At 38.0% G+C, this 69,620-nt stretch overlaps 1 protein-coding gene and 6 non-coding genes across 7 annotated transcripts; 6 read left to right on the top strand and 1 right to left on the bottom strand.

Annotated features, from left to right (window-relative positions):
- Positions 1–24,870: 24,870 nt before the first annotated feature.
- On the bottom strand, positions 24,871–25,481 carry LOC148570006 (uncharacterized). The gene is made up of 2 exons (XM_088506779.1): positions 25,279–25,481; positions 24,871–25,198 (listed from the first exon to the last, which is right to left on the bottom strand). Exons 1-2 carry the CDS (start codon positions 25,479–25,481, stop codon positions 24,871–24,873), a joined length of 531 nt encoding a protein of 176 aa, XP_088362905.1.
- Positions 25,482–51,007: 25,526 nt separating this feature from the next.
- On the top strand, positions 51,008–51,146 carry LOC148570005 (small nucleolar RNA snoR134). The gene has a single exon (XR_015908964.1). It is a non-coding gene; the product is annotated as a small nucleolar RNA snoR134 (small nucleolar RNA).
- A 251-nt stretch (positions 51,147–51,397) lies between these two features.
- On the top strand, positions 51,398–51,485 carry LOC148570004 (small nucleolar RNA U36a). The gene has a single exon (XR_015908978.1). It is a non-coding gene; the product is annotated as a small nucleolar RNA U36a (small nucleolar RNA).
- A 57-nt stretch (positions 51,486–51,542) lies between these two features.
- Positions 51,543–51,635, top strand: LOC148570003 (small nucleolar RNA Z223). Its single transcript, XR_015880450.1, has one exon. It is a non-coding gene; the product is annotated as a small nucleolar RNA Z223 (small nucleolar RNA).
- Positions 51,636–51,905: 270 nt separating this feature from the next.
- LOC148570002 (small nucleolar RNA Z278) lies at positions 51,906–52,020 on the top strand. Its single transcript, XR_015908946.1, has one exon. It is a non-coding gene; the product is annotated as a small nucleolar RNA Z278 (small nucleolar RNA).
- A 172-nt stretch (positions 52,021–52,192) lies between these two features.
- On the top strand, positions 52,193–52,301 carry LOC148570001 (small nucleolar RNA snoR97). Its single transcript, XR_015880371.1, has one exon. It is a non-coding gene; the product is annotated as a small nucleolar RNA snoR97 (small nucleolar RNA).
- A 570-nt stretch (positions 52,302–52,871) lies between these two features.
- On the top strand, positions 52,872–52,982 carry LOC148570000 (small nucleolar RNA snoR97). Its single transcript, XR_015880264.1, has one exon. It is a non-coding gene; the product is annotated as a small nucleolar RNA snoR97 (small nucleolar RNA).
- The last annotated feature ends 16,638 nt before the right edge of the window (positions 52,983–69,620 follow it).

The following is a 69,620-nucleotide window of genomic DNA, read 5'->3' as shown; positions in this document are numbered from 1 at the left end:
AACCGGATTGAGAACCAACCGGTGATTAGCCGTGCTGTGACAGAGCGCGTGAGCATAGTTTTCACTGGAAGGATGGAAGGTAGCCATTGACAACGGTGATCCACCAACACACAGCTTGCCATAGGAGGACATGCGTGCGTGAACAAGAAGACAGAGGAATGCAGAGATTCAGAAGACAAAGCATCTCCAAAACTCCAACATATTCTCCATTACTGCACAACAAGTAACCTTTAATCCATACTCTCTTGTTTAATTGCAATTCAACTGATAAACATAATTGACTTCCTGATTAAGATTTACAAGATAACCATAGATTGCTTCAAACCAACAATCTCCGTGGGATTCGACCCTTACTCACGTGAGGTATTACTTGGACGACCCAGTGCACTTGCTGGTCAGTGGTACGAGTTGTGAAAAGTGTGATTCACAATTTGTGCACCATCCTCCATTAGAAATTTGGAGGCACAGGTGGGTCAGCTGAGTAAGAAGATTACTGAAACTCCTCCTAGTACTCTCCCAAGCAATACAGAAGAAAATCCCAAGAGAGAGTGCAAGGCCATAACCATGATCAACATGGCCGAACCTGGAGAGAGTGAGGAGGACGTGAGTCCCAGTGAGAAAAGCCTCATGGGACGTCCTCTGGACAGAAAGGAGTTTCCCTTTGAGGAACCAAAGGAATCTGAGGCTCATACAAATACCATAGAGATTCCATTGAACCTCCTTCTACCATTCATGAGCTCCGATGAATATTCTTCCTCTGAAGAGAATGAAGACATCACTGAAGAGCAAGTTGATAACTATCTAGGAGCAATCATGAAGCTGAATGCCAAGTTATTTGGTAATGAGATTTGGGAGGATGAACCCTTCTTGTTCACCAATGAACTGAGTGCATTAATGAGGCAGACATTATGGTGCACGAATTTGTTACATGTTAATGTCAATATTACTATTTCTTACAAATTCGCACAACTAACCAGCAAGTGCACTGGGTCGTCCAAGTAATACCTTACGTGAGTAAGGGTCGAATCCCACAGAGATTGTTAGTTTGAAGCAATCTATGGTTATCTTGTAAATCTTAGTCAGGAAGTCAATTATATTTATCAGTTTGAATTTCTGAAAAACAAAAGAGCATGAATTAAATACTTGTAATGCAGTAATGGAGAATGTGTTGGAGTTTTGGAGATGCTTAGTCTTCTGAACCTCTGCTTTCCTCTGTCTTCTTGTTCATGCACGCACGTTCCTCCTATGGCAAGCTGTGTGTTGGTGGATCACCGTTGTCAATGGCTACCATCCGTCCTCTCAGTGAAAATGGTCCAGGTACGCTGTCACCGCACGGCTAATCATCTGTAGGTTCTCGATCATACCGGAATAGGATTTACTATCCTTTTGCGTCTGTCACTACACCCAGCACTCGCGAGTTTGAAGCTCGTCACAGTCATCCAATCACTGAATCCTACTCGGAATACCACAGACAAGGTTTAGACTTTTCGGATTCTCATGAATGCTGCCAATGGATTCTAGCTTATACCACGAAGAGTCTGATTAAGGAATCTTAGAGATACTCATTCAATCTAATATAGAACGGAGGTGGTTGTCAGGCACACGTTCATGGGTTAAGAATGGTGATGAGTGTCACGGATCATCACCTTCGTCATAATGAAGCGTGAATGAACATCTTAGATAGGAACAAACGTATTTGAATAGAAAACAGAAATACTTGCATTAATTCATCGAGACACAGCAGAGCTCCTCACCCGCAACAATGGAGTTTAGAGACTCATGCCATCAAAGAGTACAAAGTTCAAATCTAAAAATGTCATGAGGTGCGAAATAAACCTCTAAAAGTTGTTTAAATACTAAACTAGTAATCTAGGTTTACAGAAAATGAATAAACTATGATAGATGGTGCAGAAATTCACTTCTGAGGCCCACTTGGTGTGTGCTGGGGCTGAGACTTAAGCTTCTCACGTGCCTGAGCTGTTTCTGGAGTTAAACGCCAGGTTGTAACCTGTTTCTGGCGTTCAACTCCCATTTGTAACCTGTTTCTGGCGCTGAACGCCAGACTGCAACATGGAACTGGCGTTGAACGCCAGTTTACGTTGTCTATCCTTGAGCAAAGTATGGACTATTATATATTTCTAGAAAGCTCTGGATGTCTACTTTCCAACGCAATTAAGAGCGCGCGATTTGGAGTTTTGTAGCTCCAGAAAATACACTTTGAGTGCAGGGAGGTCAGAATTCAACAGCATCTACAGTCCTTTGTCAGCCTCTGAATCTGATTTTTGCTCAGGTCCCTCAATTTCAGCCAGAAAATACCTGAAATCACAGAAAAACACACAAACTCATAGTAAAGTCCAGAAATGTGATTTTTAATTAAAAACTAATAAAATTATAATAAAAACTAACTAAAACATACTAAAAACAATGCCAAAAAGCGTATAAATTATCCGCTCATCACAACACCAAACTTAAATTGTTGCTTGTCCCCAAGCAACTGAAAATCAAATAGGATAAAAAGAAAATAATATACTATAAATTCCAAACTATCAATGAAACTTAGCTCCAATCAGATGAGCGGGACTAGTAGCTTTTTGCCTCTTGAATAGTTTTGGCATCTCACTTTATCCATTGAAGTTCAGAATGATTGGCATCTATAGGAATTCAGAGTTCAGATAGTGTTATTGATTTTTCTAGTTTAGTATGTTGATTCTTGAACACAGCTACTTTATGAGTCTTGGCCGTGGCCCTAAGCACTTTGTTTTCCAGTATTACCACCGGATACATAAATGCCACAGACACATAACTGGGTGAACCTTTTCAGATTGTGACTCAGCTTTGCTAGAATCCCCAATTAGAGGTGTCCAGGGTTCTTAAGCACACTCTTCTTTTTGCTTTGGACCTCGACTTTAACCGCTCAGTCTCAATTTTTCATTTGACACCTTCACGCCACAAGCACATGGTTAGGGACAGCTTGGTTTAGCCGCTTAGGCCAGGATTTTATTCCTGTAGGCCCTCCTATCCACTGATGCTCAAAGCCTTGGATCCTTTTTATTACCCTTGCCTTTTGGTTTTAAGGGCTATTGGCTTTTTCTGCTTGCTTTTTCTTTTTCTTTCTCTCTTCTTTTTTTTTCGCATATTTTTTTTCTGCATACTTTTGTATTCACTGCTTTTTCTTGCTTCAAGAATCATTTTTATGATTTTTCATATCATCAAATAACATGTCTCCTTTTCATCATTCTTTCAAGAGCCAACATATTTAACATTCATAAACAACAAATTCAAAAGACATATGCACTATTCAAGCATTCATTCAGAAAACAAAAAGTATTGTCACCACATCAAAATAATTATACTAGTTTCAAGGATGAATTTGAAACCATGTACTTCTTGTTCTTTTGTAATTAAAATATTTTTCCTTTAAGAGAGGTGATGGATTCATAGGACATTCATAACTTTAAGGCATAGACACTTAAATACTAGTGATCATATAGTAAAGACACAAACATAATTAAACAAGAAGCATAGTAAACGAAAAACAGGAAAATAAGAACAAGGAGATTAAGGAATGGGTCCACCTTAGTGAGGGTGGCGTCTTCCTCTTCTTGAAGACCCAATGGTGCTCTTGAGCTCCTCTATGTCTCTTCCTTGCCTTTGTTGCTCTTTCCTCATAGCTCTTTGATCTGCAGTCAATTGCTCTACCACTGAATTATGGAAAAATAAAAGAATACTTTTACCACACCAAACTTAAAAGGTTTGCTCATCCTCGAGCAAAAGAAGAAAGAAGTGGAGAAGATGGAGGAGATGGAGGTGTGTGAATGGGTGGGTTTGGGGGGGAATGGTTTGAATTTGAATGGTGAGGTAGGTGGAGATCCTGTGGGGTCCACAGATCCTGTGGGGTCAAGGATGTATCATCCCTGCTCCTATTAGGCGTGTAAATGCCCCTGCAGTTGATAGAAAAATTGATTTGGAAAAGATAAGTATAATAGGAGAAGATGTGATTTAAAATTAAAAAGATATGAAAGATATTTAAAAAAAAAAAAGATAAATCTGAATTTTGAAAAAGATGATGTGAAGATTTGAAAAAGATATTGATGATTTGAAAAGATTTTTAAAAGGAAAAGAGATAGATTTATTTTGAATAGGATTTGAAAATAATTTGAAGAGGATTAAGAAAAAGGGTTTATAAATTAAGATACATTTGATATCTTTTGAAAAAGGATTTTAAAAATTAGGATTTGTAACATGTTTGTACAAGAAATCATGAATTGAAACATAAAAAATGGAAAAAATTTGAATTGGAAACGAAATTCCCTACTCCCCTCATTCCTGGCGTTAAACGCCCAACTGCTGCATGTTTTGGGCGTTTAACGCCCAGTTGCTGCTTGGTTTGGGCGTTTAACGCCCAGCTGTTGCTTCTAGCTGGCGTTAAACGCCAGAAACCCCTGGATGCTGTCAATCTGGCGTTAAACGCCCAGAAGCTGCTTCTTTCTGGTGTTTAACGCCGAGATGGCTATCATTACTGGCGTTAAACGCCCAGTTGTGCCTCTTACTGGCGTTTTCTTGCCAGTGAGCTCTTTTTTTCTATTTTGTGTGCTGAATCCTTCTGTAACCCTGTGAACCTCTGCAATTGACTCTCTACCTTATTAACAGTGAACTTTATATAAACAAATAAAATCAAGAATAGGGCAAAACAACAAAAAAAAGTTTTCCCAATGGCTGGGTTGCCTCCCAGCAAGCGCTTCTTTATTGTCTTTAGCTGGACCTTGCTGAGTTTTTTTTTAATCTAGCCTCAGCCTTGAGCACTCTTGCTCAACATTGCCTTCAAGATAGTGTTTGATTCTCTGTCCATTAACAATGAACTTTTTATCAGAATCAATGTCTTGAAGCTCCACATAACCATATGGTGATACACTTGTAATCACATATGGTCCCCTCCACCGGGATTTCAGTTTCCCAGGGAATAGCCTGAGCCTAGAGTTAAACAACAGAACCTTTTGTCCTGGTTCAAAAATTCTTGATGACAGCTTTCTGTCATGCCACCTTTTTTATTTCTCTTATAAAGCTTGGCATTTTCGAAAGCAGTGAGTCTAAATTCCTCTAGCTCATTTAGCTGGAGTAATCTTTTTTCTCTGGCTAATTTGGCATCAAAGTTCAGGAATCTGGTTGCCCAGTAGGCCTTATGTTCCAGTTCTACGGGCAGATGACAGGCCTTACCATACACAAGCTGGTATGGAGAGGTCCCTATAGGAGTCTTGAATGCTGTTCTGCAAGCCCACAGAGCATCATCCAAGCTTCTTGCCCAATCCTTTCTACGGGTATTTACAATCCATTCTAGGATTCTTTTTAGTTCTCTATTAGAGACTTCAGCTTGCCCATTTGTTTGTGGATGATATGGAGTTGCCACCTTGTGGCTAATTCCATACCGGACCATAGCAGAGTAAAGCTGTTTGTTGCAGAAGTGAGTGCCCCCATCACTGATTAGTACTCTAGGGACACCAAACCTGCTGAAGATATATTTCTGGAGGAACTTCAGCACTGTCTTAGTATCATTAGTGGGTGTGGCAATAGCCTCTACCCATTTTGATACATAATCGACTGCCACCAGAATATAAGTGTTTGAGTATGATGGTGGGAAAGGTCCCATGAAGTCAATTCCCCATACATCAAACAACTCAATCTCCAAGATCCCTTGTTGAGGCATGGCGTAACCATGAGGCAGATTACCAGCTCTTTGGCAGCTGTCACAGTTACGTACAAACTCTCGGGAATCTCTATAGGGTCGGCCAGTAGAATCCACATTGGAGGACCTTGGTGGCTGTTCGCTCACCTCCGAAATGGCCTCCATATTGTGATCCATGGCAATGCCATAAGATCTTCTGTGCTTCTTCTCTAGGCACACACCTACGGATTATTCCGTCTGCACATCTCTTAAAGAGATAGGGTTCATCCCACAAGTAGTACTTTGCATCAGTAATTAATTTTTTCTTTTGTTGCCTGCTGTACTCCTTAGGTATGAACCTTACAGCTTTATAGTTTGCAATGTCTGCAAACCATGGTATTTCCTGAATGGCGAATAAATGCTCATCCGGAAAGGTTCCAAAGATCTCAAAAGAGGGGGGAGACGCCCCTTCTATTGGCTCTATCTGGGACAGATGATCAGCCACTTGGTTCTCTGTCCCTTTTCTGTCTCTTATTTCTATATCAAACTCTTGCAGAAGCAACACCCATCTTATAAGCCTGGGTTTTGAATCCTGCTTTGTGAAGAGCAGCATGGTCAGTGTACACAATCACTTTTGATCCTACCAAGTATGATCTAAACTTGTCAATGGCATAAACCACTGCAAGTAATTCTTTTTCTGTGGTTGTGTAATTTTTCTGGGCATCATTTAAAACACGGCTAGCATAATAAATGACATGCAGAAGCTTGTCATGCCTCTGCCCCAGTACTGCACCAATGGCGTGGTCACTGGCATCACACATTAGTTCAAATGGTAATGTCCAGTCTGGTGCAGAAATAACTGGTGCTGTGACCAGCTTAGCTTTAAGAGTCTCAAATGCTTGCAGACACTCTGTGTCAAACACAAATGGCGTGTCAGTAGCTAGCAGATTGCTCAGGGGTTTTGCAATTTTTGAAAAATCCTTTATAAACCTCATGTAGAATCCGGCATGCCCCAGAAAGCTTCTGATTGCCTTAACATTAGCAGGTGGTGGTAGTTTTTCAATTACCTCCACTTTAGCTTGATCCACCTCTATTCCCTTGTTTGAAATTTTATGCCCAAGGACAATTCCTTCAGTTACCATAAAGTGACATTTTTCCCAGTTTAAAACTAGGTTGGTCTCTTGGCATCTTTTCAGAACAAGTGCTAAATGGTTAAGGCAGGAGCTGAATGAATCTCCAAATACTGAAAAGTCATCCATGAAGACTTCTAGAAATTTCTCTACCATATCAGAGAAGATAGAGAGCATGCACCTCTGAAAGGTTGCAGGTGCATTACACAGACCAAAGGGCATCCTCCTGTAAGCAAACACTCTAGAAGGACATGTGAATGCTGTTTTCTCTTGGTCCTGAGGATCTACTGCAATTTGGTTATAACCTGAATAGCCATCCAAAAAGCAGTAGTATTCATGACCTGCTAGTCTCTCTAGCATCTGGTCTATGAATGGTAAAGGAAAATGATCCTTCCTGGTGGCTGTATTGAGCCTTCTGTAGTCAATACACATACGCTACCCTGTAACTGTTCTTGTAGGAACCAGTTCATTCTTTTCATTATGAACCACTGTCATACCTCCCTTTTTGGGGACAACTTGAACAGGGCTCACCCAGGGGCTATCAGAAATAGGATAAATAATCCCAGCCTCTAGTAACTTGGTGACCTCTTTCTGCACCACTTCCTTCATGGCTGGATTTAGCCGCCTCTGCGGTTAAACCACTGGCTTAGCATCATCCTCCAATAGGATTTTGTGCATGCATCTAGCTAGGCTTATGCCCTTAAGGTCATTTATGGACCACCCAAGAGCTGTCTTGTGTGTCCTTAGCACTTGAATTAGTGCTTCCTCTTCTAGTAGATTTAAAGCAGAGCTTATGATCACTGGAAAAGTGTCACCTTCTCCCAGAAATGCATATTTCAGGGATGGTGGTAATGGCTTGAGCTCAGGTTTAGGAGGTGTTTCCTCTTCTTGAGGAAGTTTCAGAAGTTCTTTCAATTCTTCTGAATCCTCTAAATCAGGCTGAACATCTTTAAAGATGTCTTCCAGCTCTAATTCGAGACTCTCAGCTATGTTGATCTCCTCTACCAAAGAGTCAATAATATCAACTTTCATGCAGTCTTTTGGTGTGTCTGGATGCTGCATGGCCTTGACAGCATTCAACTTAAACTCATCCTCATTGACTCTCAGGGTTATTTCCCCCTGTTGGACATCAATGAGAGTTCGTCCAGTTGCTAGGAAAGGTCTTCCTAGAATAAGAGTAGCACTCTTGTGATCCTCTATTTCCAACACTACAAAGTCAGTGGGAAAGGCGAATGGCCCAACCCTAACAATCATGTCCTCAATCACGCCTGATGGGTATTTAATGGAGCCATCAGCAAGTTGGAGACATATCCGGGTCGGTTTAACTTCTTCAGTTAAACCAAGCTTTCTGATGGTGGATGCAGGTATTAGGTTGATGCTTGCCCTAAGATCGCATAGAGCTGTCCTGGTGCAATTACCCTCTAATATGCATGGTATCAGAAAGCTTCCGGGATCTTTAAGCTTTTCTGGGAAGCTTTTCAGAATGACTGTACTGCATTCTTCAGTGAGGAGAACTCTTTCAGTTTCTCTCCAATCCTTCTTATGACTCAAGATCTCTTTCATGAACTTGGCATAAGAAGGTATTTGCTCAAGTGCCTCTGTAAACGGGATCTTTATTTCAAGAGTCCTGAGATAATCTGCAAAGCGAGCAAATTGCTTATCCTGCTCCTCTTGGCGGAGTTTTTGAGGATAAGGTATCTTGGCTTTATATTCCTCAACCTTAGTTGCTGCAGGTTTATTTCCTACAGAAGTGGTTGGAGAAGCCCTTTTAGAGGGGTTGTTATCAGCACTTGTGTATGTCTGATCCCTCACTGGCATTTGAATGCCAGGGTTGGAAGCTGGAGTGACGTTAGATGCCAACTCCTCACCTGTTCCTGGCGTCTGAACGCCAGAATTGTGCTTCCTTTGGGCGTTCAATGCCAATTCCTTGCTTGTTTCTTGCGTTGAACGCCAGGACTGAGCATGGTTTGGGCGTTCAGCGCCAGCCTTCCACCCGATTTCTGGCGTTTGAGCGCCAGAATTATTCCTCTCTGGGCTCTTACTGTCCTCAGATGGATTTTGGGTAGTTTGCTCATTTCTTGGCTTCTTGCTGCCTTGAGGTGAGGTATTTAATGTTTTCCCACTTCTTAATTGAACTGCTTGGCACTCTTCTGTTATTTGTTTTGACAGCTGCTGCTTTGTTTGCTTTAATTGTACTTCCATATTTATATTAGCCATCCTTGTGTCTTGTAGTATCTCCTTGAATTTGGCTAGCTGTTTTGTTAGAAAGTCTAATTGCTGATTGAATTCAGCAATTTATTCTGCAGGACTGAGTTCAGCAGTTACTGTTTTAGCCTCTTCTTTCAGGGAAGATTCACTGCTCAGGTACAGATGCTGATTTCTGGCAACTATATCAATAAGCTCTTGAGCCTCTTCAATTGTCTTTCTCATGTGTATAGATCCACCAGCTGAGTGATCTAGAGAAATTTGAGCTTTCTCTGTAAGCCCATAATAGAAGATGTCCAACTGCACCCATTCTGAAAATATTTCAGAGGGGCATTTTCTTAGCATCTCCCTGTATCTCTCCCAGGCATCATAAAGGGATTCATTATCTCCTTGTTTAAAGCCTTGGATGTCCAGCCTTAGCTGTGTCATCCGTTTGGGAGGGGAGTATTGATTCAGGAATTTTTCTGACAGCTGTTTCCATGTCTTTATGCTAGCTTTAGGTTGGTTATTCAACCACCTCTTAGCTTGATCTTTTACAGCAAATGGAAACAGTAATAGTCTATAGACATCCTGATCTACTTCTTTATCATGTACTGTGTCAGCAATCTATAAAAACTGTGCCAGAAACTCTGTAGGTTCTTCTTGTGGAAGACCGGAATACTGGCAACTTTGCTGCACCATGATGATGAGCTAAGGATTCAACTCAAAGCTACTGACTCCAATGGAGGGTATACAGATACTACTCCCATATGAAGCAGTAGTGGGGTTGGCATATGACCCCAGAGTCCTTCTGGACTGTTCAATTTCACTTAGATCCATGATGGAAAAAAAAGAAATTGATATGAATAGCAAATAGAATATATTTTTATTTTTATTTTTTATTTTTTAAAAGGGAACGAATAAATAATAAAAGAAAAGAGAATAAAATAGTTTGAAATTAAATATAGAATTTAAAAATTAGGAACAAGAAATTTAAGACTAAAATAATTACTTAATTAAGAAGATTTGAAAATTTTTGGATATGATTTTTGATAAAGATTTGAATTTTGAAATTTTAAAACTAAGATAAGATAAAATTAAAATAAAATCTGAATTTTTAAAAGTAAAATTTGAAAAATCAATTAAAATAAAGGAAAAAGATATTTTTGAATTCAATGAGGAAAGAGAAAAACAATAAAAAGACACAAAACTTAAAATTTTTAGATCTAATGCTCCTTATTTTCGAAAATTTTGGAGGGAAACACCAAGGAACACCAAACTTAAAAATTTTAAGATCAAAATACAAGGAAGACTCAAGAATACTTTGAAGACTCACAAGAACAACAAGAACATGAAGATGGAACACCAAACTTAAAATTTTTAGAAAACCAAAACAAAATTTTCGAAAATTAAAGAAAAATCAACAAGAAAACACCAAACTTAAAGTTTGACACAAGATTTATTCAAATAAAAATAAATTTTGAAAAAGATTTTAAAAAGAAGATACCCAATTACCAAGAACATAGACCAACGCTCTAGCCAATTGAGCTGTAAATGTAACACTTGTTTTGAAGAAGTATTTTTGATAACTAAGAATAAAAATATTTTTTTAGATACTAATAATTCGAAAATGCACAAGAAAAATAAGAAAAATCACAAAACAAGAAAAACTAAAGATCAAACAAGGAAAATAAACAAGAACAACTTGAAGATTAAGAAAGAACAATGAACACAGTTTCGAAAATTTAAAAGAAGATACAAACATGCAATTGACACCAAACTTAAAATATAAAACTAAACTCAAACAGAAAAACTTAATTATTAGTAAAAATAAAAATAAAATAAAATAAAATAAAATAAAAAATAAAGTTTCGAAATTTTTTTTTTTGAAAAAGAAAATAAGGATTCTAAAATTTTAACAAGAACAATAATAAAAGACTCTGACCCAAAAGACAAAATCTTCCTAATCTAAGCAACAGGATGAACCGTCAGTTGTTCAAGCTCGAACAATCCCCGGCAACGGCGCCAAAAACTTGGTGCACGAATTTGTTACATGTCAATGTCAATATTACTATTTCTTACAAATTCGCACAACTAACCAGCAAGTGCACTGGGTCGTCCAAGTAATACCTTACGTGAGTAAGGGTCGAATCCCACAGAGATTGTTGGTTTGAAGCAATCTATGGTTATCTTGTAAATCTTAGTCAGGAAGTCAATTATATTTATCAGTTTAACTTTGCGAAAAACAAAAGAGCATGAATTAAATACTTGTAATGCAGTAATGGAGAATGTGTTGGAGTTTTGGAGATGCTTAGTCTTCTGAATCTCTGCTTTCCTCTGTCTTCTTGTTCACGCACGCACGTTCCTCCTGTGGCAAGCTGTGTGTTGGTGGATCACCGTTGTCAATGGCTACCATCCGTCCTCTCAGTGAAAATGGTCCAGGTAAGCTGTCACCGGATGGCTAATCATCTGTAGGTTCTCGATCATACCGGAATAGGATTTACTATCCTTTTGCGTCTGTCACTACGCCCAGCACTCGCGAGTTTGAAGCTCGTCACAGTCATCCAATCCCTGAATCCTACTCGAAATACCACAGACAAGGTTTAGACTTTTCGGATTCTCATGAATGCTGCCAATGGATTCTAGCTTATACCACGAAGAGTCTGATTAAGGAATCTTAGAGATACTCATTCAATCTAATGTAGAACAGAGGTGGTTGTCAGGCACATGTTCATGGGTTGAGAATGGTGATGAGTGTCACGGATCATCACCTTCGTCATAATGAAGCGCGAATGAACATCTTAGATAGGAACAAACGTATTTGAATAGAAAACAGAAATACTTGCATTAATTCATCGAGACACAGCAGAGCTCCTCACCCCCAACAATGGAGTTTAGAGACTCATGCCATCAAAGAGTACAAAGTTCAGATCTAAAAATGTCATGAGGTGCGAAATAAACCTCTAAAAGTTGTTTAAATACTAAACTAGTAACCTAGGTTTACAGAAAATGAATAAACTATGATAGATGGTGCATAAATCCACTTCTGGGGCCCACTTGGTGTGTGCTGGGGCTGAGACTTAAGCTTCTCACGTGCCTGGGCTGTTTCTGGAGTTAAACGCCAGGTTGTAACCTGTTTCTGGCGTTCAACTCCCATTTGTAACCTGTTTCTGGCGCTGAACGCCAGACTGCAACATGGAACTGGCGTTGAACGCCAGTTTACGTCATCTATCCTTGAGCAAAGTATGGACTATTATATATTGCTGGAAAGCTCTGGATGTCTACTTTCCAACGCAATTAAGAGCGTTCCATTTAAAGTTCTGTAGTTCCAGAAAATCCACTTTGAGTGCAGGGAGGTCAGAATTCAACAGCATCTGCAGTCCTTTGTCAGCCTCTGAATCTGATTTTTGCTCAGGTCTCTCAATTTTAGCCAGAAAATACCTGAAATCACAGAAAAATACACAAACTCATAGTAAAGTCCAGAAATGTGATTTTTAATTAAAAACTAATAAAATTATAATAAAAACTAACTAAAACATACTGAAAACATACTAAAAACAATGCCAAAAAGCGTATAAATTATCCGCTCATCATATTACCTCAGAAGAAATCGGATCCTGGAAAATTCTTCATACCTTGTACCATAGGCACCATGACCTTTGAGAAGGCTCTGTGTGACATGGGGTCAGGGATAAACCTCATGCCACTCTCTGTAATAGAGAAATCGGAAATCTTTGAGGTACAAGCTGCAAGAATCTCACTAGAGATGGCAGACAAATCAATGAAACAGGCTTATGGACTAGTAGAAGACGTGCTAGTGAAGGTTGAAGGCCTTTACATCCCTGCTGATTTCATAATCCTAGACACTGAGAAGGATGAGGATGAATCCATTATCCTTGGCAGATCCTTCCTAGCTACAGCAAAAGCTATCATTGATGTTAACAGAGGAGAGTTGGTCCTTAAATTGAATGAGGACTACCTTGTATTCAAGACTCAAGGTTCACCTTCTGTAACCATGGAGAGGAAGCATGAAAAGATTCTCTCAATACAGAGTCAAACAAAACCCCCACATTCAAACTCTAAGTTTGGTGTTGGGAGGCCACATTGAGAGGCCCCACCCTGCTATGATTATCTGTGAGGCTCCATGAGAGCTCACTGTCAAGCTATTGACATTAAAGAAGCGCTTGTTGGGAGGCAACCCAATTTTATTTAACTATATCTATTTATTTTCTATTGTTATTTTATGTTTTTTGTAGGTTAATGATCATGTGAAGTCACGAAAACAACTGAAAAATCAAAAACAGAATGAAAAACAGCTCACCCTGGAGGATAAGCTTACTGGCGTTTAAACGCCAGTAAGAAGCATCAAACTGGTGTTAATCGCCAGAAAGAAGCATCAAGCTGGAATTTAACACCAGAACAGAGCATCAACTTGGCGTTAAACGCTAAGAAAGGGAGAAAAGCTAGTGTTTAACGCCAGAAACAAGCAGCAGTCTGGCGTTAAATGCTAGGATTGCACTCTAAGGGCGTTTACCCACCTAAATGGAGCAGGGATGCTAAGTCCTTGACCCCTCAAGATCTGTGGACCCCACAGGATTCCCATCTACCCCACCTCTTTTTCTCTCTTCTTCACACCTTTTCATAACACTCTTCCTCAAATACCCTTCACCAATCACATCATTCACTTTTCCCCAAAAAACCCCAACTACCTCCAAATTCAAAATTCTTTCCCTCCCAAACCCAACCCTAATACACAAAACCTAACCCTCCCCCCACCCTATATAAACCCTCACCACTCCTTCATTTTCACACATTACACCCACTACTTATACCCCTTAGCTGAACTCACCCTCACCCTCCATCTCCTCCATTTTCTTCTTCTTCTACTACTTTCTTTCTTCTTTTTCTCGAGGACGAGCAAACCTTTTATGTTTGATGTGGTAAAAGCATTGCTTTTTGTTTTTCCATAACCATTAATGACACCAAAGGCCAGAGAAACCTCAAGAAAGAGAAAAGAGAAGGCAATTGTTTCCACCTCTGAGTCATGGGAGACGGAAAGATTCATCTCAAAGGTCCATCAAGACCACTTCTATAAAGTTGTGGCCAAGAAAAAGGTGATCCCTGAGGTCCCTTTTAAGCTCAAAAAGGGCAAATATCCAGAGATCCGACAAGAGATTAAAAGATGAGGATGGAAAGTTCTCTCCAATCCTATTCAACAAGTCAGAATCTTAATGGTTCAAGAGTTCTATGCAAACGCATGGATCACTAGGAACCATGATCAAAGTTTGAACCCAAACCTAAAGAATTGGCTTACAATGGTTCGGGGGAAATACTTAAATTTCAGTCCGAAAAATGTAAGGTTGGCGTTCAACTTGCCAATGATGCAAGAAAGCACACGCCCCTACACTAGAAGGGTCAACTTTGATCAAAGGTTGGACCAAGTCCTCATGGACATATGTGTGGATGGAGCTCAGTGGAAAAGAGACTCAAGAGGCAACCCGGTTCAATTGAGAAGACCGGACCTTAAGCCTGTGGTTAGAGGATGGTTGGAGTTCATCTAACGCTCTATCATTCCTACTAGCAACCGATCTGAAGTAACTGTGGATCGGGCTATCATGAACCATATTATCATGATTGGGGAGGAAGTGGAAGTTCATGAGATTATACCTCAAGAACTCTACAAGGTGGCTGACAAGTCCTCCACTTTGGCAAGGTTAGCCTTTCCTCACCTTATTTTTCACCTCTGCAATTTGGCTGGGATTGTCATAGAGGGAGACATCCTCATTGAAAAGGACAAGCCCATCACTAAAAAGAGGATGGAGCAAACAAGAGAGCCCACTCATGGACCTCAACAAGAGCATGAGGAAATTCCTCATCATGAAATCCCTGAGATACCTCAAGGGATGCACTTTCCTCCACAAAACTATTGGGAGCAAATTAACACCTCCCTAGGAGAATTAATTTCCAACATGTGACAACTAAGAGTGGAGCACCAAGAGCACTCCATCATTCTTCATGAGATTAGAGAAGATCAAAGAGCTATGAGGGAGGAGCAACAAAGGCAAGGAAGAGACATAGAGGAGCTCAAGAGCACCATTGGTTCTTCAAGAGGAAGAAGACGCCACCCTCACTAAAGTGGACCCGTTCCTTAATCTCCTTGTCTATTTATTTTTCTGTTTTCGTTCTCTATGCTTTATATTTATTTATGTTTGTGTATTCATTACATGATCATTAGTATCTAGTGTCTATGCCTTAAAGTTATGAATGTCCTATGAATCAATCACCTTTCTTAAATGAAAAATGTTTTAATCACAAAAGAACAAGAAGTACATGATTTCAAATTCATCCTTGAAATTAGTTTAATTATATTGATGTGGTGACAATACTTTTTGTTTTCTGAATGAATGCTTGAACAGTGCATATTTTTGAATTTGTTGTTTATGAATGTTAAATTTGCTGGCTCTTGAGAGAATGATGAAAAAGGAGAAATATTATTGATAATCTGAAAAATCATAAAATTGATTCTTGAAGCAAGAAAAAGCAGTGAAGAACAAGGCTTGCGAAAAAAAAGGAAAGAAAGAAAGAAAAATGGCGAAAAAAAAAGAAAGAAAAAGAAAAAGCAAGCAGAAAAAGCCAAGAGCTCTTTAAACCAAAAGGCAAGAGCAAAAAGCCAGTAACCCTTTAAACCAAAAGGCAAGGGTAAAAAGGATCTAAGGCTTAGAGCATCAGTGGATAGGAGGGCCCAAAGGAATAAAATCCTGGCCTAAGCGGCTAAACCAAGCTGTCCCTAACCATGTGCTTGTGGCGTGAAGGTGTCAAGTGTAAAGCTTGAGACTGAGCGGTTAAAGTTGTGATCCAAAGCAAAAAAAAGAGTGTGCTTAAGAACTCTGGACACCTCTAATTGGGGACTTTAGCAAAGCTAAGTCATAATCTGAAAAGGTTCACCCAGTTATGTATCTGTGGCATTTATGTATCCGGTGGTAATACTGGAAAACAAAGTGCTTAGGGCCACGGCCAAGACTCATAAAGTAGCTGTGTTCAAGAATCAACATACTGAACTAGGAGAATCAATAACACTATCTAAATTCTGAGTTTCTATAGATGCCAGTCATTCTGAGCTTCAAAGGATAAAGTGAGATGCCAAAACTGTTCAGAGGCAAAAAGCTACTAGTCCCGCTCATTTAATTGGAACTAAGTTTCATTGATATTTTGGAATTTATAGTATATTCTCTTCTTTTTATCCTATTTGATTTTCAGTTGCTTGGAGACAAGCAACAATTTAAGTTTGGTGTTGTGATGAGCGGATAATTTATACGGTTTTTGGCATTGTTTTTAAGTAGTTTTCAGCATGTTTTAATTACTTTTTAGTATATTTTTATTAGTTTTTATTCAGAATTTACATTTCTGGACTTTACTATGAGTTTGTGTGTTTTTCTATGATTTCAGGTATTTTCTGGCTGAAATTGAGGGACTTGAGCAAAAATCTGATTCAAAGGCTGAAAAGGACTGTAGATGCTGTTGGATTCTGACCTCCCTGCACTCGAAATGGATTTTTTGGAGCTACAGAACCCCAATTGGCACGCTCTCAATTGAGTTGGAAAGTAGACATCCAGGGCTTTCCATCAATATATAATAGTCCATACTTTTCCCGAGTTTTGACGATGCAAATTGGCGTTCAAACGGCAACTTCCTGCCCTATTCTAAAGTTAAACGCTAGAAACAGGTTACAAACCAGAGTTAAACGCCAGAAACAGGCTGCGACCTGGCGTTTAACTCCAAGAGAAGTCTCCACACGTGTAAAGCTCAATGCTCAGCCCAAGCACACACCAAGTGGGCCCCGGAAGTGGATTTCTGCATCATTTACTTATCTCTGTAAACCCTAGTAACTAGTTTAGTATAAATAGGACTTTTTACTATTGTATTCACATCTTTAGATCATTTTTGAGACTACCTTTGTATCACTTTTGATCTCTTGATCACGTTTAGGGGGCTGGCCATTCGGCCATGCCTGTACCTTGTTCTTATGTATTTTCAACGGTGGAGTTTCTACACCCCATAGATTAAGGTGTGGAGCTCTGCTGTTCCTCATGAATTAATGCAAAGTACTATTATTTTTCTATTCAATTCAAGCTTATTCTTATTCCAAGATATTTAATCGCACCTCCACCTCACCCTGATGAATGTGATGATCCGTGACACTCATCATCATTCTCACCTATGAACGCGTGCCTGACAACCACTTCCGTTCTATCTGCAATAGCTTGAGTGTTTATCTCTTAACCTCCATTTTGAAATATCGGAGTCTTCATGGTATAAGCTAGAACCAATTGGCAGCATTCTTGAGATTCGGAAAGTCTAAACCTTGTCTGTGGTATTCCGAGTAGGATCTGGGATGGGATGACATTGACGAGCTTCAAACTCGCGAGTGTTGGGCGTAGTGACAGATGCAAAAGGATCAATGGATCCTATTCCAACATGATCGAGAACCAACAGCTAATTAGCGTGCGGTAACAGCACATTTGGACCATTTTCACTGAGAGGACGGACGGTAGCCATTGACAACGGTGATCCCTCCAACATACAGCTTATCATGGAAAGGAGTATGAATGATTGGATGAGAGCAATAGGAAAGCAGAGATTCAGAAGCAACAAGCATCTTCATACACTTATCTGAAATCCCACCAATGAATTACATAAGTATCTCTATCTTATTTTATGTTTTATTTATATTTTAATTATCAAAATCCCATAACCATTTGAATCTGCCTGACTGAAAATTACAAGATGACCATAGCTTGCTTCAAGCCGACAATCTCCGTAGGATCGACTCTTACTCACGTAAGGTTTATTACTTGGACGACCCAGTGCACTTGCTGGTTAGTTGTGCGGAGTTGTGAAAAGGAGTTGAGATTATAATCGTGCGTACCAAGTTTTTTGCGCCGTTGAGATCACAATTTCGTGCACCACCTGGTAAGCACCCATCCCTCGCTCTTTGCTTCATGTTTATTTTATCTTTATTGTCTATGCTCCTGTATGCATGCTGCTCTTCTGATTTGACTTGCATGTTGGATGACATTAGTGTTAGGTAGGTGCATTAGGGGGGTTACCATTCCAGGGTATTAATTTTTAGGCTTTCACTTAGGATTTACTTCGGCCATGCTTGGTTGCAGTTATTGAATAGGCTAAATATAGTTTCTGGACCTTTTTCAACTCCCAACCTCGTAGACTAACTGAGTGGTGCCCCCACTGTAGGTATGGCCCCACGTCACGTCACACAAGGTTCCACCTCAAGCGCGACTTACGACCGGTACGCCTGGGTGACCTCCGATGTAAAGGATTCCCCAAACCAAATGGGCGAGGAGGAGCTGACCGAGTTCCGCCAAGCCGAGCACTTGTGCGGCGGGACTGACGAGGAATCTAATTATGATGTTTTCGCGCCTGCCCCTCACGAACGGATATACGAACTCAACCCCCACTCCCCCCGAGTTGCCGTATGGATCTGGTTCTACAAGGCAATGTTTACCCAATTGAGGGTTCGCCTTCCTTTTTCTTCTTTCCAAATGGCGTTCCTTAACCGGTGTTCCGTGGCGCCGTCGCAGTTGCATCCGAACAATTGGGCTTCCATCCGCTGTTTCGAGATGGTGTGTGAATATTTAGAGCTGCCGGTGTCCATCAACGTTTTTCTTTATCTCTTTAACCTTACGAATCCTTCCAAAGAAGGAAAAGCAAGGAAAGGGTTCAAGTCCTTCCGGTTTGCCCAGGGTCGAAGGATTTTTGGCTTGTTTGAGGACTCTTACCACAAGTTCAAAGACAAGTACTTCAAGGTGCGCCTAGTCAAAGATCGCCATCCCTTCTGGCTGTCGTTGGAGGGGTAGCGCCTCATCCCGACATATTGGAGTTTCGGGGCGGGGTCGAATACCTTTATCAAACAAATATACAAAGAAATATCCTCTGTGGACAAAAAGATTGCCAACGTGTTGTTGGCTGTTTTTGGAAAAAACCATGTGAACCCCCATCTCCTTATGGGTGACCGGGAGGTCGCTAGAAATTATATTTGTAAGTAGCTTTAACTTGCATTTCTTGCACTACTGTTGCTTTGATTTGTTATGTCGATTTGACGACTAACATGTTTCACTATTTTGCTGCAGTGGGATTGTCTGTCGAAGTGACAGGCCTTGAGAATTTATATAACACCTTTCTGGCTAGCGCCAGCGATGAGGAAACGGCTGATGAGAAACAGGAGGCTCCACCTGAAAATAACGAGAAACAGGTGGTTTCCCCTCCCCATGATGCCGAGATGTCGGACCAAAATGCTGATGAGGCGCATGCCTCTCCCGTTCATGGTGAGGCGGTTGGTCCTGGCGAGGGCTTGACCTCCAACTCTCAATTCCAGGAGGATGATGTGAAGATTATCCACAACCCAAAGAGGAGGAAGCCGTCCTCCAGTCCTGAAGGAGCCCTCACTGTGATGGAGAGGAACTTTGATGTCGGGAACTTTAGAGACACGCAGCTGCTTCCTGGCACAAAGGAACATTTCCATGGCTCGGATCTTCCTGGGCAGGCGAGGTGGATGCACCGTTCTCTACTTCGCGGCGCCGCCATAGCCAGGAAGGCCGAGTTTGAGCTGTCAGGAATGCAGTCGGTGCAGAGGAGGCTCGAGTCCTCTGTCAAGGCCAACAATCAATTTAAGGTGCAAGTTGAAACACTTCGGGAGCAGCTGTCCAAAGCAGAGGAGAAGCTCAAAGCTGCCGAGGAGAAGGCCACAGTCGCTGAGGAAAAATTGAAGACTTTCGATGCAGCTGTTTCCCGGCTAACCGAGCAGGAGCTGACTCTGGAGAGCCAGCTCAACGCTGCTCAGGGTCGGGTCGTTGCTTTGAAAAAGGAACGCGACGAGGCCGCCTCATTGGCCAAGACTGCTCAATCCGAAGCTGAAGAATATAAGAAGAAGTACAAAGAGACCGCGAAACAGGGGAAGAGTGCCATCCTGATGACCAAAGAGGCCCTTAAAGCCCAAGTGAAGCTCGTGGCTCCTGACTTCGACACGTCGGCAATCGGTGTTTTCAAAACAATCAAGGACGGCAAGATTGTCGATATGCCGAAGAAGTGATCTCTGTACTCGTATGAATCTTGTAATTTTTTGTTTCTGTAGACCTTGTCACGTAGTTTGGTAAACTTTGCTGTTGTGCATGTTGGATCTTGTAACTTTGAACTGCTATAGTAGTCTTCTGGTCGGCTTATGATTACTGTTTTTCCCCCACTTACTCGGTAGTGCGTTTTCGTTCTATTTTATTACCGTTTTGTTGGTATTGGCTTGTCGCTCGCGTTTGTTTACTGTTGCGTTGGTAATTTGACGAAGCCAAGTCGTGGCTTCACTATCGCTACAGCCGTTTGTTATGGCGTTAACTTAGTTGGTTTCTGGGGTGATCAGTCCCAGGGTACCGTGTCGTTGCCCCGTTTAGCATGTATCATAAGAAATTTGTTGTCGTGGGATATATAAATGGGGAAAAGTAAATTTAACAAGTGAACATTAATCGGCAACAGAACAAATCTATTGCAATGATAGGTATTTAACAGAAGTAAATTATTTGATGATAAAGCGAAAAACACGGGTCTTACTGAGCTGGTCAGGTCGCCTATTCGGCACGTTTGGACTAAGAATAAAATCTTCTTAAGTTACCCGCGTTCCACGTTCTCGGGACTTCCTTGCCGTCGAGTCTTTCCAATTTGTAGCCGCCCTTACCGATAACCTCTTTGACCCTGTAAGGGCCTTCCCAGTTAGCCGCCAGCTTACCTTCCCCCTGAGTCGGCATTCCGATATCGTTGCGCCGCAGGACCAGGTCATTTTGTTCGAATTCTCTCCTGAGTACTTTGGCGTTGTAGCGCAGGGCCATTCTTTGCTTCAACGCTGCTTCTGACAAATGGGACATCTCTCTCGCCTCGTCTACTAGGTCTTTCTCTACAGCTTCCTCTTCTCCTCCTAGAAGCAATCGTGGGCTCGGCTCACCAACCTCTACGGGTATCATAGCATCCACCCCGTATGTCAGGCAGAATGGGGTTTCTCCTGTGGACGATTGCTGGGTTGTGCGGTAGGACCAGAGGACGGAGGCGAGTTCGTCAGCCCATGCTCCCTTTTTCTTATCAAGCCGCTTTTTGAGGCCTAGCAAGATGACCTTATTTGCGGCCTCAACTTGGCCGTTCATCTGGGGGTGTTCCATAGACGAGAACTTTTGCTTTATGCCCAAACCGGCGAGGAACTCTGCGAACTTCTTGTCAGTGAACTGCGTCCCGTTATCAGAGATGACGACCTCATGCATGCCGAATCGAGTTACCACTTGTCTCCACATGAACTTTCGACAATTGGATGAGGATATGCTGGCCAGTGGCTCAGCCTCTATCCACTTGGTATAATAGTCGATAGCAACTATAAGGTACTTGACCTGCCCTGGACCGACCGGGAAGGGTCCCAGGAGGTCGACTCCCCAATGTGAGAAAGGTCGGGAAGACATCAATAGGCTTAGCTCAGTTGCCGGTGCCTTGTGGAAATTGGCGTTCTCCTGGCACTTGACGCATTTCCTTACGAATTCTTTGGAGTCCTTATCATCGATGGCCAATAATACCCTGCTCTGATGAGCTTTCTTGCTAAAGCTTTGCCCTGATATGGTGACCGCAGCACCCCTCGTGGACCTCTCTGAGCACATAGTCCGTTTGATTGGGATGTAGGCATTTCAATAAAGGTTGGCTGATCCCTTTTTTTAAACAACTGGCCCTGTATGATTGCATACTTGGCCGCTTCCCGCCTTATCATTTTGGCCAGCTTGTCGTCGCTGGGGAGCCTCGCCTTCTCCAGAAAATCAATGGTTGGGTCCATCCAAGAGGGTTCTTATTGAGTCAGTTGCAAGACCACAGCTGGTTCTTTTACCAAACCCTGAATGAGAGACCGGTTGCCGGCCCCTGGTTTTGTGCTTGCTAGCTTGGACAGGAGGTCTGCCCGTGTATTCCTTTCTCTCGGAACATGTTGGATCGTGACCTCCTCGAATTGTTTGCTCAACTCTTTGACCTTCTCCAGATACTTCTGTAATAGTGGATCTCTGGCTTGGTAGGTCCCATTGACTTGAGAGGTAACGACCTACGAGTCAATGCACACCTCTAGCCTTGTGGCTCCGACCTCCCTAGCCAGGATTAAGCCGCCCAGGAGGGCCTCATACTCCGATTGATTGTTTGACACCGGGAACTCGAACTTGATCGATTGTTCATATATGACCCTGGTTGGGCTTTCCAAGATGATCTCGGCTCCTCCGAACGTTTGGTTGGAGGCCCCGTCTACGTGGAGCTTCCACCGTATGCTCGTCGCCTCGGTTGGGTCTCCCGTTACTTCCACCAAGAAATCGGTCATGGCCTGCGCTTTGATCACATGCCTGGGTTCGTATTGCAAGTCATACTGGGATAGCTCGATAGCCCAAGTCATCATTCTTTCCGCTAAGTCAGGTTTCTGGAGTACCTGGCGGATTCCCTGGTCTGTCCTCACGACCACTTGATGACCCTGGAAGTATTGTCGTAATCTACGGGAAGAGGTCAGGAGCGCAAGTGCCAACTTCTCTAATTTGATGTATCTCAATTCTGCTCCTTGCAGTGCTTTGCTCACAAAGTAAATTGGCTGTTGGATCTTTCCTTCTTCTTGCACTAATACCACCGCCATCGCTTCATCCGTTATAGCCAAGTACAGGTATAGCGGTTCTCCAACCTTGGGCTTCCCGAGAACAGGTGGTGTTGCAAGGATCTCTTTGAAATGCTTGAATGCTTCTTCGCACACCGGGGTCCATTCAAATGCTATCCCCTTTTTCATCAGGTTAAAGAATGGTAGCGCCCTAGCAGCTGATGCTCCGAGGAACCGTGATAGTGCGGTGAGTCTCCCTGTCAACCTTTGAACGTCTTTAATGCATCTCGGGCTCTTCATCTGGAGTATTGCTTCACATTTTTCCGGATTGGCCTCTACCCCTCTTTGGGTTATCATAAACCCCAAGAATTTTCCCGCCTCCATGGCGAAGGCACATTTAAGTGGGTTGAGCCTCATGCCGTGTTGTTGGAGGGAAGCGAATACATTTTCCAGATCACCTATGAGGTCATCAGGTCGGGTGGTCTTTACTAAAATATCGTCTACGTATACTTCCACCGTTTTGCCTATGAGGTCGCTGAATATCTTATTCATCAACCTTTGGTAGGTGGCCCCTGCATTCTTCAGCCTGAACGGCATTACCTTGTAGCAATATGTTCCCCCCGGCGTTATGAACGCTGTCTTCTCCTCGTCTGGCCGGTGCATCGGTATCTGATTGTAGCAAGAATAAGCATTCATGAAGCTCAGATACCGATATCCCACCGCCGCTTCGACGTGCGCATCTATGTTGGGGAGGGGGTAGGAGTCTTTCGGACATTCTTTGTTGAGATCGGAGTAATCCATGCACATCCTCCATTTTTCATTGTGCTTTCTAACCAGAACTACATTCGACAGCCAAGTCGAGTAGTCGAGTTCCCGGATAAATCCCGCTTTGAGAAGGCTAGTCGTCTGCCTGGCAACCTCCTCTGCCCTTTCTTATGACATTTTCATTCTCCTCTGAGCGATCTCCTTGGCCCCCGCTTTGACGGCCAAGCGATGCGACATGAGCTGAGGGTCTATCCTCGGCATGTCGGCCGGCGTCCAGGCAAATAGGTCGCCGTTTGCCCTGATCATTTCCATTAAAGGTTCCTTCAGGTCATGTGGGAGATTCCTGTTCACGAAAATGAACATTTCCTCTGTGTCGCCAACCCTGAACCTTTCTAAGTTCCCTTCTGGTTCAGGTCTGGGTTTGTCATAGACTCTAGCATCCAGGTCGGCAAGGAATACTCCCGATGCTTCCTTGGATTTCTTCCTTAAGGAGAGGCTGGCATTGTCGCAAGCAACTGCCGTTTCCAAGTCTCCCTTTATGGATCCAACGGATCCGTCGTCAGTGATGAACTTCATTATCAACATCTTTGTACTGATCACTGCCTCGAGATCGTTGATAGTCTTTCTTCCTAGGATGACGTTGTAGGCCGTGGAGTCTCGCAGAACCACGAACTCAGCCATTACCGATCTCCTTCCCTGTCCTAGTCCAATGGATACTGGCAGGGAGATTATCCCGTCGGGCTTGATAAAGTGGTCGCCCAAACCTACTACACCGTGCTGGTGAGTCCTTAAGTCGGCATCCCGGAGACCCAAGGCATCGAACACAATACGGAACATGATATTCGAGTCAGCCCCAGTGTCCACGAGGATCCGCTTGATGAGGCCGGTTCCCACTCTGGCCGTGATGACCATAGGAGGGTTTTCCGCGACCTCGTCGAACCATTGGTCCTCCGGTCCGAACGAGATGGGCGGAACCCTCTTGGAGCTTCGCACAGAAGAGGAGGAGACTGCCAGGACTTTGGCGTCCTTCTTGTGTGCCGACCTCGACCTCGGAGCCGCGTCTCTTGCTGTTACCACATTTACTATGGTAAGGTCGTGCTCGTTGTCCTCTGGCTCCTGACGTCACTTCACTGCGCGGGTCTTGTCCTCTCCCTCGCGGTCACGATCCCATCTCCTCGGCTCCCTGATGAGGTGGGAGAATTCGGCCAGCTTTCCGTATCGGATCGCTTGCTCTAGCGCGTCCTTCAGGTCGAAACAATCCTGTGTCTTATGTCCGTAGCCCTTATGATAATCACAATAGAGGCTTTTGTTCCCCCGGTTCTGTCCTTTAGAGGTCGGGGCTTCGATAAAATTTCCTTCTCGGCTATCTGCTGATAAACTTCTATGATGGGGACGGTGAGGGGTGTAGTTGGTGAACTTCCCTACTCAAGGAAACGGCCTAAATGTCTTGGCCGGCCCGCCGTCCCTGGCATGCTCCTTCAGCCTTCCCCGCCACCGTGCTGCCGAGGCTGGTTGTAGGCGGGCTGCCGCTTGTTGGCAGCCACGACTTGACTAACTTCTTCATCGTTGATATATTCCCTAGCCACGCTTTGGATCTCTTGCATCGTCCACACCGGCTTCGTGGTGAGATGCTTCCTGAAATCCTCGTTCAGAAGTCCATTCGTCAAACACAGGCTGGCTACCGAATCAGTTAGCCCATCGATCTCCAAGCACTCGTCGTTGAACTGGTCCAAATATTTTCTGGTCGGCTCGTCGGGCCTCTGTGTCACCCCGAGCAAGTTGATCGGGTGCTTTGCCTTTGCGATTCTGGTAGTGAATTGGGCCAGGAAAGCACGGCTAAAGTCCGAAAACCTGGCCACCGAGCCTACGGGAGGCTGTTAAACCACCGTATTGCAGGTCCCGCCAGAGTGACCAGGAAAGCGCGGCACCTCACTTCGTCTCCCACTCCCTTCAGGTTCATTCTGGCCTCGAAGGCCGTGAGATGCTCCTGTGGGTCTTGGGTTCCGTCGTACCTCATATCCGTCGGCTTATCAAAGTGCTTTGGTAGCCGGACCTCGAGGATGGAACGATGAAACGGGGTTGCACCCATTATCAGGGGTCGCTGGGTTCTCCTCGTCCTTTCTTCGCCGTCTTCCCGGTCCTGCTCTGTGGCGCGTCTCCTTTCAGGCCGGGTGTATATCACGGGGTCACAGCGTCTTCTTGGGCGTCCTTCTTCCTCCCGGACACTTTCGGATTCAGATCATGGGCTAGGCGTTCACCGGGAATGACTTCTCGGAGGAGAACGGGAATAGCTTGGTTCGGGTGTTCGTTGACGATGTTCCTGATCTGCCAGCTGGCGTTCCAGGTTCTGCATCCTGTGACGCAATTCATGCATTATTCTGGCGCTATTGCTGCCTGTTCCCCCAAAGGGGCGCCTCTCTCGAGATCGTGAAGACAGCTCGGGTTGTCGTGGAGGGGACCTCGTGCGTTCCCGAGAGGAAGCCACGGAGGCTTCCCCTCTGTGCTCGGCCCCATGGCCTGGTTCTCCAAGACCCAGTACGACGTCCATTCAGGCGCAATTCTCACAGACGGCGCCAATGTATGGTAGCTCGGGTACCGGGCGATTCGGGGAGGTTGCAGAGTTGGAAAGGTGGGGTTTCGCCTAGTTCAAGGATGTGGGAGTGAAGCTAGAGCAGCCGACATCACGAGCTCTTCGTGTGGAGAGGGGGTGCCACCTGCAAAGACACTCCGACGCTCTAGTGCAGGCGAGAAAGGGATAAGATGATGTGTGTGACGTACCTTGGGGGAGGGGTAAGACCCTCCCTTATATACCTTGTCAGAAAAGTGGGCCCCATAGGAGAAGGCCTCTTTCCATGAAGTTTCCTTCTCCTCAGCTGTTATGCAGCTGGCAAGGAGGGGCGTGGCCGGGTCACTAGACGGACGGGTACGGTTAGGGATGGGAAAAGGCCAGGCGGCCTGTCAGGGGCCTGCAGGCTGGCCTGTGTTTGGCTTGGCCTGTTATAAAATAGGCACAGGCTCAGGCTGTTATAAAGGCCTTATTATATTAATAGGTCAGGCCCAGGCTCACTAATTAGTCTGGCCTGGCCTGTCAGGCCTGTCTGGGCCTTTTAATACATAATTATATATATATAAATAATTTTTTTATTATTAACAAAATAATAAGATATTTTAAATACTTCAAAGTTTAAAAATTCTAATAAATATTAAATATGACATTTTATATATAAATATGTTTATTAAAAAATATTTTTTTAAATAATATTTTTATTTTTGTAAAAAAAAATTAGCAGGCCTTTTAACAGGCTTCAGGGCAGGCCAGGCTGAATAACAGGCCAGACTTAGTACTTTGAAAAAAGCCTATAACAGGCTGCAGGGCAGGCTCAGGCCAATTAACTACATGACAGGCCAGGCCTGTTAAGAGCAAAGTCTGGCCTGGCCTGGCTTATTTTCACCCCTAGATACGGTGACTCGCCCAACTGAGTCGGTAGGTCTTCGGGCCGGGCCAGTCTTCACGCCTAGCTGGGCTGGGCCGTAACAGATGCGCATTTTCAAAAGAGGTCCCTGGATTTTCAGAATTTCATGGTTATTTCTTGGAAAATAGGAGAGAAACCTTAATCCACCCTATATGAATTTTTCTACGATTGTGATTAATGTCCAAATGTGGAGCTTACCAGAATAGTGTAAGACCATTAAATTAGGGCAGAAACTAGCTACGTTGCTGGGTGATGTACTTGATTTCCATCTCTATGATGGAGGCAGCGAGATCAGAATATTTATTAAGGCCCCGGTGAGGATACGGATTGACAAACCGCTCCTTACGGACACTCACATTGGCAATCAAAAGAATGGTGTTATGTGGGTTCAATGGCGGATTTTCGGGGACCTAAGGTGGCCATAGTCCCTCAATTTAAATATATATATATATATATATATATATATATATATATATATATTAGTATACTAACATACTAAAAAAATTTACATGTTAGTAATTTAATAGGTATAAATTATAATGTGTATTATAATATACTAGCGACTCAACAGGCACTCAGTCGCTTAAGACAAGTTATTGTTAGTTTTCCTTTTTATTTCCTTCTAGGTTATTCTCATGCTTTTTCTTTGGGTTAATGCCCACCTTATCCTTGCTAGAGTTCATACATGGACTAATATTGCTTTATTGCAATTTATTAATAAAATTTCATATCTTAGAAAAAAAAAAAAACAGGCACTCAGTCGTTTTTCTATTATTTTTAAAAAATTAATTTTATTTTTTTTGTTAATATATTATTTATTTTTCAAATTTATTTGATAAGTATTTTTTTATTTTAATATTAATGTGATCTTATTTATATCATATTTTGTTGAAATTAAAATTACTATAAAAAATCTTTAAAATGTTAAATTATAAAAGCACACAATAAAGAGGTAATATAAAATTGTCCGAGTTTAAAGTTCTAGATAATATATGAGGTGAAATATTTGATAGAGAAGATTTTTATTCTCAATTATGCTTAAATATATAAAGAGTATTTTCAAAATGATAATGCTTCTATTGTATTTCTTTAAAAGTTTTGAATGTCGTCTATTAATTTATAATATTTTTAATTTAATTTTTTCAGCCACTTTTTTATTGAGTTAAAAAAATATTTTTATATTTTTATTTTTAAAATTATAAATTTAATATCAATAATTAAAAATAAATCATAAAAAATAAAATATTTTAAATTATTTAATATATGTAAAAAATATAAAATAATTAAATTTAAATTGAAAAAAGTAAGAAAAGATTATATTATTATTATGTACAATAAAATTAAGATAAAAATTTACTAACATTGTTTACAAATTAGTTATTCATATATTAAATTTATTTATCTTTTCAATATTATTTAATTTAAAATAAATTTAAAAATTTATATTCAAAACACTTTTAATTTTATCTTTATGCATAATTCTAATAAATAAAAAAATTATTTCTTTAATTTTATATTAAACATCTTTAATTATTTTTAATTTTATTATTATTAATTTTTATTTTGATTATATCCATTTTTTTATCATTCTTTTTACATGTATAATAACTATTATTGTCTCATCGTCACTGTTATGTTGCCTTATTTTTTTGTTCATCACTTTGATCCATAACTATCCATTGTGTTAACTTTTGAGTTGTTAAAAACTTGCTAAAAGAATTATTTTTTTGTTTGATTTAGATATCAAGATGTATAACTATTATATAGATATTTATTTTTCATACTTTATCATTTTAAAAAAATATTTAAGATATCAAGCATTCAAAAATTTTGTATAGAATAAATAAATAAAAAATAAAAAATAAAAAATCTATAAGTTATTTAATTTTTTTAATATATAGAGTAATAAAATTTAAATTAATTTAGGTATAATAATAAAATCATTAACTTATTATGTGTAACAATAAAGATAAAAATTTATAAATATTTGTAAATTTATTTATTTCTCAATTTTATTTAATCTAAAGTAGATATAAAAATTTATATTTAAATCGCTCTTTTCTTTCACATAATTTTATATTCAATATTTTAAATTATCTTTAGTTTTAGGGATAAGTACTGTTTTGGTCCCTAACGTTGAGGGTCAGAATCGAAACCGTCCCTGATGTAATTTTTTACTTAAAATCGTCCTTAATGTTACATTTTATTTTAAAATCGTCCTTTCTAATAAAATTTTTTAATTTATTCCTAAACTACCCCTACTTTAATAAAAAATTACAAAATTTAAAAAAAAAAATAAAAGAAAACGCATTGGGGGGAGGAAAAGGGTATACGAAGGGGGAGGGGAGGGGGAGGGGGGGAGGGGGGACGGCGCCGGCGGTGAAGCTTGGAGCCGCCGTCGCCGTCAGGAAACCCAATGCCAACCCATTTCTCCCTGAACCGCTGGCACCCCAGATCGGTGAATGGCTCCGATGCGGCAACGGCGGGAGTGAATCGAGCGCTTCTACTGGTGGTGGTGGTGGTGGTGATGGAGGAGCGGGAGGAGGGGAAGTGGAAGAAGCCGGAGAAGAAGAGGATGAAAATGAAGAGGAGAGGGGGAGGGGGGAAGGGGAAAGGACGCGGGGGTGGGGGAAGGGGAGAGGGGGAGGGGGAGGGGGACGGCGGTGGCGAAGCTTGGAGTCGTCGTCGTCGCCGTCGCTGTTGGGGATCGCGAGGGAGAGAGGAGACGCGAGTCACTGCTGCCCCCTCGCCACCTCGCCTTCATCATTTTCTACTTCTGCATCTTGCTTCTGCTTTCTTGCTTTCTGTTTCTTGTTTCTACTTTCTTGCTTTCTGTTTTCTTGCTTGCTGTTTCTCCTCCTTGGTTTGGTGTTGTTACTGTTGTTTGGTGTTCTTGGTAGTGGTGGTGGTGGTGGTGGTGGTGTTGGTGCTGGTTGTGGTGGTAGTGTTGGTGTTGGTGCTAGTTGTGGTAGTAGTGTTGGTGTTGGTGTTGGTGGTGGTGCTGGTGTTGGTGCTGGTTGTGGTGGTGGTGCTGGTGTTGATGCTAGTTGTGGTGGTGGTGTTGGTGTTGGTGGTGGTGGTGATGGAGGAGGTGATTGTGCTGGTAGTGGTGAGGGTATTTTTGTCCAAAAAAATTAAAAGGATGATTTTAATACAGAAAAAAAATGTTAAGGATGATTCTAAATCGAAAATTACGTTGGGGATGGTTTCGATTCTAACCCTCAACGTTAGGGACCAAAACAATACTTATCCCTTAGTTTTATCATTCTTTTAGAATTTTTAATTTTTATTTTCATTATTCTTTTTTTACTGTTATCTATCTACATATTTATGGTTGGCTCACCGCCACTCTTATATTAGCTTGTTCTCTCTTCTTCTCCTTCTACCTTCTCTTCAATCGCAATTAGTTATGACCATATATTAATTCGTAATTATTACACTCAAAAGTAAATACTACTTTAAAAATAAAGTAAAAAAAAATCTTGTAACACTTGTGTAAATTATTTACACTCCTATAAATATAAGAAAAGAGTAAACTTAACTTTTACTGTTATGAATATTTTTTTTATTATTTAATGCACATAAAGTCATATTTTTATTTATGATAAAAGTTAAAAATTAAAATTAAATGATATTAGTATTTTTTTTCGTTTAACAAAATTAAAATAAAGTACAAAAATAAAGATAAAAATTAAAAAATAAATAGTTCTAAAAAAGGATAATGTTAAATTTTATGCCATTATGTATGAGAACGATGATTTATTTTATTATATTTATTTTATACCAAATAACAAAAAAATTAAATTTTATGTTCGTTTTTTTGTTACTTATTTTACTTATCTATAATTGTTTTAATTAGACTTTATACTTATTGAGTCATATTTTTTTCTAACAAAAAATTAGTTATGAAGTCATTTTTATGTTTTTATAGGAGTACATTCATTATATCATAATTTTAATAATTAATGTAAAATTTAAAAAATTAAATAAATTTATATTTATTTTGATTACATTCAGGAGAGAATGATATGTATTTTTATAGTCGAAAATTAGACTTAACTTCTTTTATAATAAGTAAAATTTTCAATAATTTAATTTATAAAAAAGGTCTCATCTTTTTATTTATCCTAAAAATTAAAGATTAAAATTAATATTCATAGTTTTGATTAACAGAATTAAAATAAAACATAAAAATAAACCTTGAATAAAAATACAAATATAAAATTTTAAATTCCAAAATATAAAATAGTTAAAAGATAAAAAAATTACTTAAATATAATTTTTTTAGGAGATTACTTTAATAAAGACACTAAAAATATCTTTTTTTTTAAAGATGTTTATATGTGTCATGTTATTATTAGACATCTTTATTAAACCGATTAAACCAGAACAAAATCGGTTTATTATACCAACAATAATAAATCCAATTATCTGCATTATAATTATTAGACCTGATTTGATCCGATCGAATTATACAATCTAAATCGAATATCTTTAAATTTTTTGATAAAAGGATAAATATATCTCTGACTTTTTGTTTTGCAGACATTTAAATTCCTAAAAATTTAAAAATACAATCAGATCCCTAAAAAAATAGGTTTATTGTTATTATTATAAAAAAATCGGTTTTATTTTAATTTGTTAAGAAATTCAAAAATAACCGGTTTATTAATACGTCCAATAATAATACGGCATGTAAGCGTCTTTACAAAAAGACGTTTTATGCATCTTTATGGAAGCATCCCCTATTTTTTTAAGCCACCTATGAACTTAGATGAATAAATATTATATGCAAAATGAATTATGATATATTGACACAAAAATTATCGTGTGTAAATTTTTAAAAAAATAATAAACATCTCTCATTAATAACAATATTGGAACTTAAATTTGAACGCTAATTGATATTATATATTGCGTAGGTACTTAGAGTATATTAAAAGAGTACGCTAATAATTTGAAGAGAAAAATTATTCTGTGTAAATTTATTTTTAAGAAAGATTATCTTTGTTGAACTATTTTATTTTTATTCCTTAAAAACATATCCTAGTAAAAAATTTGTAATAATAATTTATATCCAATAGGAATATCTTAATGAGGTTACTGTGAAAAATGGGTAAAATTTTTTTTATGTAACGTAATTGACGAAAGAAATTTTTTAATAATAAATCTCTGTTTAAGAGTAATATTGGAACTTAAATTTAGACACCAATTATTATTATATATTGTATAAATATCAAGAGTATATTAAACTAAAATAGTATGATAATAATTTAAAGAGAAAAATTATTCGTTGTACATTTAATTAAAAAAAATTACATTGTTTAAACTATTGTGCAATTAGAGCCATTTTTATAATCTTACAATTGAGAGTGAGCAATTTTTTTTAATTTCTTTAAAGGTTGAAGGTGTACGTGACTTAGTCTAGATTATAAAAATGAGGGTAAAATAGGAAAAAAGAATTGGATACTAAACCTTTCGTATTTCCATTATATACCAATTATTATTATATATTGTATAAGTATCAAAGTATATTAAACTAAAATAATATGATAATAATTTAAAGAAAAAAATTATTCGTTGCACATTTAATTAAAAAAATTATCTTGTTTAAACTATTATGCAATTGGAGCCATTTTTATAATCTTACTATTGAGGGTGAACAATTTTTTTAAATTTCTTTGAAGGTTGAAAGTGAAGCAGCTACATAATTTAGAGAACGTGAGTATGTGACTAAGTCTGTAGTTTTAAATTATAAAAATGAGGGTAGAATTGAAAAAAAAGAATTGGATACTAAGCCTTCTATATTCCCATTATATATTGTTATAGATTAGTAGCAATTAACAAATAGGTTTTAAAAAAACGTATAAAAAAGTTATTAAAAAATATAGGTTTGTATTAATATAAAAAAGTAACAACTATAAAAAAAATTTTATTTTGACTCTTTCTATGATAATAGTAATAATTTAATAAATTTTTTAAACAATAAAAATTATTAAAATAAGACTTTAAAACAAGATAAAAGATAAATTTTTAGCAAATTATATAATTGTATATGTTGAAAAAGAGAATGCTTCAAAATTTATCTCAGATGATAAATTGATAATTTTAGTTATATGAAATATTGTAGAACAAATTTAAAAATATCAAAATCTTAAAGTATATAGTTGAATGTTAATTTTTATAGCCAATGAGTAATAGCTCAAATGGCATAGTTTCTTCATACTTATCTAAGAAGTTGCAGGTTCGAGTCTTTTTATTTTTAATAAAAAATATTAATTTTTATATAATATAATTATTAATTTTCACCTATATACTATAAATTATATTTTTTTTAATTTTTTATTATGTTATATTTTAATTTATTTTGTATTTAATTTAGCCCCATCTTATACAATTTTTGGATCCGCCGCTATGTAGGTTGATTTTAAATGTGAAAGACTTCCTAGTTTTTGTTTTTGTTGTGGCCTACGATGCACGGACACTGACACGGACACGGGACACGACACGACACGGGACACGTCGACACGCGAATTTTAAAATCTTACATGACACAAGGACACGTATATATATAAAATATAAAGTATTTTTTAGATAAATTGTAATGATATTTTGATATTTTATTGATATTAAAATATAAAATAACATTTTTAATTATTTTTAATGTCTTATTTTAATTATATCAAGTATTTAAAATATTTTTTGTTTTAATAAATAATAATATATACTATATCTAAATTTATTTTAAGAATATATGTTAAGAATAAGACTGGACACGCGGACACGTGATGGTATTTAGGTGTGTCCAGGCGTGTCCGGAGAAGAATTTTTTATTTTTTATTAACACACGAGTGGACACAGCAGACACGCCTGTCGAACGAGTGTCGGTGAGGTCGTATCCAAAATATGTCTGACATGCGGACACGATAACTCAGCGAAGTGTTCGTGTTTCATAGGTTGTGGCTGTTTTGGACATGATGATGCTAACTGTGACAATGCTGGAGTAATAGAGGCACGAACCAATTACAAACACACACGCATGGGGGCTGGGGCACATGGCTTCGTGCTGAAATTCTATGAAGGAAACTTGAAACGCAAGATAACGCACAAGATAAGGAGGATTCATGTAAGGTAAGCTTGCAGATAGGGGTGGTAACGGGGCGGGTAGGAGTGGGTTTTTGCTCTACTCGACCCCGTCTCGCCCTACAAAAAATTCGCATCAAACCCGTCCCGCCCTACCTGCGGGTTGTAAAATGTTAAATCCTAATCCGTTTCTGCGGGTACCCGTTCCGCCCCTACCCGCCTCTATAATTATTAAATCTAACAAATAAAATTAAATTTTAAAAATTATATAACCACCATTTACATATATAATATAAATTAAAGTAAAAATTTATATATGATATAATATTATTAATTATTTTACTAATTATTTTATATATGTTACATATATTATATATTAAAAATATATATATTTACATATATATTATATATACCGGAGCAGGTAGGGACGGGTTTAACCTAAACCCGATCTCGTCCTGTCCCGCTCAAGAACCCGTCCCATTAAAACCCGTCCCAGTGCGGGGACGGGTAATTATCCGCTCCGAGCGGGTAGGGGCGGGGTGGGTACCCGCGAGTTCGGGTAGTGTTGCCACCCCCTACCTGCAGAAAAAAGAAGAGGTAGCCAAAAGACATGAAAAACTTCTAGCTAAACTAGCTACTTTATCAACAAGTGAAACAACTAGAGAGCGTGCTGCACACCCACCTCATGCACAGGTGCAGGAACCAGTAGTTGCAACCTCAGGTCCACAACATATATCAACAATGCAACCACTTACAGAACAGGTGCTGCCAGCAACAAATATTAATCTGATAACACTCTCATATGGGGTACCAATAGCTGGAGTGGATTGTACTACAAAAAAAATGAAAGCACATGACTAAGAAAAAGAATACCTCGTTAGTTGTCCGTATTTTACAAATGAAATTCTTTGATGATTGGGTTATTGACTTTCTTGTTACTTTTAAAAATACGTAAAAGAATTTTTTTAAAATTAGTTTATCTTTATTAATTTTATTAAAATTAAAAAATTTAATATTACTTTATATATTAATAAATATTTAAATTTATAATTATATTTAAATTTTAAAAATTATTTTACTAAACATAATTATTATTCTATATATTTATTAAATATTATTTTTAGTTTGATTTACCTACCATTCTTAGAAAACTCTCTTTTAAAATCTAATTATTATAAGCTATTTCAAAAAAATAAAAATCTTTACTAAATCAGTCTATAGATCGACATAATGTAAGTTCGTTTCTATAATTTGTTTTATGTTAAAATATGTTTAGCAGTGTTTTAAATTTTTGGAGAGTATTTTTATTGCATCCATTTTTAAAAATATTTTTGTGAACGAATAAATTTTTAAGGAATATTGTAATATTATTATTATTATCTCTTGAAAAATGAGATTAAGGGTGACAAAACAAGTAGTTCGTTAGCCTGTCTAATAAGCTTGTCTATCAAAATAAAACATACTTATAAAAGTAACTTATAAAAGTTAACTTTTAAAAGATGGCTTTTTAAAAGTTGTAACATTTAAGTAAATTAAATTAAAAATTATTTTTAATAAATACAAGCAACAACAATTAAATTTGGTAAAATAGCTTTTAAAATTTAAAAATACTATAATAGACATAAATGCAAGTAGAAAATTAGTTAACATGTGAGGTTATATTAGACTTTTAAATTTTGAAAAGCACAAGCCAATTGAAAAGCTCTATCTTAGGTGCTTTTAAAAGTACCCGATCTCTTAAAAGCTGCAAGTACAAGCACATGATCTTTTTTATTTACCAAACACAAAATAAGGTGCTTGAGCTTTTAAAAAGCACAAGCACCTCTTCGAAAAACTTTACCAAACCAAGCCTTAAAATGCTAGTTTATCAGTTAATATTCAATTTGGTCCTTAAATTTGTATGTGAGCCTCAATTTAATTTCTGAAGTTTTAATTGTCCTTTTTTAGTCTCCAAACTTTATAAATATGACTCACATTAGTCCTTGAGACAATTTTCGACACAAAACGTTAATAAAGCGCGACATGAATAACCAAATATCATGCTAGAACTTGTAAAATGAGATCATTTTGGTTTTCGCGCTCAAATAACTCAAAAACAATGCCGGATCACTTACTTTATGAGAAAAAGTTTCAATAAATACCACTTACAATATTTTTTTAGACTATTTGAATGCCAAAACAAAACAAAAACGACGTCGTTCTACAGGTCTAATGTGGCATCCAACGATCTACATTAGCGTTCCATTTTTGTGTATCAAAAATTATCCCAGTGACTAACATTAGTCACATTCACACAGTTTGGAGACTAAATAGTGTCAGAGACTAAATTGAGGTTCACATGCAAGTTGAGGGACCAAATTGAGTATTATCTCCTAGTTTATCTGGCTTTATGGTGTGGATGGTAACTTTTTTTATAAAAAATTAATAAACTTAATTAAAAATAATATAAAAAATAAAATACAAATAAAAATAGTCAAATTATAACATAATTTTTTTACTATTTTTTAAAATTTTTAACTTTAATAAAATTATTTTTAATAATATCTGTCAATAAAATCATCTTTATTTTAAGAAATAAGTCATACAACTTAAACACATATATGAGAGTATAAAATAAAATTAATAACAAAAAAATAAAAAAATAAAAAATATATAATTAAAAATTATATAATTGTTAATTTTTGTATATATTTTTGTTGATCGAAAAAATATTTTTGATGAAGGTAAGCGGTTCGAAGACATAAGCAGTTTTTCGAAAGGATACACGCGCAAGCATTAGACGGAGGTTCTCGACACGGATTTGATTTCAAGACCTTTCGATAAATTGAGCAAGTCAAATCGAACAAGGTACTCGAGTCAAGTAATCGAAATAAGTTATTCGAATAAGTGATTCGAGTAGACTATGGTAGTGGATAAGTTAGAGGCTTCTATCACGCGAGGTAATCATGGGAAACGTTAAGGCGGGAACGGTTACCAAGGAGAATGCATTCAAAGTTGTAATTTTGTAATTAATTGTAATTAATTGTAATTAATTGTCAGGTACTAAAAGTAGATTATAAATACTAGGAAGTCTTAGGGAATTAGGATTGGAACTTTTACTTAGAAAACACTCATGCACACTCACATCCCAGAGAATTCCTGAGTCTGCGATCGAGTAACTTTTCTATAGGGTTCTTCCATATTTTCTTTCTTTCAATTTATCTTGTAACTTTACCTTTCAAGCAGATTTATCTTTCAAGTGTTCTTTATCTTCTTCGTCTAATTTACATTTCTGCGTTTTAAATTTTCTTGTCAAAGTCCTTTGACCCATTCATAGGCATTTTATTTTCTTTCTTTCAATTTTAACGCAAACCTTTTCGTTTTCTGCATACTTTCTTTTCGAAAAGTTTACCTTTTTTGTTTCTTTCATTAATTTATTAATTTAAATTTATTTTTATTTTCAAAACTTACCTAATCGAAGACACTTTGATGCACTTTTAGAAAATTGGCACCTGCATAGAGGAGTAGGTTTCGCTCCCAGATCACTAGATATCGAACCACCATCGATTTGCAAAAAATTGACAAAATAAATTGGCACGCCCGGTGGGACAGTTTAAAATTTTGAAGTGTGTCAAATAAGTATTTTGTGGTGTCATTCAGTGTATGCGATTACGAAGTAGCAAGATCATTCACATGGTTGATGAAATATCAAATGTGAATGGTGGTTCATCCACTAATGATAGTATACCAGTGTCTGTGCAACAAGCCGACGTGACTTCACGTTCGGAAGGTGCAATCAGAACAGAGAGTATAGCAGTTACGATTGTTCAAACTAGAAATGCTGGACGTAATACTCGTCCACGTGGTACTTTGCCACCATTCCAGCCTCCATTAACCGTTGGTTGGCCCCCGTATGGTCTTTCTCCTGGTTATACCCCACCAGTGGGTGGTTTCATCCCGCCTATTCATTTTGGGAATATAAGTGGAGGAAGTAACTCTCAAAATCCACAACAACATTTCGAGTATTCTCGTGATTATAATGTGGGTTCTACTTCGAATGCTGCAAATTCAATGGCAGTATATCGACAACAAGTAGAAGAAAGTCATCATGACTTGGTCAATTCGTTGACTCAACAAATGACTACAATTCTGAACCCTATGATGGCTGATCATGAATCGAAATTCGAACGCCTTGCTAGACAAGTCAAACGAATTGCTCGAATCGTTGATTATGATGAGGGTGAAGGGCATACTGCTAGAGGAAACAATGAAGGATTTGAGAATGAATTCCAAAATGAAAATAATGTTTTTAATGGAGAAAATCCTCATATAGTACCTCATGGGCACAATGCTAATGACTTTTTAGCCAGATTACGTGTTAATCATGGCGGTGAATGTTATCTGGTCACCAGAATTGTGGAAGAAGTTCTTAATCGAGTTGGTCTGAATGTTGGTTTTATGAATCAACCCCACTTTGTGTCTTCTTTTCCCCAAGTTGTTCAAATGGCTGAAGTGCCAAGAGGGGTGAAAAGTCCAAAGATAATTACAAAGTTTACTGGGGAAGTTGGAGAATCAACTACTGAACATGTTGCTCGATAGGTTGAGATCGAAAACTTGGCTAATGATGAAAATTTGAAAATGAAGTTTTTCCTTCTTCGTCAACGAAGAATGCATTTACTTGGTTTTTGAATCTTACACCAAATTCGGTGACAACATGGAATCAGTTAGAGACTACTTTTCACGCTCAGTTCTATCGAGGGAAAATGAATGTAGCAGTTACTGATCTAGTAACCTTGAAACGTGAAGATGGTGAAACTATTGATGATTACATAATACGTTTCAAAAATGCTAGGAGTAGATGCTACGTTTCATTACCTGAGAGTAAAGTGGTGAAAATAGCAACCATGGGGTTAGGTTTCTATATACGCAGAAAGTTGCTTAATGTGCATATCCCTGATTTAGCCCATTTGGCTGAAAAAGTTTGTCAGACTGAACTTATGAAAAAGTAGAAAGAGAAGTATAGGAGTGAGCAACAATCAAAGAGTAAACCTTTTACTCCAAAAGAAAAAGTTGCTTATGTAACTATGGAGTCCTCAGAGGAAAAAATTGATTTTGAAACAGAGGTCAATTTGGCCGAACTTAAGAAAGGCCCTCCATACGTCTGTTCTTTACTCAAAAAGCTTCCTATGAGTGAAAGGCCGAATGATTCAAAACTGAAAAGTGGAAAGAAATATAGTTTTGATATTTCGAAATCTGGTCAGATTTTCGATGTGTTGCTTAAAGATAAACAGTTAATTCTACCTGAGGGTAGAACTTTACTTTCAGTGAAAGATTTGAAAGGAAAGCCTTATTGTAAGTTTCACCAAGCAACAAGTCATTCGACTAATAGCTGTGTTCATTTTAGGGACTTAATTCAGGAAGCAATAATAGAGGGACGGTTGAAATTCGATGATGGCAAGAAAGAAATGAAGGTTGACACTAATCCCTTCGATGTTGATGCCAGCTTTATCGAGCCATGCTTTGGAGTAAACATGGTTGGCATGTCGTATGACTTTGATGTGGCTCTTGATGATTTTGAGTCACAAGTGAGATCTGTGTATCCAGGGCAGGGGATGGCTTGTTAGACTTTCTAGTTCAGCAAAAAATTAAAGACCGTGATGTATCCTTGTGTCCACGGTGTAATGCCGTGTTTGATGCCGAAGTAGCGGCAATCTTTGAGAAGGAGAGAATGAAGAAAGAATTAGCTCACAGAGAAGAGCAAGCGCGCCAGAGGCAACCAATTCGGCGCATCGAGGGTCAGTGTTCTAAGACCCCTCAACAAAGTTCTGTTGCACCTTTAAGCCGATCTCAGGCCATAGGTGTTCAGTGAATTCGAAACTGTCAGAAATTTCAGAAAAGAGATCATCTGTATCGATGTAACCCACAATGGGGACATCGGGGTCCTCCTCGAAACCAATACCCCTATTATCGTGGTCGGGCTAGGGGGTATCCGAGAGGCAAAGGAGGCAGGAGAAATTCCAATCAGCATAAGAAGCCTCAGGTGGAGGTGAGCAAGGGGGCAACGCCCTCTGTGCATTCTCGAATTGTCTTTCCATCTGATGGAGAGACTTGCCAGAAAGGAATTCCATTTCCCGTAAAGATAGAAAAAGGCAAGGCAATTGCTCAAGCCTCAGGAATCGATAAGAACAAAGAAGTTGATGTTGATGAAGAGTACTTTGATGAAGGGGATGATGACATGATTGGGACGATTTCGATCATTCCAACTGAATATTTGGGGGAGTATAAAGGTGGCCCGAATGAAGATTATGATGTGGAGGATGAGGAAGTATTTTCCTTCATTCAAATCGAAGATGAGCCGGGGTATTTCCTTTGGCCTACCGAAAAACAAATGTCTCGTCTCCGCCCGCTCCATATAACTATTACTTTGAGTGGAATAAAGGTAAACAAAGTCTTAATCGATGGTGGTGTGGCAATTAGTTTGTTGCCTGAAAGGATGTTAATAAAGGTGGGTAAGCATCCTGATGATTTAGTCCCCACAAATATCGCTGTGACAGATTTTAGTGGGACTTCGACTCTGGCAAAAGGGCTGGTTACTCTAACTGTGAAGGTTGGCTCATCTAAGCGCAACACTGTGTTTGTGGTGGTTCCATCGAGGACTAGCTATAATGCTTTATTGGGGCGAGATTAGATCCATGGTGTAGGTGCAGTACCCTCTACTATGCATCAAAGTATTCTTCTGTGGACAAAGGATGGCAAGCCTAAAGTCGTCAAGGCAGATTTGAACCTTTATGTTGAACAACTGCATGTTGATTTCAGGATGTACAATCCTAAATTGAAACCTTTAAACATTAATCGGATACTAAATTCTTATAATTGTGAAGGTTGCTACCTGTCCTCAGAAGGCATCTCAGTAAAGTTGCGTTACCCAGAGTTGGGGTTTGAACTAACTGGTTGGGACTGTCTGTCTTGAAGATCTTTTGAGGGTTGACCTATGGACCAGGTTGAGGGAGTTTCCGATTACCTGGTAACTTTACGTAATTATTTAAGTAATTCTCATCTTGTAGAAAATAAAGATGGTTCTTCTGATGAAGTTGAATCACATAGGATTGTTAGTTTTTCTAATTATCATTGTATCAACTCGATTTCATCAGTCGAGTCTTGTTCTGGTTTAGATATTTCAAATATATGTAATGAAAGTAATGCTTCGAATCTAATGGCTGACTTGATAGCAGAAGCGCATTGTGTTGAAAATCGAAGTAATGTTAATGAAATAAATAATTTAGTTCCTTATATTTCTGATGATATTATTGATTTCACTTTTGATTGCATCTATGATCTAGAACCACTGGGTTTTGAGAAATATTCGGTAAAGGATGATGATTATTATAAAGGGTTCGAATCTCAAGATCCTTTAGAGGAAGTAAATCTGGGGACTCTTGATAATGTTCGAATTACATATATATGAAAGATATTGTCGATCCTTTTCGAACTGAACTCTATAATCTTTTACATGAGTTTTTTGCTTGGGATTATCATGAGATTCCTGGTCTCGATCGTTCACTTGTGGAACATCGATTAGCATTAAAACCGAATGCTAGACCTGTAAAGCAAACTCCAAGACGTTATGCTCCAAAAATCAATGAAAAAATTAAAGAAGAAATGGAACGCTTGATTAAGGTGAAGTTTATTCGAACTGCACGCTATGTTGAGTGAGTTTCGAATATTGTTCCGGTGATGAAAAAAATGGGAAGTTAAGAGTATGTATTGATTTTCGAGATTTGAATAATGCTACTCCAAAAGATGAATACTTTATGCCAATTGTAAATATGTTAATTGATTCTGTAGCAGAAAATGAAATATTTAGTTTTATGGACGGTTATTCAGGGTATAACCAAATCTTCATTGCAGAAGATGATGTGTCTAAAACTGCTTTTCGTTGTCCTGGGGCGTTAGGCACTTATGAGTGGGTGGTTATGCCCTTTGGTTTGAAAAATGCTGGTGCAACATATTAGTGAGCAATGAATGCTATTTTCCATGAGTTTATTGGAAAATTTATGGAAGTTTATATTGATGACGTTGATAAACCACTATTTTATAGTTTATATTGTGTTTAATTGTGTGGTTTTGTCATGATCCTTACCCACTTATTCATCAATTTAGCATGCATTTAGATTTCCTTCCTAAATTTAGTACATATTTGAAAATTGCTTCCTAGAGACTCTAATTATTTAATTTTAATTCTCCTTTATTCCATTCGATTCCGTGATCTGTGTGTCAAGTGTTTCAGGCTTTATAGGGCATGAATGAGATGGAGATTGGAGAGGAAGCTAGCAAAAATGGAAGGAACACAAGAATTTGAGGAGATAACCAGCGAGAAGTGACGCGGTCGCATGGCTCACGCGACCGCGCGAAGGAGCGCAAATCGCAGTGACGCGGCCGCGCGGATTGGAAAGCGCAAGTGACGCGGTAGCGTGGACGACGCGAATGCGTGGAGAGGAAAAAGCGCAAGCGACGCGTCCGCATGGATGACGCGATCGCGTGACATGTGCGATCTGTATAATCTGCAGAATTCGCTGGGGGCGATTTTGGACCTTATTTCGGCCCAGTTTTTGGCCCGAAACAGCAGACTAGAGTCAGAGAATATGTAGAAACAACACACACATTCATTTAGTAGTTTTAGATCTAGTTTTTCACTCTCTTAGGTTTTTTCTTCTCTCTAGTTTTTAGAATTTTAATTTTCAATTGGCCTTAGCATTGGAACATTGAGAAGAGTTATTTCCTCATCAAGACTTCATCATTCTAGTTTGTTCTCTTAACTTGGTTTTATTCTTCCATGTTCTTTGTTATGTTCAATTTTGTCATTCAGATACTTTTATGATTAATTAATGCAAGAATTATTTCTTTTTAATTCAATTTCAATTCCAATAATCATGTCTTCTTTTAATTCCCTTTTATGTGTTATGGATTTATTATTTACAATGCGTGAGTAGTTTCATTACTTGATGGGGAATTGATTGAAAAGGAACTCTTGAGTTGGAAGGATTGAAAGAAAATTTGTAATTGGGTTAATTGTTGAATTGCTATCCTGTCACCAACGTCAATCCCTTTAAACTAAGTGGGTTGTAACTCGTGAACGGATCTAGTAATCCAACTTGTTTGACTTTCCCTTACCTAGTAAAGGATAACTAAACAGAGTAACCGTTAATTATAAATCAATCTTAAAAATCACTCCATCAATGATAGAGATTCTAACTAATCAATTCCCAGTCAAGGCTTTTATTCATATCATTTAATTTCCCTCAGTTTACATTCCAATTTACTTACCTCAATTTCTTCGAACCTCTGATTAATAAGATAGCACCCTTCTCTGCAACTCGTTGGGAGACGACCTGTGACTTAAAACTCCCAGTAATTTTGATTTAAACTCTTTGTGACACATTTCTAAATTGATAGGCAGATTTTCGGTGAATTAAGAACTATACTTGTAACGTATCAATTTTAATAATTTTTTAATTCATCAGCTTCTGCTTCCCATCAGACGTCATGGTCAAATCGACTTCAGTGAGTCAACACATCGACCACTTGAGACAGACGTTTTGTTACCATGAGGAAGAAGGGATTAAAAATAAATCCATTAAAATGTGCTTTCGGTGTATTGGCTGAAAATTTTTTGGGCTTCGTTGTTCATAAAAAAGGGATTGCAATTGATAAAAATAAAGCAAATGCAATATTAGCATTATCTGCACCTAAATCGAAGAAAGAAGTGCAGTCCTTTTTGGGCAAGGTGAATTATCTTCGAAGATTCATTTCGAATCTTTCTAATCGAACTCGTGTGTTCGCCCCTTTAGTAAAGTTAAAGAATGACTCACAGTTTGAATGGAGAAAGGAGCATCAATTAGCGTTTGATTCGATTAAGGCTTATTTGTCTAAGGCTCCGATTATGGCGAATGTTCGTCCGCATGAGTCTTTGAAATTATACATTGCAGCATCTATTAACACCATTGGGTGCATGTTAGCCCAAGATGATGAGAACGGGCATGAGCGGGCTGTTTACTACCTTAGTCGAGTTCTAACTGATATCAAAACAAGGTATTTTCCGATAGAGAAATTGTGTTTGTCTCTGTATCATGCTTGTATAAAATTAAAATGTTATATGGTGGCTAAATCGGTAAAAGTCATCGCACAAACCGATTTAATCAAATATCTGTTAAGCTTCCCAATGTTACGCGGGCGGCTAGGTAAGTGGATGTCAGCACTAACAGAGTTTGATCTACATTATGTCTCAACCAAGGCTGTAAAAGGCCAGGTCATTGCAGATTTTCTTGTGGATAACTCGAAAGATCTGAATGACCAGGGAGAAAATGTAATCGAGGTGAAAATCGATTATTGGAAGTTGTATTTCGATGGATCGAAGTATAAAGATGGCGCAGAAGTTAGAATTCTAATTGTTTCACCAGAGGGATTCCATCGAAATTTTTATTCAAATTAAAATATCTTTGTTCGAATAATGAGGTAGAATACAAAGCTTTGATTTTAGGCCTCGAAATATTAATTAATAAAGGAGTTCTGGAAGTCCAGATATTAGGGGACTCCCAGTTGGTTTTGAAGCAGTTACCAAAGGAATTTAAGTGCAATAATGAGAGGTTACAAAAGTATTTGACAACTGCTTGGGAGTTGTTAACTTCTTTTCGAAGAGTTTCTTTAGTTCACATTCCAAGGATTCATAATGAAATTGCTAATGAATTAGCCCAAATTGCTTGGAGATATAAAATTGGTCCAGAAATTCTTAAGAAATTGGCCGGTGTTCATCAGATTTTAGTACCAGCAAGTGAAAGAGAAGTCTTATGCATAGATGAATGGGAAGATAACAATTGGAGGAAGCCTATTGCTCAGTATTTGAAGGATCCTAATATTCCAGTTGATAGAAAGATGAAATATCGAGCAATAAATTTTGTCTTAATGGCTGGTGAGTTATATAAGAAAGGGATCGATGGGAGTTTATTAAAATATTTAGGCCAAGAAGATCAAAATGTTGCTTTAGGTGAAGTCCATAATGGGATATGCAGTGCCCATCAGTCTGGAAAGAAAATGAAATGGGTGTTATATCACAATCACGTGTACTGGCCATCTATGGTAAAAGATTGCATCGATTATGCAAAAGCATGTCAAGAATATCAATTGCATGGCTCGATACAGCAGGTCCCTGCATCTGAGCTGCATTCAGTAATAAAACCATGGCCATTTAGAGGCTGGACTTTAGATTTGATTGGGTTGATTCACCCTCCTTCATCGAGACAACACAAGTTTATCTTGGTAGCAATTGATTATTTCACAAATGGGTCAAAGCAATTCCCCTGATAGAAGTTAGTCAAAATGAAATAATAGATTTTATCGAGGAATATATTATTCATCGATTTGGAATTCCTCAGACATTAAGTACTGATCAAGGAACTATGTTTACTGGCCAGCGAATTAAGAATTTTGCAGTCTCGAGGAATATTAATATGGTTACCTCAATCCCTTATTATGCGCAGGCTAATAGGCAAGTAGAGGCAGCCAATAAAATTCTGATAAGTTTGATAAAAAAGCATATCGGGAATAAGCCTCGAACGTGGCATCAAACTTTAAGCCATGTACTGTGGGCTTATCGAAATTCACCAAGAGGTTCAACAGGTACTTCACCATACAAATTGGTGTATGGTCATGATGCAGTGTTGCCATTAGAGATAAATCTAAATACTTTAAGGATATCGAAGCAGAATGATTTGCCAGTTGATGATTATTGGAATGCAATGTTCGATGAGTTGAATGAGTTAGATTCGGAGCGGATCTTGGCACTTGAAAATGTAGTTCGACAAAAAGAAATTATTGCTCGAAGTTATAATCGTCGAATTAAGGAAAAGTCTTTTGATATAGGCGAGTTGGTTTTGAAAGTCATTTTGCCAATGGAAAAGAAATCGAAATTTCTTGGCAAATGGTCCCATACTTGGGAAGGCCCTTTTCAAGTAATAGGGACATATTCTGGAAATGCTTATCAGATTAAAGATATCGAATCGGAAAAAGTAGTTAACTCGATTAATGGAAAATACTTGAAGCGATTCTATTGTTGGCAGAATTAGAGTTCAACATGCACGAATCCAGGAAAGATATTAAAAATACAAAGAGAAATTTGAAATGAAAAGAAATTCAAGGTGCAAGTAGTTTTGTTAAATCGAAGCGTAGCTTTGCCCTTCTGCTGTCCAGAGTTAAAAGCACCTCAGCTTGTTTGAATTTGTCAAATTGGACTTTCTCGAGTTGTTTTTCATATTCTTCTCATTTAGTCTCAATTGAAATAAGCTCTTGAATGAGGTGTTGTTGCTCTTGTTGGGCAGTGGCCAGAGGTTTGGCTATGGTAGCTCGTCTCTGACGAATTTTGGCAAGATTTTCATTAATTTGAGCTAGTTTCGCTTCAAGTTTCGCTTCTTCTTGGTCATAAAAAGTTTGAATGGAAATAGCATGAGAAATTCTCAAATCGAATTCTTCATGAGAAGCTTGGATTGGTCGAAGGGCTGCAAAACAACCTTCTATATTAGATTTGATCTTAGCTTCCTCAGTTTCAGTTTCCTGGAGTTGAAATTGAAAAGCTACGCTCTCGTTGAGAAGCTGTTTGAGTTTTTGAATCGAGGCAAAATGTGGTATGTTAGCTGAAAGTTCAAAGGAGGAATTTAAAAGATCAGACAAGAGTTGGTTAAGGATTGTATCATTAACCCATGTAGCAGGTGGATGATCCAAGAGCTTTATGAGTGACCGAAGTTGTTCTCGAGTGTCAACACTCAATTTGAATGAAGGTCTTGATGTAGCAGGTCTTGGGAGTGTTGGCACTGGTACATGTACCTCATCTTCCTGGATAACTTGGTCTAGTATGGAGATCAGGCTGGCCAATGTAGCTCTTGTAGGAGTGGTGGAGGCATCTAGTGTTTCAGATACTTGTCCAGGGGGAGTCTGAAAATCAGCCTGTTGAGGAGGGCTAGGCAGTTTTGGAGGAGTCTCTAAGACCCTGGATCAAGTAGAATCTGAATTGGTGGTGTCAGCAACTCTAGAAACAGAGTCGAAGTCTGGAGCCACCTGGTTTTCTGCAGAGAGTGCAGCCTGATTGTTTGGCGAGATTGACTCAAGTATTTGAGTGTCTACTGGAGAATGCTGCGAAGGATCTGTTGTCAGATCAACCACCGGTGTTACATGGTGAGGTGGAAAAATGGTCTGAAGTGGCTGAGTGGACCCTGTGACTTGAATCGAACTATAAGATGTAGACTGCCCTGGATCATGATGCTGTTGCAGAATTCGTTGGTCAGGTGCCACAGAAGATGTAATTGAATGAGCAGCAGTGGTAGGCTGGAATAAAAGGTACACAGTTATAAGTTAAAAATTTATTTCAACTTGAATGAAATACATTTAGATATAATTGTGTTACCTGAATCGGTCTGGGTCTCCGAACTAATTGGGAACCAAGATCTGAATCAGTTGTGTCCTCTGATTGGGGAGAAGCAGCAAGAATGTTCTGAATGTTTTGCTCATTCCCATCAGAACTCTTGCTTGACAGTTGTAACCGTAACTAATGAAGAAATTAGAATTGGAAGTTAATATGTAGATGTGATTTCCAAAATGTGTTAGTTGGAAATATATTATTATATGTGAAATAATAGATGGATAATGGTTACCTTTCTGGAAGTCTTGGTGGGAGTTCTTTGACTTTTGTGTTGTGGTTGCCGAGAAGAGATTGTTGTGTCGGCCTTTCTTTTTTGGGGTCTTTTGGGAGAACCCTCAACAGCAGGGTCTGTTCGAATGATAGATTACTGGATTACCTCCAAGGTACGGTTGTACCTAGAATTGTAAGCAGCCCACCATTCGAAACAAGATTTCGTAATGTATGAGCTACGATCATAAACAAGGAAATTAAAATGTTCCTTGTGTTGTTGATTTGTTGCAAGGAGAAAATCACAGTCGTGTTGAGAGGGCAGAGTGATAAGGCAGAGTGGTTTGTTGTTATGAGGAAAATGGGTTGGAATGGCTTGCGAAAATCCCAGTTCTCTGGCTGTATAGTGAGGGGCGTATAGGGCCACCTTGAGCTTTTCCTTTTTATGCTGGGGTAACCCTATAGAAATTACTTGAACAGCTAACAGATTCGCCCAGTTTCGATTAGCTAGTTCACTTTCCTCTGTGTCATGTGGCAAGAGCAAGCGATCGAGCCATTCAGGGCCACGATTTCGACGCAAAAAAGGGCGAAATCTAAATCCTCATTGTCGAAATTTTTACAGGAATGGAAGAGAGAAAAAACAGTCCAGAATCGGTCCTCATCTGTTTATGTATTTGGGAAGTTGGGTTTATAATCAGCTAATCGAAAACCTTCGATGTGCTGTTTATCAGTGACACCACCTCCAGGTTTCGTCATAATTTTTTTGAAAATGGCATTGAGCCATAGTTGGAGGAGCCAGAGAGGGCCACCTGTGCTGATTATACTATTGTCTCGAAGACAATGAACGAATTGACCAAGTTTTTCGAAAATGTGCCCTAGGAGAAGTTTGGTCAAATTAAGAACTTTCCCTTCGTGAAGCAAAGCAGCCAAGGGAAGAAAGAGCTTTGACATCTGGACGCTTCGAGAACAGAAAAGAATTGCATTCAGCCAATAGAATAAGAAGGCCACATGTTCATCATCTGTAACATCAGTATTTTCTACACCCATGTTATTAGCGATGAAATCGCTGTAAGAATTGGTTAAGGCAACATTGTATTGGTGCTCGTGCTACATGTTAGGGGTGCAATCTGGAGAGTTTATTGGAAGCCCCGTGATAGCAGCTACATCCAAAAGGGACATTTCGATCATTCCACAAGGGAGGTGAAAGTTGTTGGTTGTCTTGTTCCAAAAGCAAGTCACAGTCCCGATCATCCAAGAAAGTGTTGTAAGTGAGAAATGGGAGAGCCTTAGTAGTTCTTGTATTCCTAAAGCCCCCCAGTCAGCACTTTTCGTGGGTTCAAGGCGTTGGTACCAGGCCGAGAAGTCAAATCCTCGAGGATTAATCTTTGGATTATTCCTGAAGGGTTTTTGATTAATGAAGTGGGAAATGTTACAAGCTTGGTTGATCAATAGATCTTCTCCTTCAGCACTAGAAAAGAAAGAAAGTTTTTTGTTTGCCCTCTCTAGGGATTCGATTGGCCCGAGAAAACAATGGGTATCTGTGCCTACTGTGAAGGGGATTAAGATTCTAGTGTCATTAGTTTGCAGTTGAGGATCGTCAATGACTTCATCATTGACTTGGTTTAGTATGCGAAGGGCTGGTGGAGCTGGCGGCGCTACTGCATGACCTTTACCTTTGTCTTGAGAAGTAGCATGAGAAGAGGAAGCGGCCATTGTAGAATGAAGAAACAAGGTTGAAAATTTTGTAAGGAGGTTTGATGTAAGAGGGATACAGGGAATAATGAGTTTCAAAGAAAATTTGAACAAGGGTGAGATTGGTGAATTTAAAGTGTTATTGTAACCGTTACTGTAGAGAGAATACGAATAGAGGTAACTTCGCAAGGAAGATGAAGTGGGAGGAAGAGGAAGCGTGAGTCTCGGAAAACGTGTCGAGTGGATCAATATTAATGGGAAGTTAAATGATAGTTATTACTGATTTAAATTGAAATTTGAATTTGGATTAAGTGTTTTATCTTCCAATAAAGTTATCGAAAGTAAACACATTAATCCAAGGGGGCAATTTGTTGATTGACAAAATATTTTCGATGAAGGTAAGCAGTTCGAAGACATAAGCAGTTTTTTGAAAGGATACACGCGCAAGCATTAGACGGAGGTTCTCGACACGGATTCGATTTCAAGACCTTTCGATAAATTGAGCAAGTCAAATCGAACAAGGTACTCGAGTCAAGTAATCGAAATAAATTATTCGAATAAGTGATTCGAGTAGACTATGGTAGTGGAGAAGTTAGAGGCTTCTATCACGCGAGGTAATCATGGGAAACGTTTAGGCAGGAACGGTTACCAAGGAGAATGCATTTAAAGTTGTAATTTTGTAATTAATTCAGTTACTAAAAGTAGATTATAAATACTAGGAAGTCTTAGGGAATTAGGGTTGGAACTTTTACTCAGAAAACACTTAAGCACACTCACATCCCCAAAAAATTCCTGAGTCTACGATCGAGTAACTTTTCTGTAGGGTTCCTTCCATATTTTCTTTCTTTCAATTTATCTTGTAACTTTACCTTTCAAGCAGATTTATCTTTAAGTGTTCTTTATCTTCTTCGTCTAATTTACATTTCTGCGTTTTAAATTTCCATGTCAAAGTCCTTTGACCCAGTCAAAGTCCTTTGACCCAGTCAAAGACATTTTATTTGTTTTCTTTCAATTTCAATGCAAGCCTTTCCGTTTTCTGTATACTTTCTTTTCGAAAAGTTTACCTTTTTTGTTTCTTTCATTAATTTATCAATTTAAATTTATTTTTATTTTCAAAATTTACTTAATCGAAGACACTTTGATGCACTTTAAGAAAACTAGTACCTACACAGAGAAGTATGTTTCGCTCCCAGATCACTAAATATCGAACCACAATCGATTTGCAAAAAATCGACAAAACAATTTTTATATCAGTAATTGCTTTTTTATGAAGAAAATCTTTCGCCCTTCCAAACGACCTATCCGACTATCCTTCTCCACCAGAACTAACAGGTGTCTTTTTTGTATTGTCAGACATTGTACGTTATTTTTATTTTTATATAAATTTTCTCAGACTACTGGATTACACCATGTATGGCCCAACGAAAAATAAAAGAATACGGGTCGGGTCAACGCTACGCTTACAAAGGCACCAAGTGCGGGTTCCCTTGTTGAGGCAAAAACGCTTACGGTCCAAAAAAAACTAGGGTTTTAGACTTTAGAGGAGGTTTTGTTACGCCTATATAATTCTCCATTCCCTCTTCTCTTCTCATAAGCCACCATTCCTTCTCTTGCCGTATTTAGGGGTTTAGGTGCAGCGATTCAAACTCTGCAATACATCATCACTAAATCTGTGTCTCCAGCGTCAAATTTGCTTCCAATTTTTATCGAATTTCTCTGCACGAGCTACCCGGGCTTCTCTGATAGATCCGTGACGTGAATGTCCCAATGCACGTGCTAAAATCACGCCGTTCGTGTTGCAGTTTAGCCCTAATTTTTCAATGGCTCAAGCTGTGTCAAAGAAACGGCAAAAGTCCCCTATTGTGATGAATTCAGTTTGATTCTGAACTTGAATTTGCCTCGCTATGCCTTCAGCTTGTTTTCGAACGCAAAAGTGTTCAATGAAATTGGGAGCTAGTCCTTGAGGCGCAAATTAATTATCGGTCGTTTTCAATTTTCGGGTTCTTAAATTCGCACTGTTTTTTCCTCTGAAAATGTCCGAAACATTGTTATTCAAATCATAAAGTACTAGTTTTGACGTTTTATTTCTTAACGTATTGAATCTCTTGGCAATGATTACAATTTATCCGCGCTTCTGAGAATATTCTATGAAGCATAAAGGATAAAAAATGGTTGAATTTCTTGATATGAGCCAAGTTTTAATATTTTCTTATTTTAAAACAGGAAAATTGATTCAGCGAGTTAGTTACTTAGTTGGCTATGAGGATGTTTATTCAGCTTTTAATGCCAGTTCTGCTTCTGATTAACTGTGATTGATAGAGCTGTTACACAATCTGAGCCTCTCAATAATGTTGGAGTCCTCTGTGTGTGTCTGTGTGTCAGATCTCATCTAATTAGGGTTTAGAGATTCTAGTGGATAATTCTGATATAGTAACCCTAAATTTTTTATAGTTTTAACATTTGTTTTATGACATGCGGTAGTTTGGTTATTGGAATAATTAGCATGGTGTATTTTAGTTGGTAGTTATTACTAGCTTAGCAAAATTATTACTATCAACTACATCATAAATACTAAGCTACTATCTATTAACTAATAATTAAAATACATTGTGTTGCCGGTGACGATATAATCCAATTGTTTGAGGTGTTTTGGAGCCAAGACCCTGTTTTCAGGGAGAACCTCCTTGGTGAAGCTACATTCATATGACGTTACTGGATTTAACCGAGGCAGTATTTAAATAAAGAATTAACTTACTGATTTCTTTTTGTTTCAAGTTTAATCTAACATTGTTACTATGACTTATTCAATTGCAAGTGTGGTTTAGCTAAGTTCATAGCAAGCTACTAGGTTTATGTTTTGTTTCATCCAAATTTATTTATTGAGTTTCACTATACTCTATTCCGTCCTAAATGGATTAGGGTCTGAAAAACTCATAGATTGTTGTGTTGTTCATCACCTTCATTTCTTGTTTAACCCACGAGATAGGAGACAAATACCAGCACTACATCTTTTGCAAAGTTTTAATATAGGTTTCAAGCAGCATGGATTATGATGTTAATATGAGAAATTTTCTTTTTGTTGCTCTAATTTTTGTTAGCTTCTACTTCTGATTTTAAGTTGTTGCTGCTTTTATATTGTTGTTCAGATTTAAAAGATTTTCGTTGAGTGCATAGCTTTATATTGTTATTCAGACTTCAAAGATTTTTGGTGGGTATAGAACTTCAGATTGTTATTGTGGACTTGCGAGATGTGATCATAAATAATATTGAAGACCAAGTAGATTCCAAGTGTAACAATTTAAAATATGTATTAATCAAGTTAAACTAAGTTAATGTGTTTGATGTTTAAATCGATGAAAGTGAAGGACTTTGGTTGATAATAAGGTTGTCCATCTGCAAGGATTACAGAAGAGGTCATGTTTTGGATTTTGCCCTGATGAAGACAGCTTGGAGAGTGCAGACAGAGGCTTAATGAAAAAATGAACTATTTGTATTTGTTCTAGTTTTCCAGATTGCTTTTAAGCATATGCTGTTATGTTCAATATAATTTTTTTTTTCGTGAGTTTAACTATACCCTGTTCGGTTCCAAACGGATAAGGGTCTGAAAAACTCAAAGATCAATGTGTGTTGTTTATCAGCTTCATTTCTTGTTTAACCCACGAGATTGGAGTTAAATAACAGCACTACAGATATGTAACAAGTTTATTCCAATTCTTATCTTTTGTTAGCATGGTTTCTGAAATCTTGTTTTTTTGTTTTCTCTCTTCCTTTTTGGGTGGGTTACTATGTAGGTATTCTATACACTTGAGTTAGGGTTATTTGTGCCAAAGTGTGTATAACATGTTATTGAAACAATACATTATGAATTAACGAAGAGTATATATTATAAAATTTGATGTCTTGGATGTTGAATTTCATAAGGTTATTAAACAAACTAATGTAAGTTACCATGACCTTTGTTCAAAGTTGCAAACTTCTACTTAATTTAGTTCAATGCACTTTACATTAAACATAATACAGAATTTTTTTGAGCCAATTTATGTATACAAATATATTTTAAGAACCATCAATTTGAGCTGCTCGAAATCTTGAGACACACGCTGACCGTCTCAACATCAATTGGAAGTTTGTAATGTGATTGTCACTGAATACAAGACATATGAAAGGCATGGATCTCTTGGTGCTTAATAAATGCGCTAATGAGAGGCTTGTCGAGTTTAATCCAGTGGTTGTTGAGCTTCTAGAAAAGAAACGATGCTCAAGAATCATATACTCATATTCTAGTGTCATCTAATGTTCCTAATACAACAGGTGAGCTACATTACAAGGAAAAGGTTTCATACTAAACACGTAATAAATAATTATATTTGGTAGAAACTTTAAACCTAAAAGTTATTATATAATTGTAATTACAAAAATAAAAAAATATTTAATTGTTGTGGAATAAATAAATAAGGAAGATATAATATAAAATAAAGAGGTGTAAATAGAATACTTTAATATTAATATAATTAACTCAATAATTTATATGCTCTAAAGAGAAAGAGAGAGAAAATATTAGTAATGTATAAAGAGAGGAGAATATTTTTTATTGCTGTTATATGAAAGGCTATGAAGCCTTATTTATAGCTGCACAAATTCAACCTTTATTAAAGGTTGGTCTTTATAATAATCTCATCTCTCTCTTGAAAACTTCAGTCGTCCATATTAATGGGCATCCATCTCACATTCTTATCACAACATTCCTCTTTGGATGATCATTTAGGATTATTCCCTCATTAAAACCTTACTGAAAAAAAATCCAGTGGAAAAAAAAAACTTTAGTGAAGGAAAAAGAGTACAATATCCTTTGTGATAAAGACTGCCTCATTAAAAACCTTGTCAAGAAAAACCCAATGGAAAAAAAAATCTGACCAAGGGAAAAAGAGTACAGTCTCCCCCTCTTGTCGATATCATTTAATGTCTCGAAATCAGTGCATCCCAATCTCATGTACCAATCTTTCAAAGGAGGATTTTGGGAGTGACTTTGTGAATAAATATGCCAGATTGTCACTTGAGTGGATCTGTTGGACATCAATTGTCCCCTGATTTTGATGATCATGAGTGAAGAAGAATTTGGGAGAAATATGCTTTGTTCTATCACCTTTGATATATTCACTTTTAAGTTGAGCAATACATGCTGTATTATCTTCAAACAGGACAGTTGGAGCTATATTCTGATCAATCAGTCCACATGATGACAGAATATATTGGATCAAACTCCTCAGCCAAAAACACTCTCGACTTGCTTCATGAATTGCTAGTATTTCGGCATGATTAGAGGATGTTGCAGCAATCGTCTGCTTCGTGGCCCTCCATGATATAGCTGTGCCACCATATGTGAACAGGTATCCTTTTTGAGATCTCCCTTTATGTGGATCAGACAAGTATCCAGCATCTACATAGCCAACTAATTGTGACTTGGATCCATAGGGATAAAACAATCACATATCAACCGTTCCATGAAGATATCGAAAGATTTGTTTGATTCCACTCCAATATCTTCTGGTTGGAGAGGAACTATATCTTGCTAGTAAATTCACAGCAAATGATATATCGGGTCGTGTATTATTAGCAAGATACATTAGCTCTCCAATGTCACTAAGATATGGTACTTCAGGACCAAGGATATCTTCATTCTCTTCTTTAGGACGAAATTGATCCTTTTCCATATCTAAAGATCTTACAATCATTGGAGTACTTAATGGATGTGACTTATCCATATAAAATCTCTTCAAGATCTTTTCTGTGTATGTTGTTTGATGAATAAAGATCCCATTTGTTATATGCTCGATCTGCAGGTCGAGACAAAATTTAGTCATTCCAAGATCTTTCATCTCAAACTCTTCTTTTAGAGTTTTTATAATTGTTGGAATCTCTTCAGGAGTCCCAATGAAATTTAAATCATCAACATACACAGCAATTATAATGAATCCAGATGCAGATTTCTTTATGAAAACACATGGACAGATATCATCATTCTTGAATCCATTTTTGGCCAGATATTCAGTAAGACGATTATACCACATTCGTCCAGATTGCTTTAGACCGTATAAAGATCTTTGCAATTTGACTGAGTATAACTCCTGTGAATATTCATTGGATGGTTTAGATATCTTTAGTCCTTCAGGGACTTTCATATAGATATCACGATCTAATGAGCCGTATAAGTAGGCTGTTACCACATCCATTAAATGCATATGCAGTTTATGATATGCAGATAAACTGACCAAATAACGCAATGTTATCGCATCCACTACAGGGGAATACGTTTCTTTATAATCTATACCGGGCCTTTGTGAAAAGCCTTGTGCCACAAGTCGGGCTTTGTAGCGCACAACTTTATTTTTCTCATTTCATTTTCTCACAAATACCCATCTGTATCCAACAGGTTTTACATTTTCTGGTGTATGGACTATAGGTCCAAAGACTTCACGTTTTGCAAGTGAGTCTAATTCAACCTTCATGGATTCTTCTATTTTGGCCAATCATTCCTTTGTCGACATTCTTCGACTGATCTTGGCTCAAGATCCTTACTTTCATGCATGATATTTAATGCCACATTATATGCAAATATTTCATTGACAATTGTCTTATTTCGGTCCCATTTCTCTCCTGTAAAGACATAATTTATCGAGATCTCGTCATTTTCACAATTTTCAGGTACCTGAACGTCTTCTGGCGTTAAAACTATATCAGAATTTTGGACAACTGCTGGTGTCTCTACTATGTCTTTTTCAACAGGAACAGTATTTACCTCTTTTTGCTTTCAAAGATTTTCATCTTTGGAACCGACAGGCCTGCCACGCTTCTGGCGTGTATTTGCTTCGGTGGCAATTTGGCCAACTGGGACATCAATCCGAATTGGGGCATTTTCCACTGGTATATAAGATTTAGTTATCCTCTTTGTATCGGAAAATGCATCAGACAATTCATTTGCTATTCTTTGCAAATGTATAATCTTTTAAACTTCTAGTTCACATTGCCCTGATCGAGGATCTAAATGCATCAACGATAATGCATTCCAATTAAGTTCCTTTTCAGGAAGCTTATTCTCTCCCCCTAATGTTGGAAATTTTGACTCATCAAAATGACAATGCGCAAACCGGGATTTAAATACATCTCTAGTTTGTATCTCAAGATACCTCACTATAGAGATGAGAATCATATCCAACATATATCCCCAATTTTCTTTGGGGTCCCATTTTAGTGCAAGAAGGTGGTGCAATGGGAACATATATTGCACACCCAAATATTCTTAAATGGAAAATATTTGACTGCTGGCCAAAAGCTAATTGCGTAGGAGAGAACTGATGGTAACTCATTGGCCTCAAACGAATAAGTGCTGCGGCATGTAAAATAGCATGCCCCCTAGCCGATGTTGGAAAATTTGTTCTCATAAGTAAGGGTCTAGCAATTAATTGGAGGCGTTTAATAAGTGATTCTGTTAACCCATTTTGTGTGTGAATATAAGCTACTGGATGTTCAACACTTATTCCATTAGCTATACAATAAGCATCAAAAGCTTGGGAAGTAAATTCACCAGCATTATCAAGACGAATTGCTTTGATTGGATTTTTTGGAAATTGTGCTTTTAATAGAATAATTTGAGTCTGTAATCTCGCAAATGCCAGGTTGCGAGAAGACAATAATCACACATATGACCATCTCGAAGATGCGTCTATCAGAACCATAAAATATCTAAAAGATCCATATGGTGGATGAATAGGTCCACATATATTACCTTGAATCCTTTTTAGGAATTCAGGGGACTCAAATCCAATCTTTACTGGTGATGACCTTAAAATTAACTTCCCTTGAGAACATGCAGCACAACAAAATTCACTAGATTTAAGAATCTTCTGGTTCTTTAGTGAATGTCCATGAGAGTTTTCAATAATTCTCCGCATCATGGTTGTTCCCGGATGACCCAATCGGTCGTGCCAAGTTATGAATTCATTTGGGCTAGTAAACTTCTGGTTTACAGTGGCATGTGATTCAATTGTACTAATCTTGGTATAATATAGCCCAGATGAAAGTGAGGGTAACTTTTCTAATATAACCTTTTTATTTAAATCATGAGTTGTGATACATAAGTACTCATGATTTCCCTCATTCATTGTTTCAATATGATATCCATTTCGGCGAATATCTTTGAAACTCAACAAGTTTCTCAAAGACTTGGTAGATAATAGTGCATTATTTATTATAAATTTGTTTCTCCAGGAAACAAAATTATAGCTCTTCCGAAGCCTTCTATCACATTGTTTGAGCCAATAATAGTATTAACACATTCTTCTTTTGGCACCAGATGGGTAAAATATATATCACTTTTGAAAATAGTGTGCGAATTTACACTATCCGCAAGGCATACATCTTCATTATATATCCTTGCCATTTTTTTCAAAGACAAATAATCATAAAATGAGTAGTATGCACAGTTAAATTGAATACTTGATCGGAATTATTTTTCTAAGAAATACTGTACATAAAAATAATGTCATATACTAAAATTTTATTTTAAAACTTGACACATTTAATGATTTCAAAATTCATTAATATTTTATTATTTATATACATCATATTTGAAACTTAAATACATAGAAAATAAAAATTAACAATAAGTTCTTTACATTATTTATTTACATGAATATTTAACAATCTCACATATTAAACTATTCCATCATTGATCACATGACCAATCTTTTCCTTTGTCGTTCTTTTTCAAAGATGCTTGATAAAGATCGACTAGGTGCATTGGGGTACGACAGGTACGTGACCAATGGCCCTTTCTACTACAACGGAAACACTTATCCTCTGTTGATTTATTTTGCCCAATATTTCTTTCATTATCCCACTTTTGGTGAGATCCTCTCTTTTGAACATAATTCCTTTTCCTTCCATAATTTTTCTTGTTATTAAAGCCTTGCCATTTACCTCTTCTGGGGTAATGATTTGCCGCATTTACTTCAGAAAATGGGGCGGCGCTAGCTAGGTGCGCTTCATGATTCTTTAAGAGCAACTCGTTATTGCGTTCAGTAACAAGAAGACAAGAAATTAGCTTAGAATATTTTTTAAATCCTTTTTCTCGATACTGCTGCTGCAGGAGCACATTCGAGGCATGGAAGGTCGAGAAAGTTTTCTCTAACCTATCATTATCAGATATATTTTTTCCACATAATTTCATTCGTGAGGTGATTCAAAACATTGCCGAATTATATTCATTTATGGATTTAAAATCCTATAGACGCAAGTGCATCCATTCATATCGAGCGTGAGGAAGTATCACCGTCTTTTGATGATTATACCTTTTTTCAAGGTCTTTCCAAAGATCTGCAGGATCTTTTAATGTGAGATATTCATTTTTCAATCCTTCGTCAAGATGACGACGAAGAAAAAACATGGCTTTGGCTTTATCCTTTTGGGATGTATTATTTTCAGCCTTAATGGTATCTCCAAGATCCATTGAATCAAGATGGATTTTAGCATCTAATATCCATGATAAATAATTTTTTCCAGATATATCAAGAGCATTGAATTCAATATGAGAGAGCTTCGACATAATAAAAATTTGTTACCTGAGTCTTCCTAAATTTTGATCAGAGTCTCATGCTGATAACGTGTCGTGGAATAAATAAATAAGGAAGATATAATTTAAAATAAAGAGGTGTAAATAGAATACTCCAATATTAATATAATTAACTCAATAATTTATATGCAGTAAAGAGAAAGAGAGAGAGAAAATATTAGTAATGTATAAAGAGAGAGGAGAATATTTTTATTGCTGTGTGTTATATGAAAGGCTATGAAGCCTTATTTATAGCTGTACAAATTCAACCTTTATTAAAGGTTGGTCTTCATAATAATCTCATCTCTCTCTTGAAAACTTCAGCCGCCCATATCATTAATGACATTGTTATTTAACTAGAAAAAAAACACATACAACAAATAATTTGGGACAGTCTACATATGGGAGCAATAAATTTTTTTTGAGTAAATGTTCATTCCGATCTCTAACCATTTGGACGAAGGACTAAGCCCATTTCAACAATTTGAAATTATCTAAGCGGTCTTTACCCACCTAAGAAAATGGTCTTCACGTCCCTTTCAACCAGTTGAGAAACGGTAGAGTGTTAACGTATTAGTGGATCTTGTACGTGTAATTTTGTTTCTCCAAAATTAGGACAAATCGACTCTTGTAGAAAATCCAAACCAACAATGTAAAGAATAAAATCCCAACAGAATACACATATATTGGATCAATCCCATTAGGTCCAGCCATAGTAGGCAATTCCCAAATCAGAGCTTGATCATCATTCCTAGCAGAAAAAATGTGCCTAGAACCCTGCAAAGCCTAAGCAATATTACAACTTCATTACAAACCTCAAGATCGTGGCCATATACCTCAAATCCTGATTGTTCGATACTTGAGGTTCTAATATGTTTGGGATCGATGTCGTTCCAATAGAAGGCGATACGGTGAGAGAGGCGCAGAACTCGTTGGTCTTGCTGTTGTTGAAGAAGGTTCACAGGCTGTAATGGAAAGTCTGTAAACCGTGAAGAACCTCAGGCGCGTGGTAGAAAACCCGTAGATGTGATTATAGTTATGGGCTGTGTCCTTCCCTGCTTTCTTCGTCATACAGTCCTTCTCGGAGAAAGGGACTTTGGGTGGAGTTGAAACCGTACACGGAACTCGACGAATCCCACAGCATCGGCGACGAGGACGGCGAGACCAGAAGGAGAGGCACGGCGCGGCGACCTCCTCATGCGCTTCTCCCAATTGAATCTTCCACAGGCGGTGCCGGAGGAATTGAAAGAGTTGTCGTCGATTTCTCTGGTTAATGTACGGCGATTTCTTTGGTTTTTGCTTCCCTGGCATGGAAGGTGCATGATCATCAAATTTAGTTGACACATTTTTACAAACATCCTAGTTACACATTTTCGCTGGTCTTGTTGTTGTTGAAGAGGGAGAGGGTCTTGATTGAGGATTTGCGAACCTCCCAGAGGTGGATGTAGTCGCCGGAAGTGGCGGAGAAGGGAGGAAAGGGTGGAGGGGTGGACCATAAACTTTGTGGGAAGGTTTATTTTGTCGTTTTGAGATTTTGTTGTTGTTCAAGAACATGAGTTTTGTTCTTCACATTGTCGTTTTTGACTTTTTGCAAGGGTCGATTTGTCTTAATTTTGGAAGATCCACTGAGACGTCAACTTTTATCTTTTTTCAGCCGGTTAACCATTTTTTTGGATAGGTAAGGATCGCTTGGATAATTTTTAATTGTTAGAGACGCTTAATCCTTTGTCCAAATGACTAGGGACCAGAATGAACATTTATTTTTTTTTTAAATCCAAACCCATGTCATGGAGATTATATTCTAAATTTAAAGTCATATTTACCAAATCTGAAAAAGGATAACAATGTATATACCATATATTCTAGTCTAGCCTTATTTATAGTAACTAACTCTTATTAAAAGCATGCTTATCATTCTAAAACTAATCAAAACAAACTACTTTTAATATAATATGAAATTAACCAAATTCATAAGAAATTTATATATTCACCCCTTATTTTATGTGTCCAGCAACATAAACAATCACATTTAATTGATAGAGATAATTTATGAAACATAGACACTTCTCTGATTTACCGTGTCCGTATGTCGGACATATTTTGAACACAACAGTCATCGGACACATTTTGGATACAACAGTCATCCGACAAGTGTATTTTTTATGTCCAACTGCATCTTAATACAAAAAAAAAAATTATTCTCCAAACATGTTTAGACATACCTAAATATTATCACAGATAAGCGTGTCCAACTTTATTTTTAATATGTATTCTTGAAATGAGTTTAGAAATAGTATATATTATTTTATAATAAAAATATTTAAATACTTTATATAATTAAAAAATAATAAAATAATTAAAAAAATTAATTTATATTTTAATATCAATAAAATACTAAAATATCATTATAATTTATCTAAAAAATATTTTATATTTTATATATATGCCGTATTATCGTATCTTTTAAAAATTTTAAATTTATGTATCCATATATCCTGTGTCGTATCATGTCATATCTAATATCCATATGAGTGCTCATGCATCATAGGAGACAATATGTTTTTTCCATGAACAATGATAGAGTTGGTAAAATAATCGTGAGAACGCATGTTGAAGCTGCTTTTCCTTACTAAATAGTTGAAATCTCTAACGAATTATATAACCCATATCCCTTGCTAAACCATGGGAGCCTCCCTGAATTACATAACACTTTTCCTCAAGCTAAATCGTTGGAGCTCCCCACGACTACACCAGGGACGGAGACACATAGGAGTGATGGGGAAATGCCCCCCAAAATTTTAATTAAAAAAAAAAGTTAATGGACATGCCCTCTCCTTTTTTTATTTCTTAATCTTAGCCCCTCCTGACTCATTAGGTGGTGAACTGGTAGCACTAATGCTATTTTTTTTTAATCCATAACAAAAAAAAAGTTCATTCTTATATAGTGTTAATAAAATATATAACAGTTCTAGGCTTAGCCCAGTGACCCTTTCTCTCGTTTCCTTGTGTGACTCTATTGTCATCTCCGATGAGGAGAGGCTTTACTAGGGGGCACACTCCCGTGCCCATGAGCCAAGCGCGTCCAAAAGAATGAAGAAGGTCCAAATAGGAGGGGAGGTGCACACCTTCACAGGCACAAAATCACTGGTTCCAAGGGAGGAATAATGGATGCGAGATAATTCTGGGTGTATGGTTCAACCTAAACCCCCAGCCAGGTCTTTCAGTGACATGGTTAGAAGAGGAAGAGTACCAATAGCAATGGAAGAGGATGATAGTTTCTCTGAATCGGAGGAAGAATTGACAGAGAAGAGTAATAGAGAGCGAGAAGTAAATGGAAAACAGAACAAGGCAAGAGATGACAAAGACCAGGAATCAAGCATAAGGGTAGAAAAAGTTGCTGGCATTTACAACATTGTTATAAATGAAGCATCCATGAAGTCTCTAAGAAACACGTGGTGGGAATGTTTGATTGTTAAACTTTTAGGTCGTCGTATCTCCCTAGCTGTATTGACGAGGAAGCTTGAGGCATTGTGGAGCAAGATGGGAAGCATCGACGTCATCGATATTGGAAACAATTTCTTTATCGTCAGGTTCCTTTCACAGGAGGACCTAGATTTTGCCTTAACAGGAGGACCATGGAAGATTTTTTTATCATTATCTCTCCATTCGCTTTTGGCAATCTGATTTCAATCTGTTAGAGGCAACCATTGATAGGATAGCGGTATGGGTAAGACTACCTGGCCTGGATATTGAGTATTACGATGAGGACATGTTAAAAAGAATTGGAAACATAGTGGGGAGAACCATGAGAGTGGACACTCATACTGTAGAAAAATGCAAAGGTAAATTTGCACGGCTGTGTGTGGAATTGAACCTGACTGAACCTCTAGTTTTACAATATTCAATTAATGGAACAAAATATCGAGTTGAATATGAAGGACTCCATTGTATATGTTTTAACTGTGGAATGGCAGGACATGAAAAATCCAACTGTGCGATGTTACAAAAAGCGGCTGAAACGTACCGAATAACAGCGGCGACAGCTGCTGGTGTAGTAGAAGGAAGACAAGAGGAGAATCAGAAGAGCCAGAGTCAAGAAAGAGGTAATGTTGTCATTACAGAAAATGAAAAGGGCAAAAAAGTCATCCAACATGATAATGACACCTATGGACCTTGGATGCTGGTCCAGCGTCCTACGCATGGCAAGAAGGTGGGCAAAATGGGAGCTAGTACAAGCAATGCAGGTGGTAATGCGCTAAATGCAAAAGATACTGCCATGACAGTGCCAGGTACGAGGTTCTCGATCCTTCAACAAGAGAATGATGTCTTGCAAAATAATCCTGAGAGACTACCCAATTATGTGGAGAAGGAAAATATTATTATTTTATCACAATCTCAACCATCTTCTAGAACCCGCCCGAATTCCTCACAAAAGACAACCCATCCCAGAGATTTACCAGCCCAAAACCAGACCTCAAAACAAGCCCAGAACGCATCTCCAGCCCAAAACCCAAAAATGAGACCACAACAGACTCCACCTTTGTGTGATATTCTAACCCAACCCAACTTTGCTCCTACACATAACCCCGTCCCTAACCAGACTACCTCCAACCCAACTATGAAACATTATGACCAAGACAATGACCATGTTCCTACCAACCCTACCCTCTTGAACCGTTCAACCCCTCCACACCATTATAGTGTAAATTAGCAAGTGTCTTAAGATACTTCCCAAGACACGGCAATGGAAGATACTTTTGTGCCAGAATCAGCTCTGTTGGATGATAGAAATGAGGACCAGGAACCCAAACCACCTGACTTCAGTTCTGTTGGGACAGATGTTATGCTTGAAGCTATCAATAGTTATGAAGAAGAGGTACGACTGAAACACCCTCAAATAGTAGACGAACCCATGGTGAATGGAAATATGGAATGTGAGACAGGCCCCACTCTTCAAGAGAAGGGAAGTGATGCTATAGCCCCCAAGGGGGACAATGCCTAGTATGTTCCTTTTAGTGTTTTGTTGCTTCCTAATAAAGGAAGTTTGATGCTGTCTTGATAGATATTATGATTGTTATTGCGTGGAATTGTAGGGGAGTAGCTAGCTCGGCTTTTAGCCGCTCCCTTAGAGAATTGGTTCGACAAAGAAATCCCGATTTGTTAATTTTGCTAGAAATCCATTGTAATGGTGAACAGGCCCAAAAGGTGATTAAAAGCTTTGGTTTTAGTCATAGCCATGTTGAGGAAGCAAGATGATTCAGTGGAGGTATATGGTTGCTGTGGAGAAATCCTAACCTAAAGATTGAAGTTATAATGTCAACACCTCAGTTCGTGCATTGCAGAGTTGTTCACGATAACAAGAGTTGGATTATGTCAGCAATATATGCTAGCCCACAACCGAATGCAAGAGAGTAGCTATGGAGAAAATTGACAAGAATAGCAACGAGTATGAATGAGGATTGGCTTCTTCTAGGAGACTTCAATGAAATTGCTTGTCCATCAGAGAAGAAAGGAGGGGGACAAACTGACACCCAGGCATGCCAAAAATTTGCAAACTGGATCAACAACTGTTCCCTAATAGACTTGGGACATGTAGGGACAAAGTATACCTGGAGGGGCCCTAAGTGAGAAGGGCAGGAAAGAGTCTTCAAGAGACTTGATCGTGCACTAGCTAATGCTCCTTGGAGAACTAGCTACCCTGAAGCAAGAGTTGACGTACTTACAAGAATTCAGTCTAACCACCATCCCATTATGGTTTCTCTGGAACCTCCCAACAGTAGAACTAGTAATAGACCATTTAGATACGAGGCCATGTGGAGGCTACATCCAGAATTCCCAGAGTTCATACAAGAAAGATGGGGAAATAAGGCAAGTTTACTTGAAGCCCTAGAGTCTCTCAAGGATGATCTCAAGGTGTGGAATAGAGAGGTTTTTGGCCATGTGGGAAGATGAAAACACAGAATTAATAGAATTGGAGAGATACAAAGAGCTAGTGACTATGGTTGCAATCCCTTCTTGGAGGAGTTGGAAAAGGAGTTAACCACGGAGTTAGAGGATATCCTTGATAGAGAAGAAACTCTATGGAGACAAAAATTGAGAAATGATTGGGTGGTAAAAGGTGATAGAAATACACGCTACTTCCATACCAAAACAGTTATTAGACGGAGAAGAAATAGGATCTTGAAGTTAAGAAAATAGAATGGAGGGTGGATAGAGGAACCAGGTGAATTGTTGGAACATGCCGTTAATTTCTTCAAAGATTTGTACTCAGAGGAGAACCATAACCTCCCCCCTCTTCATACCAATACCTTGTACCCACCTCTTGATGAGGATATTGGCAAGATACTAAGCTGCACCCCACACACTGAAGAAATCAAAAGAGCTATCTTTGACATAGGGTCGTGGAAAGCACCGGGAGCAGATGGGTTTCCAGCCTTGTTCTTTAAGGAAAATTGCAACATTATTCAGAAGGATGTCATTGAACATGTCAAGCTTGTTTGGAATAATCCAGAAATCATCAAAGGCCACAACAAAATTCTCATAACGCTTATACCAAAGGTCCAGGTACCGGAATTTATCACTCAATTTCGACCTATAGCCTTATGTAATGTTAGTTATAAATGTATATCTAAGATTATTGTTGAGAGGCTCAAGCCCATCCTTAAGGAAAGAATATCTCCCTACCAGTCTAGTTTTGTCCCGGGTAGAAAGATACAAGATAACATAATTATTGCCAAGGAGATAATGCACTCTATGAAAAAGTGCAAAGGGAGGAAGGGCTTTATGGCGATAAAATTTGATTTTGAGAAAGCATGTGATCGCCTTAATTGGAATTTTCTGAGAAGATGCCTTACTGAATTTAATCTACCACCATCTCTTGTTCACATAATTATGGAATGTGTTTCAACTGTATCATACAATGTGTTGTGGAATGGGGACAAAATGGAAGAATTTAGCCCGTCCAGAGGGATTAGACAGGGTGACCCGATCTCTCCCTATATGTTTGTCATCGCCATGGACAAATTATCACAACTCATAGAAGATAGACAGATAGTGTTAAAGAGCAAAGCTGGAGGGGGCTTAAGGTTGGCAAGGAGGGACCAATCATATCACACCTTTTCTTTGCGAATGACCTTTTGGTCTTTGCGGAGGCAACTTTACAACAAATTGACATTGTGAAAAAAGTGATGGGTAAGTTTTGTCAGGCTTCTGGCCTAAAAGTGAGCGAAACAAAAACAACCATAATTTTCTCAACGAATGTGAAAACTGAAGTGAGAAAGGCAATAAAGGATCGGTGCAATTATAGAGAGCAACCAAGCCTTGGCAAGTACTTAGGTGCGATGATCACTAATAATCGGGTAGGCAAAGAGAGGTTCAAGAATATAATAGAAAAGGTGAAGAACAAGTTGAAGGGATGGAAAGAAAACTGTCTCTCCCTAGCAAGGAGGGTGACCTTGGCAAAGTCAGTGATAGCCCCAATTGTAAATTATGACATGCATCACTGCTTTCTGCCCAAGGGAATATGTAAAGAAGTTGAAAGATTATAAAGAGCTTTTATTTAGGGGAAACACAAGGTACAAGAAAGATGCACCATGTAGGGTGGAACACCCTGTGTCTTCCCAAGCTCTAAGGCGGTTATGGATTAAAACATCTTGAGAAGGTTAACGAGGCTTTTCAAATGAAAGTTATTTGGAGGATAATCAATGAACTAGATGCCTTATGAGTTAAATTATTAAACCACAAATATGGAAGGAGCCAACATGGGCCTAATAGATTTGTGAGCAGAAGTACAGATTCCTTATTTTGGAAGGATATCTCGAAGCTGTGGGAGGCCAAAAGGGGAGAATTCTCATGGGTGGTAAAAAATGGACGGCAGATCTCTTTCTTTAAAGATAAATGGCTCAAAGGAGGAGAAGTGTTGTACAATCTAGCTCGAAGAGAGATGACAGAAGCAGAAGAAAATATGCCTCTAGAAAAAGTTGTTGATAATTGGGGTAATTGGAATAAAGATCTTATAAGCGACCTACTGCCAGAGCAGATTCCTGGTATAATACTTACAAATCAACCCCCTAATAGATGTTCGGAGGAGGACACTATTTTTTGGAGCTATACTGTAAATGGAATTTTCTCTGTGGCCTCGGCATACAGAGTGCTAACTAAGCAACGAAGCGATAAAGGAAGAATATGGAAAATTATATGGGGATGGAGAGGTCCTGAAAGGATTAAATCCTTCGCCTGGTTAGTTGCACATGAGCGCATACTCACTGCAGAAAGGAAAGCTAAAGTGCTTGGGCTTAATTCAGCCTGCCACTCATGCTCAGACAAGATGGAAACAATGATTCATGTGTTCAGAGACTGTCCAAAAGTAGCTAGAATTTGGATCCAAGTCCTGTCCCCAATTGCAACCCCCATTTTCTTTAATCTACCATTCAAAGAGTGGCTAGTTCTCAATCTGGAGAATGATTTAGGGGCCAAAAATTCATCACAATGGATTGATATTTTTCTTATAACGTGTTGGAAATTATGGAAATGGAGGAATCAGGAGATTCATTCTCCTCCTTTTGAGATCCCCAATAATGCAGTTGAGATCATTTACCGAGCTGCTGCTGATTACAGGAAAGCCTTTGATAAGGAAGAGGAGGGAATACACAACCCATCTAGTACCAAAATGAATTCCAATTGGAAACCCCCAGACAAAGGGTGGGTTAAACTTAACACAGATGGTGCAATGTCAGTTGGGGCGAGAAGAGCGGCGTGTGGTGGGCTTATTCGGACTCACAATGGAGAATGGATAAGTGGATACACCACCAACCTGGGAAAATGCAATTCGGTACAAGAAGAACTCTGGGGAGTTATACATGGGCTGAGCATCGCTTGGGAATTAGGCATGAGAAGAATGGTAATTGAGCTGGATTTCAAAGATGGTGTCGATGCTATAAACATGGACGACGAGAAAAACCAATGTCTTAATCCGTTGCTGAAAGAAATAAGAGAATGGAAGAAAAGACCTTGGGAGATTCAATTCAAGTACATATACAGAGAAGCAAATCAGGCGGCAGACTGGTTAGCAAAATATGGAATGAATAAAAAAGAACGGTTCCAATTCATCGACGCACCACCAGAAGAACTAAAGACCATCTTGAGTGATGAGGCTAAGGGAATGGATAGATCCCATGTGAATAGTAGTTACTAGTTTTTCTTTTTCTCTGGGCTTAGGCCCCGATGTACAAAAAAAAAATCCTTATTCTTTTTCCAATGTCTTTTTTCACTCGAATTTTTCACTTTCTAACAATAACAACTTTTTCTATTCTTCTCCTTCTTTATTTCTTTAATTTTTTTATCTTCTACTCTTTGATTCTTGTTTTTTTTTTTTTTGCAAATTAAAAACAAAGATAATAATTCAATAAGTGGTTCTTCACTCCTCTTTTTTAAAAAAGGTTCTATTTTTACTATTTTTAAATTTCAAGGAAATTATTGAACTAACAACAAAAGACATATAGTCATACAAAAATAGAGCAAATGAATTATATTTAATATTAAAATTTCTTAAGGACTAGTAAATGTTACGTTATAGGATGAAAGGATAAGAAGAATAAATTATATACATCTAGCGTTGCAATTTTTTGTTTAATGTATTTTTTTATTATTTTTCTGTTAGTCTTTGATACGTGAATATTTTATACCCATTTTCTGCTTATTTTCTAGTTAAATTTAGTAGGAATTTAGTAAGTTTAATTATATTTTAGTGTTAAATTTCTCTTTGGATGCTACTTTGAGTTTTCTGGTATTTTTATTATTGCAGGTAAAGTTTGGATCAATTTGGCAGAGTTTTGAGCAAAAAGAAGAAGAACTGAAGTTGCTCTCTGGCGTTTAGCGCCAGCAACCAGCACAGATCAGAAGCGCTTCTGCCTCTTTTGGCGCTAAACGCCAATCTTGGCATTTAGCGCCAGCAATCCGGATCACAATCACACTCTTAGAGCATCTTTAGTTGGATTTAGCTCTTAGTTATTATCTTATCTTTTATTTTTATAATTTTTATTTACAAACAAAATCTTTTAGGTTTATAATTTATTATTTTATTTTAATTTCAAATCAAATTAGGTTAGATATAAAAGGGAAAAGATTCACCCTTTAGGGGGACTCTTCTCACTTCCACACGTTTCACTTTTCAGAACCCTTGTTTTCTCTGTAAGTCATGAGCCATTAAACCTCCTCGGTTAAGGTTAGGAGCTCTGTTTATTTCTATGGATTAAAACTATTACTTTTCTATTTTAATTAATGTATTAATTTAGTTTCAAGGATTACTTTCGATTTTCATCTTATGAATCTGGGTAGAACGACAGTATAACACTTATTCTACATGTGTTCTTGTGATTCTCGACAGAGCTATCTTGCTTGAACAACAACTTGAAAGCAAATTCCTCCTAAATTGCTGATTACTTGAACTAATCTGGATACATAACATATATCCGTTTAGCTTTGGGTAATTAGAGTTTCTGTAGGCATAAACTAGATTTGCTCTTAATCCTTTAATCTAAATTAAGTGACCAAGAAATTGGCGGTTGATTTGGGTTAGAGGAGACTAAATCACTAAGATATTAGGGTTTAGTCAATTATAGTTTGCTGTGAAACGAATCTTGCATGATTAAAATAGTTAGTAAGAAAACTTAATGCGTAAAAGTAAACATCTTCAATACCTTAACTATTTTCTCATACATTTCT

The sequence above is a fragment of the Arachis ipaensis genome, chromosome B3 (assembly GCF_059453495.1).
Source record: "Arachis ipaensis isolate K30076 ecotype BB chromosome B3, ASM5945349v1, whole genome shotgun sequence".
Taxonomy (NCBI): domain Eukaryota; kingdom Viridiplantae; phylum Streptophyta; class Magnoliopsida; order Fabales; family Fabaceae; genus Arachis; species Arachis ipaensis.
Note: the sequence above shows the minus strand (reverse complement) of the source record. Positions and strands in the feature narration are given on the sequence as shown.

Excerpts from the sequence above, each read along its gene's own strand:
- LOC148570006 (XM_088506779.1), bottom strand. The coding sequence starts at position 25,481 with ATGGGTGCAACCCCGTTTCATCGTTCCATCCTCGAGGTCCGGCTACCA. Across the intron at positions 25,199-25,278 it reads CTGGCGGGACCTGCAATACG|AATCGCAAAGGCAAAGCACC; the intron begins GTGGTTTAACAG and ends ATTCACTACCAG.